Source organism: Trichechus manatus, unplaced genomic scaffold, assembly GCF_000243295.1.
Source record: "Trichechus manatus latirostris isolate Lorelei unplaced genomic scaffold, TriManLat1.0 scaffold00108, whole genome shotgun sequence".
Classification (NCBI taxonomy): Eukaryota; Metazoa; Chordata; class Mammalia; order Sirenia; family Trichechidae; genus Trichechus; species Trichechus manatus.
The window spans coordinates 5,595,068-5,667,156 of NW_004444044.1; the positions used below are offsets into that span (position 1 = coordinate 5,595,068).

At 37.9% G+C, this 72,089-nt stretch overlaps 2 pseudogenes; both read left to right on the plus strand.

Annotated features, from left to right (window-relative positions):
- Positions 1-25,709: 25,709 nt before the first annotated feature.
- Positions 25,710-35,642, plus strand: LOC105756650 (uncharacterized; annotated as a pseudogene).
- Positions 35,643-43,608: 7,966 nt separating this feature from the next.
- Positions 43,609-56,889, plus strand: LOC101343199 (UDP-glucuronosyltransferase 2B17-like; annotated as a pseudogene).
- Positions 56,890-72,089: the final 15,200 nt, after the last annotated feature.

The following is a 72,089-nucleotide window of genomic DNA, read 5'->3' on the forward strand; positions in this document are numbered from 1 at the left end:
AAATGGACAGTTCCATTCATCAGATGGATTATATTCAAGGTGTTATTCTCATTCTGTAAATCCTGAAAAAAAAAATCTACCTTGTTGATTACTTAAGTATAATTTCATAACTGGGAAACAAAATGAAACTCAATGGAGCCTCAATCTGTTGATCTGAAAAGATCAACAAACCTGATGTTTTCACTGTGCACTTTCAGAAACATTTTCTATATAAATAAAGTACATTCATATGAAATATATGTATCCCACATGAAATATAAAGCATTTCTTCAGGAATTTTTTCTTTCTTTCAGAAGTTCTGAGTGGTTTTAACTGACTTCATACCTAAAATTATGCAAAGCTGCAAAGCCTTTGGTTAAAAAAGATTAAAGATGTTTTCCACACCAGCCTTGAATAGGCTTGAGTTCTCCCTTTATTGAATGACCCTTTGTAATTGGATAGTAAGACGTTAAATAAAAGGAGAGCGTAGTTCCCTTGATTAGGAATAATAGGCGGGGCCCAACAAGTTTAGTCCAGCAACTCTGGATTATAATGTTAAAAGATCCTGTAATAAGGTCTCTCATTTTGGGCCTTAACTTGTCAATTTACATACTTTAAAACCTAGGGTATTTAGGATATGTCAACCAGAAAGCTACATAAATCTTTTTTACTGAGTCTTCCTTCCATCACATAGAAAAAGTAAATTACAGATAGAATAAAGACCCAAATTTTGTTATATGCAACAATTTTTAAAACTTATGCATTAGAAAGTATTTGAAATGACAAAAATGTCTCCACACTTGTCTTTGAATACCAATAATTAGAACCTTTGGACACAGAACAAACAAACCACAGAGAAGAAAGAAATTGTTTCTTTGTGGTTTCTTCTGCCTGATACAAGATACTTTAAAAATTTGGATGGAAGAAAGGTATACTCAGCATTTTTGACACCTGGAAATTTTTATAACGCTCTTCTGTGTGATAAGCTAGGAGTCCCTGGGTGGCACAAATGGTTAAGTGCTCGACTACTCATATGGATTGAATTGTGTTCCTCCAAAATGTGTATCAGCTTGCTAGGCCATGATTCCCAGTACTGTGTGGCTGTTCAGCATATGGTGATTTGATGTGATTATCCCATGCGTTGTAAATCCTAACCTCTATGATGTTAATGAGGCAGGATTAGAGGTAGTAATGTTAATGAGGTAGGAAGCAATCTACAGGATTAAGTTGTATCTTGAGTCAATCTCTTGAGATATAAAAGAGACAAGCAAGCAGAGAGGAGTAGGATCTCATACCACCAAGAAAGAAGATCCAAGAGAAGAGCACATCCTTTGGATCAGGGTCCCTGCGCTGAGAAACTCCTAGACCCAGGGGAAGATTGATGACAAGGACCTTCCCCCAGAGCCCACATAAAAAGACTTCCCCTGGAGCTGACACCCTGAATTCGAACTTCTAGCCTCCTAATGTGTGAGAGAATAAAGTTCTGCTGGTTAAAGCCATCCACTTGTGGTATTTCTGTTATAGTAGCACTAGATAACTAAGGCAACTACTAACTGAAAGGTTGGTGTTTTCAACCTGCTCAGAGGTCTCTTGGAGAAAGACTTGGCAATCTACTTCCTAAAGTTCACAGCCTTGAAAGCCTTATGGAGCACAGTTCTACTCTGCATACATGAGGCTTCCATAAGTTGGAGTCTACTCGACAACAACTGGTTTGGTTTGAGTTTTGGTTTCCATAGGACAAAGATATTTTCAGAAATAATCATAAATAAAATTAATTATGATAATAGTGGTTAGAAAAGAAACATTGAATATTTTGTTTTATTAAACTTCTATCTTGTATCTTTTATTAATATCTGAATTATACCATTAAAGAGTAAAAGATAAAATAAGTATTACATTACAAAAGAGAAAAAACTAATGCATTAATGATTTTTTCTTACATTAATGTTGGTTTGTTTTTTGTTTTTAAGTGGGAGAAAATTTAGACCTACATATTAGTCTGAGACAGTAATGAAGCTGGACAAGTACTACCTATGCCAAACTCCTATCTATTTCTGTTTTCAAAAAATAACTTCGGCACATTTGTTAATAACTTTGTCCAGATTGATCTTCTTTGCAATTCTTAGAGCATATAGCCAATACATCAATCTATTCTACTCATGGATTATCAAAGAATTCTTTTATTCATTTTAATCTTGAAAGTTTTTTTTCACATAAAGCAACATATACACATATAGTTATTAAAAACCATAAACATGAAGGTACATTTGGCAGAAAGTCATAAAAATCCCCTAACATATTAAATTCCACAAATTGCAATATAGTCCATGTGGTTGTTTCCTCAGGATTGCTCTAGCAGCTTTCAAACTTCTCAGCAATCAAAAAAATTTTAACACAAATGAAAACTTCAAATGGTCACATAGCATCACAGAATGAAGGTAACTTTCTTCCCCTTTACAATCTCTGTGCTAGTATTGTTTATTTTAAATCTACTGTTTAAAGGAAGGAATATGCATTACAGGGGTTGGAGACAAAACTCAATGATTACAAACTTAATCCTGAACACAAGAAGCTGAATCTGTCTATGTTGGATACTGACTGTATAGCTAGGAGTTTTCTGAATTAATTTCCATGTAGAATGCAATATTTATTAAAGGATATGTAATACAAATATACTAATCAGAAGTTTCATATTAATTCTTAAAACCCAACAAAAATCACAACAATTACTGAATAATAATAATAAAGAGGGGAGGTACCTTGGCAGGGATACATCATTCCAGTGCTTTCTATTGATAACCTTAACATTCAACCAGCTGGCAAAGAGAAATGTGTAGAAGGTCCAGATTCAATAACACAAAACTGAATTTGGAGCTGAGAGACAATAATTAAAAACTGGCATGGCAGACAATGTTTAAAATTTTCTCATGTATTGACATCCCAAAAGCTTTTGTGCCTTTGGGCACTGCATCATAGTGAGATTCAGATGTGTGAGAAGCATGACTTTCTTTTAAAAACAAAGTGTGTGAAAGTGAGGTATAGAGAGATCAAGTAATAGAGTCCTGAAAAAAGGTCAGCTTATAGTAGTTCCTTTGAGTTTGCAGTCCGACCCATGGTCATTTCCCTGGACCTGGAATGTATAATCAGAATGCTAGCCAGTTGGATTTTTGGTGGCAGCAGTAGCTAGATCTGTCTTGGTTCAAGAGAGTCCATTCTGTTGGGCAATCCCATCACCACTCTGTTCATGCACCCAGTAAACCAGCACTGAGGTGACTGATGATTTGGTGCCTCCCATTTGGTGGGTATTAATTTTCACCAGTTCAAAGTATATGAAAATGTACCTCATTGATTTAAATGGCAAATCGCTCATTATTAACCTGGTCGACCATCTTTTTGTACATTTATTATCCATTCCAGTGTTTTGTTCTGTGTCCATGTACTGCACTCGTGTTTTATTTTGATGTTTTTCTGCTGAAATTTATTTGGTGTAGGGAGGTTACAAAATACAAATTTGTTATTTGTAAAAGTCTAGAATCCCAAGTCATGATTACAGTGGCTTAAAATGATGGGCAAAGAAACGAGATCACAAAGGTAAGGTAAACTCTGGAAAAAATCAAAAATCTTAGGTCACAGAAGATAAGCTTTCAGAGATGGGTAGATCAATCATAATGAGGACATGCAGGTTGCAAGAGACAGGATATAATGAAATGAAAAATCAAAACAAACACATTGAATAAGATCACAAACCCAGCAATGAAGTACAGAATAGGAGATTAAAACCGAAAAAAATAATTAGAAGCAAGAGAACTTTAGAAGTACGGCACATAACCAGGAAGGATCTAATGTAAGACCTTAGTAAATAACTTTTATGTTTTAATTGTTTATCTGGCAATTCTGAGAGCCTTTAGGTGTTTCTTACTGGAGGCACTATCAGTCAAGTTTCAGTCAGGAAAACAAATTTAAAACAAGTAATTAGATGCTTACAATACTATTTTCCAGTGTGCTAGAAGGGAAAAACTCCACAAAGATCATCACCTGTTTCAGATTTGCCTGTTGTTCAAAAAATCAGAGTGTTGCTAATAATGCTGCTTATGTCAGGAAAACGTAGGGTTCTACCATCAAGGTTCACAGCTGCTCCACAGCCTTGAGGTGGTTGTTACAGAAAAGGCCACATGCCGTTGGGAAAACTCACATTTGCTAAAGCCCATTCATGTTCCCGCTAATGCTGTAGTTGTTGTTGTTAGCTGCTGAGACGGTTCTGACTCACAGCGACCCTACGTACAACAGAATGAAACACTGCCCAGTCCTGCGCCATCCTCACAATCCTGCTGTATTTGAGCCCATTGTTGCAGCCACTGTGTCAATCCATCTCATTGAGGGTTTTCCTCTTTTTCACTGACCTTCTAGTTTACCAAGCATGATGTACTTCTCCAGGGACTGATTCCTCCTAAACAACCAGATATCAACCCAATAGGGAAGTCACAAAAACAAGTCAAAGCTTAAAGACTGAAAATAGGGAAACAGAGACATCAATATGTAAACAATGACAACATTAAAACAAAAAAGAGAACAGTGTAGTCATAGAACTTCCATATGGAAAGGAAGTTAAGGTGATATTAAGAAATAAAAGATCAGTTTAAACTTAGAAAAACAGAGGTAAATTTAAGGTAACCACAAAGGAAGCTAACAAATCTACCCATCACAATAAAAAAAGAAGAAAAACATAAAGACTCAGCAAACACAAAATCAACAATAATGAAAAAGATGAAAAGAAATACATGAAAAATGACTCAGCACAGAAAGTTAAGTGGAACAAAGAAACTGTCAACACCACAAAAAAGTACATCAAAATGACAGCAGTAAACTCATACCTATCAATAATTACACTGGATGTAAATGGACTAAATGCATCAATAGAGAGAGTGGCAGAATGGATAAAAAACATGATCCATTTATATGCTGCCTAGAGGAGAAACACCTTAGGCTCAAAGACACAAAAAAACTAAAACTCAAAGGATGGAAAAATATATATCAAGCAAACAACAACCAAAAAAGAGCAGGAGTGGCAATATTAATCTCTAACAAAATAGACTTTAAAGTAAAATCCACCACAAAGGAGAAGGAAGGACACTACATAATGATTAAAGGGTCAATACACCAGGAGGACATAACCATGATAAATATATATGAATCCAATGACAGGGCTCCAAAATACATAAAACAAACTTCAACAGCATTGAAAAGAGAAACAGACAGCTCTACGATAATAGTAGAAGACTTCAACACACCACTTTCTGAGAAGGACAAAACATCTAGAAATAAACTCAGTAAGGACACGGAAGACCTAAATGTCACAATCAATCAATTTGACCTCTGACATATACAGAACACTTCACCCAACAGCAGCCAAGTATATATTCTTTTCCAATGCACACGGAACATTCTCCAGAATAGACCACATTTTAGACTACAAAACAAGCCTTAACAGAATCCAAAACATATAAATATTACAAAGCATCTGTTCTAACCACAAAGCCATAAAAGTAGAAATCAATAACAGAAACAGCAAGGGAAAAAATCAAATGCATGGAAACTGAACAACACCTTGCTCAAAAACTACTGGGTTGTAGAAGAAATCAAGGATGGAATAAAGAAATTCATAGAATCAAATGATAATGAAAACATATCTTACCAGAACCTTTGGGACACAGCAAAAACAGTGCTTAGAGGTCAATTTATAGCATTTGTCTTGGTCATCTAGTACTGCTATACAAAAATACCACAAGTGGATGGCTTCAACAAACAGAAGTTTATTCCCCCACTGTCTAGTAGGCTAGAAGTCCAAATTCAGGGAGTCAGCTCCAGGGGAAGGCTTTTTCTGTTGGCTTTGGAGGAAGGTCCTTGTGATCAATCTTCCACTGGACTAGGAGCTTCTCCAAGCAGGAACCCTGGATCCAAAGGACTCACTCTGTTCCCAGTGCTTCTTTCCTGGTGGTATGATGTCCCCACTCTCTTCTCACTTCCCTCTCCTTTGATCTCATGTAAGATAAATAAAATGTGGTACAGGCCACATCCCAAGGAAACTATTCTTACATTGGATCAGGGTTGCAACCTGAGCAAAGGTATTACATCCCACCCTATCTTCTTTAACATAATCTAATCTTGCTTCATGAACCACGGGCAGAGATTAGAATTTACAACACATAGGAAAATCACATCAGATGACAAAATGGTGGACAGTCACACAATACTGGGAATCATGGCCTAGCCAAATTGACAGACATTTTGGGGGGACACAATTCAATTCATGACAGCAATAAATGCACACATCCAAAAAGAAGAAAGGGCCAAAATCAAAACATTAACCCTACAACTTGAAAAAATAGAGACCAGCAAAAGAAGCCCTCAGGCACCAGAAGAAAGGAAATAATAATGATTACAGCAGAAATAAATGAAATAGAGAATAGAAAAACAATTGAAAGAGTCAACAAGATCAAAAGTTGGTTCTTTGGAAAGATCAACAAAATCGACAAACCACTGGCCAAACTGACAAAAGAAAAACAGGGGAGGAAGCAAATAACTCAAATAAGATGTTTATCACTACAGACCCAACTGACATAAAAAGGATCATAACAGAACGTTGTTGTTGTTGTTGTTAGGTGCCATCGAGTCGGTTCCGATTCATAGAGACTCTATATACTACAGAACAAAATGCTGCCCAGTCTTGCATCATGCTCACAATCACTGTTATGCTTGAGCCCGCGGCTGCAGCCACGGTGTCAATCCATCTTGTTGAGGGTCTTCCTGTTTCTTGTTGACCCTCTACTTAACCAAGCATGATGTCCTTCTCTAGGGACTGATCCCTCCTGATAACATGTTCAAAGTATGTAAGACGCAGTCTTTCCATCCTTGCTTCTAAGGAGCATTCCGGTTGTACTTCTTCCGAGACAGATTTGTTAGTTCTTTTGGCAGTCCACAGTATATTCAATATTCTTTGCCAACACCACAATTCAAAGACACCAATTCTTCTCTGGTCTTCCTTATTCGTTGTCCAGCTTTTGCATGCAAATGATGCGACTGAAAATACCGTGGCTTGGGTCAGGTGCACCTTAGTCTACAGGTGACATGTTTGCTTTTTAACACTTTAAAGAGGTCTTTTGCGGCAGATTTGCCCAATGCAATCTGTCGTTTGATTTCTTGACTACTGCTTCCATGGGTGTTGATTGTGGAGCCAAGTAAAACGAAACCCTTGACTACTTTAATCTTTTCTCCATTTATGATGATGTTGCTTATTGGTCCAGTTGTGAGGATTTTTGTTTTCTTTGTGTTGAGGTGTAATCCATACTGAAGGCTGTGGTCTTAGATCTTCATCAGCAAATGCTTCAAGTCCTCTTCACTTTCAGAAAAGCAAGGTTGTGTCGTCAGCATAATACAGGCTGTTAATGAGTCTTCCTCTAATCCTGATGCCCCATTCTTCTTCATATAGTCCAGCTTCTCAGATTATTTGCCAGCACACAGATTGAATAGGTATGGTGAAAGGATACAACGCTGTGCACACCTTTCCTGACTTTAAACCACACTGTATCCCCTTGTTCTGTTCAAACTACTGCCTCTTGATTTATGTACAAGTTCCTCATGAGCATAATTAAGTGTTCTGGAATTCCCATGCTTCACAATGTTATCCATAATTTGTTGTGCTCTGCACAGTTGAATACCTTTGAATAGTCAATAAAAGAGGTAAACTTCTTTCTGGTATTGTCTGCTTTCAGCCAGGATCCATCTGACATCAGCAATGATATCTCTGGTTCCACATTCTCTTCTGAATCCTGCCTGAATTTCTGGCAGTTTCCTATTGATATACTGCCTTCAATGCGGTTTGGATTTCTTCCTTTGGTACCATCAGTTCCTGATCATATGCTGTCTCTTGAAATGGTTGGATGTCAACTAATTCTTTTGGTATAATGACTCTGTGTATTCCTTCTGTCTTCTTTTGAAGCTTCCTGTGTCTTTTAATATTTTCACCATAGAATCCTTCACTATTGCAACTTGAGGCTTGAATTTTTCTTCAGTTCTTTCAGCCTGAGAAATGCAGAGCGTATTCTTCCCTTTTGGCTTTCTATCTCCAGTTCTTTGCACATGTCATTATAATATTTTACTTTGTCTTCTCAAGCTGCCCTGTGAAATCTTCTGTTCAGCTTTTTTACTTCATCATTTCTTCCTTTTGCTTTAGCTATTCGAAGTTCAAGAGCAAGTTTAAGAGTCTCTTCTGACATCCATTTTGGTCTTTTCTCTCTTTCCTGTCTTTTTAATGACCTCTTGCTTTCTTCATGTATGGTGTCCTTGATGTCATTCTACAACTCTTCTGGGTTTGGGTCATTAGTGTTCAATGTGTCAGATCTGTTCTTGAAATGGCCTCTAAATTCAGGTGGGATGTATTCAAGATTATACTTTGGCTCTTGTGGACTTCTTCTAATTTTCTCCAGCTTCAACTTGAACTTGCATATGAGCAATTGATGGTCTGTTCTGCAGTGGGCCCGGCCTTGTTCTGACTGATGATATTCAGCTTTTCCATGGTCTCTTTCCACAGAAGTAGTCGATTTGATTCCTGCATATTCCATCTGGCGAGGTCCATGTGTATAGTCACCATTTATGTTGGTGAAAAAACGTATTTGCAATGAAGAAGTCATTGGTCTTGAAAAATTCTATCATGCAATCTCTGGCATTGTTTCTACCACCAAGGCCATATTTTCCAACTACCAATCCTTCTTCTTTGTTTCCAACTTTTGCATTCAAATCACCAATAATTATCAATGCATCTTGATTGCATATTCAAACAATTTCAGACTGCAGAAGCTGGTTAAAAACTTCAATTTCTTCATCTTTGACTGTAGTGGTTGGTGCATAAATTTGAATAATAGTTGTATTAACTGGTCTTCCTTGTAAGCATATGGATATTATCCTATCATTGACAGCATTGTACTTCAGTATAGATCTTGAAATGTTCTCTTGACGATGAATGCAACTCCATTTCTCTTCAAGTTGTCATTCCCTGCATAAGAGACCATATGATTGTCTGACTCAAAATGGCCAGTACCAGTCCATTTCAGCTCTCTAATACCTAGGATATCAATGTTTCTGTGTTCCATTTCGTTTTTGACAATTTCCAATTTTCCTAGATTTGTATATCATACATTCTATGTTCCGATTATTAAAGGATGTTTGCAGCTGTTTCTTTTCATTTTGAGTGGTGCCACATCAGTAAATGAAGGTCCCGAAAGCTTGATTCCATCCACGTCATTAAAGTCGACTCTACTTTGAGGTGGCAATTCTTCCCCAGTCATCTTTTGAGTGCCTTCCTACCTGGGCGGTTCATCTTCCAGCACTGTATCAGACAATGTTCCACTGCTATTCATAAGGTTTTCACTGGCTAATTCTTTCAGAAATAGACTGCTGGGACCTTCTTCCTAGTCTGTCTTAGTCTGGAAGCTTAGCTGAAACTATTCACCATTGGTGACCCTGCTGGTATCTGAATACCGGTGACATAGCTTCCAGCATCACAGCAACACGCAAGCCCCCACAGTACGACAAACTGACAGACACATAGAAGTACATAAATGTAGGTGCAGCATATATATATTAATATAGACAATAGACCACACTAGGGCCACAGTCAGGGCAACTTCTTAGACATAACCAAACACCTTGAGGGATGAAGTCCCTAGGCTCCAAAGCAAAGGACCATAGACTCAGGGGACATCTATGTCAATTGGCACAACATAATTCATAAAGACAAAGTTCTGCATCCTACTTTGGTGAGTATCATCTGGGGTCTTAGAAGCTTGCGAGTGGCCATCTAAGATACAACTATTGGTCTCTTATAGTCCAGAGCAAAGGAGAGTGAAGAAAACCAAAGACTCAATGGAGCAATTAGTCTAAACGACTAATGGACCACATGAACCACAACCTACTTTACCTCAAGACAAGAAGAACTAGATGGTACCTGGCTACCACTACTGACCGCTCTGACTAGAATCTCAACAGAGGGTCCTGGAGAAAGCAGGAGAAAAATTGTAGAACAAAAAATAAAATTCACAAAAAAGACCAGATTCACTGGTCTAACAGAGACTGGAGGAATCCCCAAGACTACGACCCTATGACACCATTCTGAGCTGGAACTGAAGCCATTCTCAGAGACCACCTATCAGCCAAACCATGGACAGGCCCATAATATAAACAATAACACCCAAGAGAAACATGCTCCTTAGAACAATCAATCACACCAAGTCAAAAAGGCAACATTTTCACAAAAGCAAAGGTGAGGAGGCAGGAAGGGGTAGAAAATCAGGACAAAAGGCAAGGAGACCTAGGATGGAAATGGGGAGAGTGCTGACACATTGTGGGGAATGAAACAAATGTCATGGAACACTTTACGTACAAACTATCGAATGGGAATCTCATTTGCTCTGTAAACTTTCACCTCATGCTCAGTAAAAAAAATTTTAAAAGGAAGGGAAGCAAAAAAATAAAATAAAATATATGTATATACTCTAAGAACATCCAGTTTTCTTAAAGAAAGGAAATAATTAACAATTAGGAAAATCAGAACTTAAGCTCACTTTAAATAGAGAGATAAATTTACATGTATTAGTGGGCACTATGCTAAACTTACATGCATTAGGTAAATTTATCTTCTCAACAATCCTAGTGAGGTTGATGCTATTCCATTAAGTCGTAAGCACACAAGGACATAGGCATAATGTACATTTCTCTCACCATTGTATACCTACAGTAAGCACAGTGCCTTGCACAGAGTAGTACTACATCAAGTATTTACTTGATGAGCTAAAGAAGAAACAAATGCTCATTAAGTTTACAAATGATGAAAACTAAGAAAGAGTTGTATAATGAAACTTCCTAAATGTCATAGAGTTGGGAAGAGAAGGGAATATATTTGAACCCAGGCAGTCTGTACTAGTAACCACTGCAAGAAGCTATTATACTTATCAACTATGCTTGTACTATGAAATTGACTATATCTGTGGAAAGAGACAATAGAAAAGCTCAATATCAGTCAGAACAAGACCAGGGACTAACTGAGGAACAGACCGTCCATTGCTCATATGCAAGTTCAGATGGAAGCTGGAGAAATTAAAGCAAGTCCACAAGAGCCAAAATATGACCTTGAGTATATGTCATCTGAATTTCGAGACCATCTCAAGAGTATATATGAGGCATTGAACACTAATGACTGAAGACCAGACAAGTTGTGGGAAGACATCAAGGACATCATAAATGAAGGAGGCAAAAGGTCATTAAAAAGACAAGAAAGAAAGAAAAGACCAAAACTGATGCCAGAAGAGACTCTGAAACTTGCTCTTGTACATAGAATAGCTAAAGTGAATGGAAAAAATGATGAACCGAAACAGCTGAACAGAAGATATCAAAGGGCACCTCAAGAAGACAAATTAAAATGTTATAATGAAATGTGCAAAGACTGGAGTTAGAAAATCAAAAGGGAAGAACATGTTCAGCATTTCTCATGCTTAAAGAATGAAAGAAAAGATTCAAGCCTTGAGTTGCCATTTTGAAGGATTCTATGAGAAGCCTTGGTGGTACAGTAGTTAAGAGTTTATCTGTTAACTAAACTGTTGGTAGCTCGAATCCACCAGCTGCTTTTATGGGCCATTTCTACTCTGTCCTATAGGGTCACTGTGAGTCAAATCAAATCGACAGCAACTGGTTTGCTTTCTCATTTTTTTAGTTTTTTTATGGGCAAAATATCAAACACCACAGGAAGAATTAAAAGAAAATGGAAGGAATACACAGAGTCACTGTACCAAAAAGAACTGGTGGACATGAAACCATTTCAGGAGGTAGCATGTAATCAAGAATCAATGGTACTGAGGGAAGAAGTTCAAGCTGCACTGAAGGCACTGGCGAAAAACAAGGCTCCAGAAATTGACGGAATACCAATTGAGATGTTTCAACAAACAGATGCAGCCCTGAAGGTGCGCACTCGTCTGTGCTAAAAAATTTGGAAGACAGCTACCTTGCCAACTGACTGGAAGAGATCCATATTTGTACCCATTCCAAAGAATGGTGATCCAAAAGAATGTGAAAATTATCGAACATTATCATTAATATCATACACAAGTAAAATTTTGCTGAAAATCATTCAAAAGCAGTTGCAGCACCACATTGACAGGGAACTGCCAGAAATTCAAGCTGGATTCAGAAGATGATGTGGAACTAGGGATATCGTTGCTGATGTCAGATGGATCTTGACTGAAAGCTGAAAATATTAGAAAGATGTTTACCTGTGTTTTATTGACTATGCAAAGGCATTCAACTGTGTAGATCATAACAAATTATGGATAAGATTGTGAAGAATGGGAATTCTGGAACACTTAATTGTGCACATGAAGAACTGTACATAGACCAAGAGGCAGTCTTTGGAATAGAACAAGGGGATACTGCATGGTTTAAAGTCAAAAAAGGTGTGTGTCAGGGTTGTATGCTTTCCCCATACTTATTCAATCTGTATGCTGAGCAAATAATCCAAGAAGCTGGACTATATGAAGAAGAACACAGCATCAGGATTGGAGTAATACTCATTAACACCTGTGATATGCAGATGACACATCCTTGTTTGCTGACAGTGAGGAGCCTTTGAAACACTGATGAAGATCAAAAACTATAGCCTTCAGTTTGGATTACATCTCAACATAAAGAAAACAAAAATCCTCACAACTGAACTGGTAAGTAACATCATGATAAATGGAGAAAATACTGAAGTTGTTAAGGATTTCATTTTACTTGAATCCACAATCCATGCCCACGGAAGCAGCATTCAAGAAATTAAAGGACGCATTGCATTGGGCAAATCTGCTTCAAAAGACCTCTTTAAAGCGTTAAAAAAGCAAAGATGTCATTTTGTGGACTATGGTATGCCTGACCCAAGCCATGGTATTTTCAATTTCCTCATATGCGTGCCAAAGCTGAACAAAATAAAGAAGACCAAAGAATTGATGCTTTGAATTATGATGTTGGTGAAGAAGATTGAATATGCCATAGACTGCCAGAAGAATGAACATATCTGTCTTGGAAGAAGTACAGCCAGAATGCTCCTTAGAAGCAAGGATGGTTAGATTATATCTCACGCAATTTGTATAGGTTATGAGAAGAGATCAGTCCCTGAAGAAGGACATCATGCTTGGTAAAGTAGAAGGTCATCGAAAGAGACGAAGACCCTCAACAAGATGGATTGACACAATGGCTACAACGATGGCCTCAAGCATAGCAATTATGTGAAGATGGTGCAGGATTAGACAGTGTCTCATTCTGTTGTACATACAATCTCTATGAGTCGGAAACAAATGGATGGCAACTAACAACAACAACAAAAAATTGCACATTAAATCACAATAATGTTAGGATAATGGAATCATGGATTTCTTTGACAAGGAGTTTTTGTGTGTGTGTGTGTGTGTTTTTTTTAAAAAAAAAAAAAACAGTTATTTCCTAGTCACGTTTTCCTGAAAACTGGTGTCTGTATAGGTAGGAACCCTAATGAAAATAGGGTAGAGAAAAATCTACAATAGTTTCTGCCCTTGCTTTGTCACTGGGGATAAAACATCACTATCTTGTAGTCAAAACGCAGTTGAATAAGTAGTATGTAGTAGGTGGAAATGAGTTATAATTACAACTTCCAATAAGAAACTGCTTGCAAAAGCATTTTCAAAACCATAAAGTGATGTTTATCATTGTTGTTATTATTGTTGTTGTTGCTGGATTTGTTAATTTCTCATGGAAACAGTTACAATTTCTTTTTTTTTCATAAGCCCAGAAAGAAACCCTGTATCCAATATCAATCCCCATTTCCCCTTATATTATTCTTAAAAGATAATAAAAGCTGATATTTACAGAGTATAATGTACAGAGTACTTCATGTGGGCTCATTTAATCTTTTTTTTTTTTCATTTTTATTGCGTATTGGGTGAAAGTTTACAGAGCAAATTTGTTTCCCATTAGAGAGTTTGTACATAAAGTGTTCCGATGACATTGGTTTCTTTCCCCCAAAGTGTGGCTGCACTCACCCCATTTCCATCCTATTTTCCGCATTTCCTTTGGTTTTGAATTGCCCCTTCCTACCTTTCCATCTTTGTTTTTTGGTAAATGTTACCCTTTTGATCTTGTATAATTGATTGTTCTAAGAAGCATGTTCCTTTCAGGTGTTATTGTTTATTTTATGGGCCTGTCTATGGTGTGACTAAAAAGTGACCTCCTAGACTGGTTTCAGTGCCAATTCAGAAGTTAATCTTAGGAATGTAGTCTTGGAGGTTCCTCCAGTTTCTGTCAGAACAGTAAGTCTGATATTTTTTGAGAATTTGATTTTTTGTTCTGTAATTTTGCTCTCACTCTGTCCCTGGCTCTCTTTTGCGATCCCATTCAGATGGTGGTAACTGGCACCATTTAGTTCTTCTGGTCTCACGGTCACGTGGGCTATGGTTCATGTGATCCATTAGTCCTTTGGACTAATTGCTCCCTTGGTTCTTTGGTTTTCTTAATTCTTCTTTGCTCTGGACATAAGAGACCAATAGTTGTATCTTAGATGGCCACTCGCAAGTTTTTAAGACCCCAGCCAATAATAATAATTTTATATAACTGTACTATTTAAAATTATTTTAAACAACATTAATGAATCCTATATGCTGCTAATGAAATCTGTGGAAATCTTAAATGTATTTGTATCATTATTTTAACTTTTTATAACACCAGTCTTAACCTAAAAAGGCCTTTCTTGCTTTCACCACCCATCTGTCAGTTTGTCCTACTGTGGCAGCTTGTGTGCTGCTATCATGCTGGAAGCTATGTCACCAGTATTTCAAATACCAGCAGGGTCACTCATGGTGGACAGGTTTCAGTGGAGCTTCCAGACTAAGACTAGGAGGAAGGGCCTGGTGATTTACTTCCAAAAATCAGCCAGTAAAAACTTTAAGGATAACAATGGGAAATTGTCAGAAGTAGCGCTGCAAGATGAGCCCCTCAGGTTGGAAAGCACTGAAAATATGAATAAGGAGAAGGATTTCATTCTACACTGATCATCAGTCAATGCCGATGGAAGCAGCAGTCAAGAAATCAAACAATGTACTGCATTGAGGAAATCTACTGAAAAAGACCTCTTTAAAGTGTTAAAAAGCAAAGATGACACTTTGACAACTAAGGTGTATGTGACCCAAGTCATGGTCTTTTCAATCACCTCATGCATGCGAAAGCTGGACAATGAGAAAGATTGGAGAAGAAATGACACATTTGAATTGTGGTATTGGCAAAGAATATTGAATATACCATAGATTTCCAGAAAAAAGAACAAATTAGTTTTGGAGAAATTATAGCCAGAATACTCCTTAGAAGTGAGGACGGTGTCATGGATCGAATTGCATCCCCCAAAAAATGTGTGTATCAATTTGGCTTGGCCATGATTCCCAGTGTTGTGTGGTTGTCCTCTATTTTGTGATTGTAATTTTACGTTAAACAGGATTAGGGTGGGATTGTAACACCACCCTTACCCAGGTCACATCCCTGATCCAATGTAAAAGGAGTTTCCCTGGGGTGTGGCCTGCACCACCTTTTCTCTCTCAAGAGATAAAAGGAAAGGGAAGCAGGCAGAGAGTTGGGGACCTCATATCACCAAGAAAGAAGTACCGGGAGCAGAGCACGTCCTTTGGACCCGAGGTTCCTGCGCAGAGAAGCTCCTAGTCCGGGGAAACATGGATGAGAAGACCGACAGAGAGAGTACTTTCCCCAGGAGCTGACACCCTGGATTTGGACTTTTAGCCTACTTTACTGTGAGGAAATAAACTTCTGTTTGTTAAAGCCATCCTCTTGTGGTATTTCTGTTACAGCAGCACTAGATAACTAAGACAGATGGTGAGACTGTCTTGCTTAATTTGGACACATCATCATGAGGGACTAATCACTGGAGAGGACATCGTGTTTGGTAGGGGGTCAACAAAGCCAAGGGAAACTGTTAATGAGATAGATTGTCACAATAGCCACCATAACAGACTCAAACATCTCAACAATCATGAAGATGATGCAGGACCAGGTGATGTTTCATTCTGTTATATATAAGGCTGCCATGAGCAGGAGTGGGCTTGATGGCAACTAACAACAACGATAACCTGAAAAGGCCTCTCTGGTAATGCATAAAAGAAACTAGTGATTTAAGAATGCTATGGAATTGCCTATTAAACATTGTGTGTTCATCTTGGATACTTACAGACATGTAACTTGTTTTCTATTATCTATTTCTTTTATACTGTATATGTATACATATAGTGGATTCCTGGTGGAGCAGTGGTTAACAGCTCAGTTGCTAACCAAAAGGTCCATAGTTCAAACCCACCAGCTGCTCCTTGGAACCCCTATGCAGCAATTCTACTCTGTCCCACAGTGTCGCTGTGAGTTGGAATTGACTTGATGGCAACAGATTTGTTTGTTTTTGTTTTTGGTATATAGTTATATATTTGTTATATATTTTGTATATTTTTATGTATAACAAAGTACCTAATACACACATATACATCTAGATGAACTTTATGTTTACTCAATCAATGAAACTAAAAATCCTATTATGTAATTTGGACTCATCTAGTTGGCACTATCAACCACCAACCAACCCCATAGGGACAGCAAATACTAATGCCAGAATAAGCTACTTAAAGCAAAAAAAGTTTTTTGTGAGACCTGGCTTTAACCTGAAGTCTAAAAATTCAAAGCTGTAAAACAACACAATTAGCTTATGATTTCTGTTCTAACTGGCAACTAACATCTCAGCTAAATGGAGGAATTTATAGCTTGCACTTTTCTATTTGTTATTCCCCTTAATAAACTGTTCCAGGTGCCAGTCAGATTATGAAAAGATGAACTTCCTAGCTTCATGACTCTCCTAAATTTTTGGGGATGGACACACAAGTGGATTTCAAGGAAATGTTAAACTAGAATTTCCAAACTTTTGAATAAGGTGAGTTCTTTATACTTCTGAAATTTTTTGCCAGTTTTGGCTAAAAATGCTACCACTGACATAAATAGACTTTCTATTTTGGTTTTTAATTTTAGGGACATTATGTATTTTGAGGTTATGTAACTTCCACTAATAAAACAAAAATAATCATTACTGCCAGAAGTTCTAATGAAAAGAGGCCTTGAGATACTAAAATTATTGTTGTTAGGTCCTGTCCAGTTGGTTCCAACTCATAGCAAACGAAACACTATCCAGTCCTGCACCATCCTCACAATCATTGTTAATGCTTGAGCCCATTGTTGTAGACACTGTGTCAATCCATCTCCTTGAAGTTCTTCCTCTTTTTCCCTGACCCTCTACCTTTACCAAGCATGATGTCCTTCTCCAGGGACTAGTCCGTCCTGAAAACATGTGCAAAGTATGTGAGATGAAGTCTTGTCATCCTTGCTTCTAAACAGCATTCCAGCTGTTCCCCTTCCAAGATAGATTTGTTCATTCTTTTGGCAGTCCATGGTATATTCAGTATTCTTCGCCAATGCCATAATTCAAAAGCATCAATTCTTCGGTCTTCGTTATTCATCGTCCAGCTTTCCCATGAGTATGAGGCAATTGAAAACAGCATGGTTTTAGTCACGCAAAACTCAGTACTTGAAGTGACGCTTTCACTTTTTAACACTTTAAAGAGGTCTTTTGCAGCAGATTTGCCCAATGCAATGTGTCGTTTGATTTCCTGACTGCTGTTTCAACGAGTATTGATTGTGGATTCAAGTAAAATGAAATCCTTAACAAGTTCAATATTTTATCCATTTATCATGATGTTGCTCATTGGTCCAGTTGTAAGGATTTTTGTTCTCTTTATGTTGAGATGTAATCAAAACTGAAGGCTATAGTTTTTGATCTTCATCAGTAAGTGCTTCAAAGGCTCCTCACTTTCAGCAAGCAAGTTTGTGTCGTCTGCATATCACAGGTTGTTAGTGAGTATTACTCCAATCCTGATGCTGTGTTCTTCTTCATATAGTCCAGCTTCCTGGGTTATTTGCTCAGCATACAGATTTAATAAGTATGGTGAAAGCATACAACCCTGACACACACCTTTCTTGACTTTAAACCATGCAGTATCCCCTTGTTCTGTTCCAACAAGTGCCTCTTGGTCTATGTACAGGTTCCTCATGAGCACAATTAAGTGTTCTGGAATTCCCATTCTTTGCTATGTTATCCGTAATTTGTTATGATCTGCACAGTTGAACGCCTTTGCATAGTCAATAAAACACAGGTAAACATCTTTCTGATATTCTCTGCTTTCAGCCAAAATCCATCTGACATCAGCAATGACAGCCCTGGTTCCACATCCTCTTCTGAATCTGGCTTGAACTTCTGGCAGTTCCCTGTTGATATACTGCTGCAATTGTTTTTGAATGATCTTCAGCAAAATTTTACTTGTGTGTGATATTAATGATATTGTTCTATAATTTTTGCACTTTGTTGGCTCACCTTTCTTTGGAATGGGTACAAATATGGATATCTTCCAGTTAGGTCCTTCCACATCCATATCTTCCAGGTAGCTGTCCTCCACAATTCTTGGCATAGACCAGTGAGCACCTCCAGGGCTGCATCCGATTGTTGAAATATCTCAGTTGGTATTCAGTCAATTCCTTAAGCCTTGATTTCACCAATGCCTTCAGTGCAGCTTGGATTCTTCATTCAGTACTATGGGTTCTTGATCATATGCTACCTCCTGAAATGGTTGCATGTCCACCAGTTCTTTTTGGTGCAGTGACTCTTTGTATTCTTTCCATCTTCTTTTGATGCCTCCTTCCTGCGTTGTTCGGTATTTTGCCCATAGATTCCTTCACTTTTCCTCTCGAGGCTTGAATTTTTTCTTCAGTTCTTTCAGCTTAAGAAATGCCTAGTGTGTTCTTTCCTTTTGGTTTTCCAACTCCAGGTCTTTGCACATGTCATTATAATACCTCACTTGCTTTCTCGAGCTGCCCTTTAAAATCATCTGTTCAGCTTTCTTACTTCATCATTTCTTCCTTTTGCTTTAGCTACTCTACTTTCCAGAGCAAGTTTCAGAGTCTCTCCTGACATCCCTTTTGGTCTTTTCTCTGTATCTTATCTTTTTAATGACCTCTTGCTTTCTTCACGTATGATGTCCTTGATGTCATTCACAACTCATCTGGTCTTCGGTCATTAGTGTTCAGTATGCCAGATCTATTCTTGAAATGGCCTCTAAATTCAGGTGGGATATACTCAAGGTCATACTTTGGCTCTCGTGGACTTCTAATTTTCTTCAGCTTCAACTTGAACTTGCATCTGAGCAATTGATGGTCTGTTCCACAGTAAGCCCCTGGCCTTGTTCTGACTGATGATATTGAGCTTTTCCATCGTCTCTTTCTGCAGAGGTAGTCGATTTGATTCCTGTGTATTTCATCTGGCGAGGTCTACATGTATAGTCACCTTTCATGTTGGTGAAGAAGGTATTTGCAATGAAGAAGCCATTGGTCTTGCAAAATTCTATCAAGTGATCTCCGACATCATTTCTATCACCAAGGCCGTATTTTCCAACTACTGTACCTTCTTTTTTGTTTCCAACTTTCACATTCCAGTCACCAGTAATAATCAATGGATCTTGGTTGCATGTTTGATCAATTTCAGGCTGCAGAAGTTGGTAAAAATCTTCAGTTTCTTAATCTTTGGCCTTAGTGGTGTGCTTAAATTTGAATAATAGTCGTATTAATTGATCTTCCTTGTAGGCATATGGATATTATTCTATCACTGACAGTGTTGTACTTCAGGATAGAGCTCTAAGTGTTCTTTTTGAAGATTAGCACAACACCATTCCTGTTCAAGTTGTCATTCCCGCCATAGTAGACCATATGATTTTCCAATTCAAAACGGCCAATACCAGTCCATTTCAGCTCACTAATGCCTAGGATACTGATGTTTGTGCATTCTATTTTATTTTTGACAGTTTCCAATTTTCCTAGATTCATATTTCATACATTCCATGTTCCAATTATTAATGGATGCTTGCATCTTTTTCTTCTCATTTTGAGCTATGCCATCAGCAAACGAAGGTCCCAAAAGCTTGACTCCATTCACATCATTAAGGTCAACTCTACTTTAAGGAGGCAGCTCTTCCCCAGTGGTATTTTGAGTGCCGTCCAACCTGAGGGGCTCATCTTCCAGCACTATGTCAGAAAATGTTCGACTGCCATTCATAAGGTTTTCATGGCTAATTTTTTCAGAAGTAGATAGCCAGGTCCTTCTTCCTAGTCTTTCTTAGTCTGGAAGCTCCACTGGATTCTGTCCACCATGGGTGACCCTGCAAAGATTTGAAATACTGGTGGCATAGCTTCCAGCATCACAGCAACACAGTACAACAAACTGACAATTAATTGCTCTAATTTATCTGTCTGGGAATAGTTTTCTTATGGAACCCCAGGTTTGGAAGGTAAATCACAGGTTATTTAAGAGAAAATAAGGAATTTTTTCTATCATTAATATATTTATTAGGTAATTCTCTACCTAAAACATTATTTTTTCTCATGCATATAATTACGGCTATAGTACTTACCAAGTTTGAATCCATTTTCTTATACCAACCTTTTCCCTCCCCACAAAAAAATCATCTGAGCATGAAATCTCGGTAAACACTTGTGAAAAAGAGTGATATTTTAAAATTAGTACTGGGAGATTTAGATATCTTAAATACAAATATACTTCAGAAGAGTCACTTCTTCATTTGTTAAATTTGAAGGTGACAGTGATTTTGTTTTCACTTTCAATACTTAATTTCTGGTGTTACTACACTTGAACGTAAAAATGTTATCCGTCATATTTCTTAATTTGGAATATATTCACATTTTATTTTGGTGTTATTGGATGCTCAATTTGCAAAATGGTCTAGGGATGAATGAAAGGATTGTTCATTCTCTATAATAAATTTTAAATCAATCATTCCAAGTACATTAAAGATGTTACTAAGATCTTCAATATCCTTGTTTTTAATCTGTTTGTATATTTCACATTATATTTTTAGACTCTTAAAGTTTTATGATTATGTCTTTTATATAAATCATATCTCCTGTCATTAAAAATGCTCATTTTATCTGTTATTAATGTCATCATCTTTCTTACTCCCTTCTTTTCTCTCTCCCTTTTTTCTTTCCTTGCTTCTGCCTATTTCACTTTTCTTACTTTTTATGTTACTAATTTTTTAATATTAATTTTTTTAATGTAGCATTTAAAAATTATTTTTTATTGCTTCAATTCCTTTTGTTACTCTAGGTTATTTTTTAACTCTGTTGTGTTTTATAGATACATTTATATATTCCTATTATGCCAAGTTATATCCATATTTGTCTGAGATATGTAATTTTATACATTAAATAATTACTCTCTACAAGATGAAATCTTTAGTAGAATTTTACTTCTTCTTTCAAAACTTTCTCTTTTCTTTCACATCTCATGTAAAAAGAAAACTTTGATATGCTTTTTAACTCTCACTTTCCTTTCTCCTCCAACTCCTGGTTTTTATTGGAAAACTTGGGGATTCACGGTCTCAGGCTACAGTTAAGTTGTTCCTTAGGCCTACAGATTGTTCTTTTGTTTTCAAACTTTTATTAGTGTTTTGTTCAAATTTACAACTATTACAAGTACATAATTGCCCCAACCAGTGAAGTACTTCAAAGTTAAAGAAAAATGTATTATTTTTCCTTTTCCATTTCTCAAACTTTCCCCACTTTGCCCCACAACCCCCTCACACACCTATGGCTAATGTTAATAGTTGATTGTATATTTTTTCTCACCGTTTCCCATGCTTCTACACATACATACCCACACATGCATTCTAGTACGTATGCATGTGTGCATGTATGTGCATATATACACATATATACAGCATATTTATGATTTGCTGAGATTGTTGTAATCTGTGACATGTTTTTATTAAAATGATATATCATTATATACATTAATATTGAGAAAGAAAAAGGGTATTCCTGACAGCTGGTAGCTGGTAGCTGGCCTGGCACTAACACCTTGATCACGGTGTTCCCGACTTAACATAAAATGTTTTCCAGAACACCAGTATCATACAAGCTCACTGTGACTGCATAAACAAAGCAAAAACAAGATTATTCTGTAACCACTTCTGAGTCCAGATAAAAACAAGAACATCATGCAACCACAAAAGTAATATTTTTTTTCATGAGATGGGGGAGGTTTTGGACACCGGAAGACAGCAGAGAAAGTATTACACAGTTTTCTAACACCAGTGACTGATGAGTCAACTCTAACTCACGGTGCCCCCACGTGTGTTAGAGAACTCTGCTCCATAGGTGTTCAATGACTGGTTTTTCAGAAGTCGATCACCAGGCCTTTCTTCCAAGGTGCCCATGGTTGACACAAACTTCCAGTCTTTCAGTTAGCAGCCAAGTGTATCAACCATTTCCACCACCCACAGTCTCTCAGAAGAGTGGGGAAGTGAATGAAACCAGACTAGTGTAGGGATATGTGACCTTATACTCAAGGTAGTGAATATAAAATGGTAACTGTTAGCAAGATTGTGTGGATTTCTCCAGCCATCTTTAACTGCTAGATTTGGGATTTTGCCAGACCTGCATGTAGATGGAATGGAAAGGTTAATGAGTATAGGGTATATACAAAGGAGTAATTATTATGATGTACCATAGAATCTTTGCTGGATAAGAAAGTAAATTAGGATGTGAGAGGAAATGAGGGACAGTGGAAATTGGGAGAATCATGGATTGTTTATTCCAATGTATTGTTGAAAGATTGCAAGAATTTTAATACTAGAAGGAGTGAGTTTAATGAACATCAGAATATCTCCTGAAAAATATTCTACTCAAGCTCTTTACACAGTTTAAATAAGATTGTCAATTTTTTATATTTTGGGTATTAATATTTTATCACTCATATGATTTGCAAATATATTTTCATAGTCCATTATATTTACCACTCCTATTTTAAAAATTATTTTCAAGTTTTTTCCAAGCATATTAAGGTTATGTATATTTTACTACCTATTTCATTAGTGTTTAGTCATTTACGCAGCAGAGTTTCTGACTTATTTCTTCCTCTCCTATTTTAAGATATTAATACTGGTTATTTTTGGTACGAGTACTTCTAATAATTTTCTCAAAAAATGTAAATGAATGGGATGCTGTTTGAACCATTAAATGTTTTCAAAGTATTTCACTTTGGTATTATCGTATCAACAATATTTTGGCAGGGCATACAATTCTTGGAATACAAACTTTTTTTTTTCCTTTAAAAGTTATAAACATAGTTTCTAGTGTTGCAGATAAGGAATCCAACAGTGGCTTGATTTTCTTCTCTTTGAAATAAAATAAATCAATTTATTTACTCTTAAAATTCTGCAAGTTTTCCAGTGTGCCATTGCTTCTTACATCATGCCTTGAACTTACTGGGCACTTTCCATCTGAAATGTCAGTTCATTCTTCAGCACAGTAAAATGTCCTTTTATTGATTTTTTTCCCATTTCTTTCTCCCAGAATTTTCTTGTACTCTCATCCATTAATACCTAATCTTGTCATTCACTTTTTTCATTTCTTGATATTTTTTAATTTATAGAATACTTCTTTCATTTAACTTTTAAGATAATTCAGTTTTCAGCAGAAGCCATTCTGTTTGAGGGACATCTCGGTGAACTGGTATAACAGAGTTTATAAAGAAAATGTTCTACATCCCACTTTGATGAGTAGCGTCTGGGGTCTTAAAAGCTTCCGAGCAGCCATCTAAGATACATCTATTGGTCGCATCCTACTCGGAGCAAAGGACAATGAAGAAAACCACAGACACAAGGAAAATGCTAGCCCAAAGGACTAAAGGACCAAATAAACCAAAGACTTCACCAGCCTGAGACCTGAAGAACTATACGGTGTCCGGCTACCACCAGTGACCGCCCTGACAGAGAACATAACAGCGAATCTCCGGTAGAGCAGGAGAAAAATGTACAACAAAATTCATATTCACTTAAAAAGACCAGACTTAATGGTCTGACAGAGACTGGAGGAACCCCAAAACTATGGTCCCCGGATGGTGTTGAGACCCAGAACTGAAACCATTCCTGAAGTCTACTCTTCAGACAAAGATTAGACAGAACTATAAAACCAAAAATAATAAATGCGAGGAATGTGCTTCTTAGTTCAATCAGATGTACGACAACAAATGGGCAGTTCCTGCCCAAAAGCAGGATGAGAAGGCAGGAAGGGACAGAAATGGGACAAATGGACACAAGGAACCCAGGGTGGAGAACGGAAGAATACTGTAGCATTGTGGGGACTGCAACCGATGTCACAAAACATTAAGTGTAAATTTTTGAATGAGAAATTAACTTGAGCTGTAAACTTTCACCTAAAGTACAATAAATTTTTTTAAAAACCCATTCTATTCCACTTTGTGAAACACACATTCTGCATGCCCTAATTATTGTGCAACAATATATCTCTGGAATGTGTGCTCAGAGTTTCAACTTGACGTGCCAAGAGTGAGTGATTGTATTGGTTACTGTACACCCTGTACCTTTTATTCAGGCAAATATTAACACACATAAGCTCAAATAAATTAACATTCCCATCGCTACTGACTCATATGGCAGGAATATAAATTCATATGTCAGTGTGAAGAAAGAAGGAAAGAAGAGGCATTTTATAACTGACCACTTTTTTTTTTTTTAATCTAATAAACACAGCCTGGAACTGACTCATTCCTAACATGAAGAGGGTTCACAGGCCTGACTGTGTGCTAGGAGTACACTAGCAGGGGATTCCAGGGTTTGGGAAACCTGAAGAATGAGCTAGAAGGGGAGACAGACTCCCTGGCTGCTCCCCTCCCTATCTTCTTGCCCCATAGCAAAAGGTGCAGCAAGAGAAAGAACAGAGTAGGGCCCACTAAAGCTTGTGGCTCTGAGAAGGTAATAGCCAGAAATATATTTCTACCAACAAAATTAAGACTAACCAGCAGGATGAGCATTCTGAAATGGTAAATATAGGAAGACATGAAAAATAAAGAACTGTAGGACCATGGATATCTAGTCTGGTAGAGAATGGGGGAGGGTAAAGTTGAATAGTGGAGGGAAAAAATTCACTTTGTGTCATCCTTAGCCTACTTGGGTTACAAGGTTGGCCCTTTTGCTCCCAGTTTATACTGGTCATCTAATGCTTTTGACCAGTACATTGCTTTTCCTTTACCCACAGCAAAAATCAGATTTCTCACAGTTTACCTGCAAATTTATGACTCTTAGGAGCACCTACAACATTGTTTTTTATAACTCCAGGCCTGGCTAACATAGGAGAATTAATTAATACCCCTTCTTAGAGACTCCACTGTTCATCTTTTAATTAGAATCTGTAGGAAAAGCCAGTCATAATTAAGATCTAATGGTAATTTTTTATTCAAATGATGAAATAAAGGTTAATTAACACTTCATCTGTAGTAGTAAGCTTTGTTTCAATATTTATCATTAACAATGTTTGTGGTGACTGAAGAAAATAGCTGCAAAATTTTTAAACACTCCTCCTAATGACTTCCAATGCGACCACCCCTTGAATACAGGCAGGCCCGTGACTGCATGGAATAATAAGAGTGCTAATATTAGATACGGCCCTATTTAACTTCTGATACTAGGTCATAAAATGCTATGCAGGGGTGGGGCAAGATGGCGGAGTAAGTAGTCGCTCCCATTTATCCCCGAGCAACTAACCCACTAAACAAGAAACGAAAACAAGCAGACTGAGATCTCAGAACTCCAGACTGCAGCTGAAGTGTTGGAGAGTCGGGGTGAAGAGCGGGGGGCGGGAGGGGCATAGAAGCATAGCTCCTAGCTGCGGTCACCTGGAGAACTTGACTCAGCGTGGCCCTTTGGAATGGGACAGGCAACACCCCGAACAAAGAACAAAGAACCACACCCCAACAAAGAACAAAGAACCGGAGCTAAACTGAGGAACCTGAAACGGGATTTTTAAGGTGGTGCAGACTGGCTATGGCAGTTTGCTGGCCGTGCACTTAGGAGTAGGAGAAAGGAGAATAAGGCACTGTGAGTGAGCACTGTTGAAAGTCACCAAGACCTAAGGTGTAGAGGCTCTAGGACTTAGACACTGAAAAGCTGCACGAACCAGCCTTCAGCCAGGTTGATAAAAAATATTTCAGACTGGCAACACAGAGGAAATCAACTGACTCCCTTCCCACAGTGTGATACCATGGCAAAGCCTGTACAGAGGCGCATATGAGGGAAAGACATACAGTGCTCCCCTACCAACTCCTTGGAAAAACCGAGCCCCTTGGCTTAAGTCCGTGTTCTTGGAAGGGGGAGGAAGGGGGGAAGGAGGAGGGGATGCATGCGCATTGAGCTGCAGAGGTTAAGACTCTCCAAACACCCCATATGGGGGTAAAGAAAATCAACGCCAGAGTACACTCAGTACCACAGCCAAAACCTTTGAAGGCACACGGAGCCAACACACCAGTAAAGTCAGTCAGCTCAGGGAGATCGAACCAAAATAAGCACCCAGAGACTTAAGCACCGGATACAAACGTAATATAGAACTTCTGACTCCGCGCTGAAAAATACCTAAGGACAAGAGTGCCCTCTGGTGGCTCTTACGAGAAGATAGCAGCGCTAAATCTATCAAGTATAATGTCAAACAATTTCCGCTTGCCTGACGGGGTGAGTCAAACTTCATTCCTGAAGGGTCTGGGCCATTAGAGGTTGTATCAGAATTGGGTTGCTGTAGTGTTCAATTGACTTTAATCTCAGGGCATGTTGGTACTAAGAGATGTCCTAAGGTATCTCCTGTATTCCAGACATACGCTTCTTTGCCTCCATTATGTAATATTAATTCGATTTCCCCTTGGTAATCAGATCAATCGCACCAGCCAAAATAGTATCTCCCTTTTTTACCTGATGACCAAGATGCATGAGAAGTCCAAAATAGCCGGGTGGCATTCTTAACTTCCAGTTCAGTGGGATCAGTGTTGCTTCTCCTTGTAGGATCATTTCTCCCTTTGGAACTAAGACCTCTAGGTCTGCAGAGCATAGGTCTCGGGGACAGAAAGCAACAATTTGCTAGTGGATCATTAGGGGTAATAGCGAGTGGTGCCACTCCCAATTTCACCCTTGATCCCTGGACGCATGAATCCTGGCTATGGGAGAAACAGCATCATATACTGGATGCTGGTTTAGAGTATATACAGCATCCTACAGAACATTGCCCCAACCCTGCAAAGTATTGCCAACTACCTGGCACCATAACTGTGGCTGTAGGAGACCATTCCATCATTCTATCAAGACAGCTGTTTCAGGATGTTGGGGAACATGGTAGGAACAATGAATTCCTTGGGCATGGGCCAATTGCCACACTTCATTTCCTGTGAAGTGAGTCCCTTGATCTAAGGCAATGCTGTCTGGGATAATATGATGGTGGATAAGGCATTCTGCGAGTCCACTAATGGTAGTTTTGGCAGAAGCATTGCATGCAGGAAAGGTGAATTCATATCCAGAATAATTGACTATTCATAAGAACAAATGTTGCCCTTACCACTATTGAAGAGATCCAGTATAATCAACCTGCCCCAGGTTGTGGGGAGATTGCCTCAGGAAGTAGCACCGTATCAGGGACTCAGTGTTGATCTCTGCTGCTGACAGATTGGACACTTAGCAGCTGCTGTAGCCGAGTCAGCCTTGGTGAGTGGAAGTCCATGTTGCTAAGCCCATGCATAACCTCCATCCCAGCCACCGTGACAACTTTGTTCATTAGCTTATTGGGCAATGATAGGAGTGGTTGGGGAAAGAGGATGACTGGTTTCAGCAGAACATGTGATCCCGTCCACTTGATTGTTAAAGTCCTCCTCAGCCAAGGTCAGCCTTTGGTGAGCATTCTCATGAGATGGAAATATTTTCACTTCTATAATCAGAGAGGTCTATCCACATGCCTCTTTTCCATATCTCCTTTTCACCAATTTTCCAATCAAGTTCATTCCAAGTCCCTGACCATCCAGCCAAACTATTGGCCACAGCTCATGAATCAGTATACAGTCACACATCTGGCCATTTCTTCTTCCAAACAAAGTGAAAAAACAGGTGCACAGCTCGAAGTTCTGCTCATTGGAAGGATTTGAGAGAGGTCCTTCAGGGAGATCCCAGAAAGTGGCTGCAGTGTTACCACTGTCCACATTCGAGTGGTGCCTGAATATCTTGTAGAACCATCTGTAAACCAGGCACCAGTTTTCTCATCTTCAATCAACTGATCAAAAGGAACTCCCAATGAAGCCTTAGGTGTAGACTGGGAAGGGAAAAGTAACGTGACTGGAGTTGACGCCATGGGTATTTGAGTGACTTCCTCATATAACCTGTGCGTTTAGGTCCTACTTGAGTCCGATCTCATATATACCACTTCCATTTAATGATGGAGTGCTACTGTGCACATTCAACTTTATGACTCTGTGGGTCAGACAACACCCAGTTGGTGATACTCAGCTCAGGCTGCATGGTGACTTGGTGGCCCATCTTTAGGCATTCAGTCTCTACTAAGGCTAAGTAACAAGCCAAAAGCTGTTTCTCAAGAGAAAATAGTTATCTGCAGTAGATGACAGGGATTTGCTCCAAAAACCTAAGGGTCTGCACTGTGATTCACCTATAGGGCCCTGTGAAAAACTCCAAGCAGCATCTCTATTTGCCACTGACATACCAAGTACCACTGGATCAGCCGTATCATATGGCCCAAGTGGCAGGACGGCTTGCACGGCAGCCTGAACCTGGTGCAGAGCCTTCTCTTATTCTTGGCCTAATTCAAAACCAGCAGCTTTTCCAGTCACTTCATAAATAGGCCAGAGTAGCACACTCAAATGAGGGATATGCTGCCTCCAAAATCCAAAGAGGCCTACCAGGCACTGTATCTCCTTTTTAGTTATAGGAGGGCCAGATGCAATAACTTATGTCATGGATTGAACTCTGTCCCCCCAAAATATCTGTCAACTTGGCTAGGTCATGATTCCCAGTACTGTGTGGTTTTCCTCCATTTTGTGATTGATTTTCCTATATGTTGTAAATCCTAATCTCTGACTGTGGTTAATGAGGCAAGATTGGATTATGTTGAAGAGGATTAGGGTGGGATGTAACACCTTTGCTCAGGTCACATCCTGACCCAATGTAAAGGGAGTTTCCCTGTGGTATGGCCTACACAACCTTTTACATTACAAGAGATAAAAGGAAAGGGAAGGGAGCAGAGAATTGGGAACCTCGTACCACCAAGAATGCAGCACCAGGAGCAGAGTGAGTCCTGTGGACCTGGTATGCCTGGGCAGAGAAGCTCCTAGTCCAGGGGAAGATTGACAACAAGAACCTTCCTCCACAGCCGACAGAGAAAGCCTTCCCCTAAATTTGGACCTGTAGCATACTAGACTGTGAGAGAATAAATTTCTTTTTGTTAAAGACATCCACCTGTGGTATTTCTGTTATAGCAGCACTAGATGACTAAGACACTTATTCTTCACTTTAGAAGGGATATCCTGACATACCCCACATCTCTGGACTTGTGGAAATTTCACTGAGGTGGAAGGCATTTGAATTTCTATTAGGTTAATTTCCCATCATTCAGGACACAAATGTGCAAATGGAGCCCTGTGGTACAGTGGTTAAGAGTTACGGCTGCTAACCAAAAGGTTGGCGGTTCGAATCCACCAGGTGCTCCTTGGAAACCCTATGGAGCAGTTCTACTCTGTCCTATAGGGTCGCTATGGGTCGGAATGTACTCAATGGCAATGGGTTGGTTTGTTTTTTTATTTTAGCACGGAAATGTCTTATCAGTAAGACTAGAATCATTGATACATCATCTGTGATGGTTAAGATTGTGTGTCAACTTGGCTGGGCCATGATTCTCTGGGTTTTAATGTAATCACTCCCATGATTGAATATACTGTGAGTAGCCAATCAGATGAAAGGGAGTCTCCTTGGGGGTGTGGCCTGCATCTGTATATAAGCAGATGTTCTGGCTTTTTGCTCTCTGGATCCTGTGGCTGCTTCCTGTCATCTCATCTCCCATTCTTGGGACTTGAGCTGTCAGCTTATATGCCAAACCTGGGATTCGTCCATCTGCACAGCCTGTGAGAGGGAGCCCTGCTCTCCAACCTTCTGATCTTGGGCTTGCCAGCTTCTGCAGCTGTGTGACTTGGGAGAGGCCTCTACCCTGATCCAGGGACTTGGAACATTCTAGCCTCAACAATCGTGTGAGCTGTTTCCTTGATATAATCTCTCTATATATGTATATTTATACACTTTACTGGTTTTGCTTCTCTAGAGAACCCAACCTAAGACATTTGGTACCGGGAGTGGTTCTAGAGAAACAAATTCTAAGGATGAGTTTTCAAAATTGGTTCTCAAGTCTAGTTAGTCATAGACATTGATGACTCTGCTTCCAGCAGTAAAGAGGTCACTGCTAGTCCATGGAGCGAGGTGGCGATACAAATACACAAAATATCACCACCGGTAGATCAGGTATCGGTGAAAGGTAAGACTCAGGGTGAACACGTGTGATATCTTTCTACAGCTTTGTCAGAATGAGAAGTATATGGAAGCTGCTTGGTTTGTTCTACTTTCACTAGATAAACTGATGAAGGAAAGAGATGTGCTCAGGGTTTCAGAGTCAAGGCTCAAGTGCCACATACATGACCTCAAGGCTTCCACTTGTGCTTTGAAAGAAAGCCTTATTTCTTGTAGTAACAGAGCCGAAATTGCTGAAAACCAAACCCGAAGTCTTATTGTAAGAGTGGCTGAATTACAACACCAGCTCAATTGCAAACCTCAAGAGGTGTCTGAAGTTAAAGTAAGAGCATTGACTGGGAAGAGATGGGATCCTGAGACTTGGGGTGGGGACATATGGGCAGATAATCAGGAAGCTGGGGACACTGAGCCTGTAAATTCCATTGAATCACTCCTGCCAGCAGAACCAGTCCCATCTGAAGAGATTACTTCATGTTTGTCTGCTAACCACCCTGCCCAGAAAAACCATTAGCCCCCCCACTCCCATCTGAGGAGATTAGCCCTAGCCCAGCTGCCTCTAAAGAGCACTTGCCTGAGTCATTGCCTGGAGCATCGCCTGACGCAGATGCTTTACAAGATAATGCTGAATGTTCTCAAAACAATTCCACACTACTGATTCTGGCTTCTTGACCTATAACTAGGCTTAAGTCCCAGCAATCCCCAAAAGGTGAAGTACAAAGTGTGACCCAGGAGGAGGTACGCTACACTGCAAAAGAAGTACTTGAGTTTTCTAATATATACAAACAGAAACCTGGGGAATAAATGTGGGAATGGCTATTAAGGGTGTGGGATAATGGTGCAAGGAACATAAAGATGGATCAGTCTGACTTTATTGATATGGGTCCACTGAGCACAGACTGTTCCTTCAGTGTTTCAGCTAGAGAAGTTAGGAAAGGATCTAACAGTATATTTGGTTGGGTTGTTGAAGCATGGATTATGAGGTGGCTGATACTAAATCAAGTTGAAGGACCAGACCTGTCTTGGTATACTGTAGAAGAAGGTATCAAAAGGCTTAGGGAAATTGGCATGCTAGAGTGGATTTATCAAGTTAGACCCTCAGACCCACACATGGAGTGTCCAGAGGACACACCTTTTCCCACAACTGTAAGGAACAAATTTGTGAAGGGAGCTCCAGCATCCTTGAAGACTGCTGTAATTGCTGTTTTATGTAAGCCAGATTTGACAGTGGGAACTGCCCTAACTGAATTAACACACCTAACTACAGTGGGACTGATTGGACCCCGTCGTAGTAGGGGCCAAGTGGCTGCACTCAATCGACAAAGACAAGGTGGGCGTGGTTACAGTAACGGACAGAGGAGTCAAAGCAGTAATCAGAATAGTCTGACTCGTATGGACTTATGGTGATGGCTACTTAGTCATGGTGTCCCTAGGAATGAAATAGATATGAAATCTACTAAATATTTACTTGATCTATACAAACGGATGAATTCTAGGTCAGGTGAACAGCAGTCTAACTCAAATCACCAGAATAGAGAGTCATAGTCCCGCAATCAATTCCCAGATTTGAGCGGGTTTAAAGACCAACAACCCCTTGAATGAAGGGGAGGTCAGATCCCCTTGAGGAAGGACTCCAATACACTGCCAAAAATTTTTACTGTTAATCTTTCTCCCAGCCTTCCCAAAGGGATCTACAGCCTTTTACGAGAGTGACTGTTCACTGGGGAAAAGGAAATAATCAGACTTTTCAGGGCTTAGTGGATACTGGCTCTGAGCTGACACTAATTCCAGGAGACCCAAAAAGTCACTGTGGCCCACCAGTCGGGGGGGGGCATATGGAGATCAGGTTATTAATGGAGTCTTCGCCTATGTCCATCTCACAGTAGGTCCAGTGGGTCCCTAAACCCATCCTGTAGTGATTTCCCCAGTTCCAGAATGCATAATTGGAATAGATATACTCAGCAACTGGCAGAACCCCCACATTGGATCCCTGACAAATAGAGTAAGGGCTATTATGGTAGGAAAAACCAAGTGGAAGCCATTAGAACTGCCCCTACCTAGGAAAATAGTAAACCAAAAGCAATACCACATTCCTGGAGGGATTGCAGAGATTACTGCCACCACCAAGGACTTGAAGGTTGCAGGGGTGGTGAGTCCCACCACATCCCCATTCACCTCATGTATTTGGCCTGTGCAAAAAACAGATGGATCTTGGAGAATGACAGTGGATTATCGAAAACTTAACCAGGTGGTGACTCCAACTGCAGCTGCTGTTCCAGATGTAATTTCACTGCTTGAGCAAATTACTACATCTCCTGGTACCTGGTATGCAGCTATTAATCAGGCTAATACCTTTTTCTTCATACCTGTTTCAAAGGACCACCAGAAGCAGTTTGCCTTCAGCTGGCAAGGCCAACAATACACCTTCACTTGCCTACCTCAGCGCTACATTGACTCTCCAGCCCTATGTCACAATTTAGTCTGCATGGACCTTGATCACCTTTCCCTTCCACAAGACATCACACTGGTCCATTACATTGATGACATTATGATGAATGGAACTAGTAAGGAAGAAGTGTCATGACTCTGGACTTATTGGTAAAACATTTGCGTGCTAGAGGGTGGGCAATTAATCCCACAGAAATTCAGGCACCTTCCACTTCAGTGAAATCTCTAGTGGTCCAGTGGTGTGGGGCATTTCGAGACATTCCTTCTAAAGTGAAGGATAAGTTATTGCATCTTGCTGCTCCCACAACTAAAAAGGAGGCACAATGCCTAGTGGGCCTCTTTGGATTTTGGAGACAACGTATTCCTCATTTGGGTGTGCTACTCTGGCCTATTTATCTAGTGACTCGAAAAGCTGCTAGTTTTGAGTGGGGACCAAAACAAGAGAAGGTTCTGCAACAGGTTCAGGCTGCTGTGCAAGCCGCTCTGCCACTTGGACCGTATAATCCAGCTGATCAAATGGTGCTTGAAGTGTCAGTGGCAGACAGAGATGCTGTTTGGAGTCTTTGGCAGGCCCCTATAGGGGAATCACAGTGCAGACCATTGGATTTTGGAGCAAAGCTCTGCCGTCCTCTGCAGATAACTACTCTCCTTTTGAGAAACAACTTTTGGCTTGTTACTGGCCCTTAGTAGAGACTGAACGCTTAACCATGGGACACCAAGTCACCAGGAGGCCTGAGCTGCCCATCATGAACTGGGTGTTGTCTGACCCACAGAACCATAAAGTTGGACGTGCATAGCAGCACTCCATCATTAAATGGAAGTGGTGTATACAAGATCAGGGCTAAGCAGGACCTGAAGGCACAAGTAGCATGAGAAAGTGGCACAAATGTCCATGATCTCCCTCCTGTCACATTACCTTCCAACTCCCAGTCTGCACCTATGGCCTCATGGGGAGTTCCTTATGATCAGTTGACTGAGGAAGAGAAAACTCGTGCCTAGTTTACAGATGGTTCTGTGCGATATGCAGGCGCCACTTGAAAGTGGACTGCAGCAGCACTACAGCCCTTTCTGGGACCTCCTTGAAGGACAGTGGTGAAGGGAAATCCTCTCAATGGGCAGAACTTCGAGCAGTGTACCTGGTCATTGACTTTGCTTGGAAGGAGAAATGGCCAGATGTGCGATTATATACTGATTCACGGGCTGTGGCCAATGGTTTGGCTGGATGGTCAGGGACTTGGAAGGAACATGATTGGAAAATTGGAAACAAGGATTTATGGGGAAGAGGTATGTGGATAGACCTCTCCGAATGGGCTAAAGAAGTGAAGACATTTGTGTCTCATGTGAATGCTCACCAAAGGGTGACCTCAGCAGAGGAGGATTTTAACAATCAAGTGGATAGGATGACACGTTCTGTGGAAACCACTTATCCTCTTTCCCCAACTACTCCCACCATTGTTCGGGTTCATGAACAACGTGGCCATGGTGGCAGGGATGGAGGTTATGCATGGGCCCAGCAGCATGGACTTCCACTCACCAAGGCTGACTTGGCTACAGTCTCTGCTGAGTGCCTAATCTGCCAGCAGCAGAGACCAACACTGAGTCCCCGATATGGCACCATCCCTCGAGGTGATCAGCCAGCAACCTGGTGGCAAGTTGATTACATTGGACCACTTCCATCATGGAAAAGGCAGAATTTTGTCCTTACTGGAATAGACACTTACTCTGGATATGGGTTTGCCTACCCTTCACACAATGCTTCTGCCAAAACTACCATCCGTGGACTTACAGAATGCCTTATACACCGTCATGGTATGCCACACAGCATTGTCTCAGATCAAGGGACTCACTTCACAGCAAATGAAGTGCAGCAGTGGGCCCATGCTCATGGAATTCACCGGTCTTACCACGTTCCCCATCATCCTGAAACAGCTGACTTGATAAAACGATAGAATGGCCTTCTAAAGACACAATTACTAGGTGGCAATATCTTGCAGGACTGGGGCAATATTCTCCAGGAGGCTGTATATGCTTTAAACCAGCATCCAATATATGGTGCTGTTTCTCCCATAGCCAGGATTCACGGGTCCAGGAATCAAGCGGTGGATATGGGAGTGGCACCACTCACTATTAACCCTAGTGACCCACTGGCAAGATTTTTGCTTCCTGTCCCCTCAACCTTATGCTCTGCAGACTTAGAGGTCTTAGTTCCATAGAGAGAAATTCTCCCACCTGGAGACACATCACTGATTCCATTGAACTGGAAGTTAAGAATGCCACCTGGCCACTTTGGGCTCCTTATGCCTCTGGCTCAACAGGAAAAGAAGGGAGTTACCATACTGACTGGTGTGATTGATCCTGATTACCAAGAGGAAATCAGATTGATATTACATAATGGAGGTAAAGAAGAGTATGTCTGGAATGCAGGAGATTCCTTGGGGCGTCTCCTGTGATTAAAGTCAATGGAAAACAACAGCAACCTAATTCTGACATGACTACTAATGACACAGACCCTTCAGGAATGAAGGTTTGGGTCACCCCACCAGGCAAAGAACCACGATCAGCTGAGTTGCTGAGGGCAAAGGAAATACAGAATGGGTGGTGGAAGAAGGTAGTTCTAAATACCAGTTATGGCCACATGACCAGTTGCAGAAACAGGGACCGTAATTGTTATGAGTATTTGTACTTTGTATGTGTGCATCAAATATTTTTGTTTCCTTCACTTATAAAATATAAGCTGTAAATGGGGCTAGTGCATTTTTTATTGTAGGCGTGTTAGTTGTATCATGTTAGGCGCAAGTATGACTTTCTCATTGTCTTTATTTAGAGATTATGTATGGTTTAAGGAGATGTGTACATGTGCCAAGTTGACAAGGGGTGGACTGTGATGGTTAAGATTGTGTGTCAACTTGGCTGGGCCATGATTCTCTGGGTTTTAATGTAATCACTCCCGTGATTGAATATACTGTGAGTAGCCAATCAGATGAAAGGGAGTCTCCTTGGGGGTGTGGCCTGCATCTGTATATAAGCAGACATTCTGGCTTTTTGCTCTCTGGATCCTGTGGCTGCTTCCTGTTTTCTCACCTCCCGTTCTTGGGACTTGAGCTGTCAGCTTATCTGCCAAAACTGGGATTCATCCATCTGCACAACCTGTGAGAGGGAGCCCTGCTCTCTGACCTTCCAATCTTTGGCTTGCCAGCTTCTGCAGCTGTGTGACTTGGGAGAGGCCTCTACCCTGATCCACGGACTTGGGACATTCTAGCCTCTACAATCGTGTGAGCTTTTTCCTTGATATAATCTCTCTCTGTATATATATTTATACACTTTACTGGTTTTGCTTCTCTAGAGAACCCAGCCTAAGACATCATCCTTATCCAATCAACATAATGTCATCAATGTAATGGAGCAGTGTGATGCCTTGTGAAAGGGAAAGGTGATCACATTCCCTGTGAACTAAATTATGACATAGGGCTGGAGAGTTGATATACCACTGGAGTAGGTCAATGAAAGTATATTGCTGGCCTTGCCAGCTGAAGGCAAACTGCTTTTGCTGATCCTTCAAAACTGAAATCTAGAAAAAGGCATTGGCCACATCAATAGCTTATACATGGTACTGGGAGATGTATTAATTCGCTCAAGCAATTAAATCAAATCTGGAACACCAGCTACAATTAGAGTCACCACCTGGTTAAGCTTATGATAATCCACTGTCATTCTCCAAGATCCATCTGTTTTTTGCACAGGGCAAATAGGTGAGTGGCGCAATGTTTAAGAGCTTGGATACTAATCAAAATGTCGGCAGTTCAAATCCACCAGCCACTCCTTGGAATTGACTCAGCGGCATGAGTTGGAATTGACTCAGTGGCAGTGGGTTTGGTTTGTTGGTTTGGTGTTGGGAATCACCACCCCTATACCCTTCTAGTGCTTGATGATGGCAGTGACTTCTGCAATCCCTCCAGAAATACTGTATTGCTTTTGATTTACTATTTTCCTAGTTAGAGGCAGCTCTAACAGCTTCCACGTGGCTTTTCCTACCATAATAGCACTTACTCCACATCAGCGATCCAATATGGGGTTTCTGCCAGTTGCTAAGTATATCTATTCCAATTATGCATTCTGGAACTGGGGAAATCACTATAGGATGGGTTTGAGGACCCACTGGGAGTCAGACTTGAGCTAAGACTCCATCAATAACCTGATTTCCTTACACCCCACTGTGACTGGTGGGCTACAGTGACATTTTGGGTCTCCTGGAATTAGTGTCAGTTTAGAACCACTGTCCAAGGATCCCCTAAAAGTCTGATTATTTCCTTTTCTCCAATGAACAGTCACTCTCATAAAAGGCTATAGATCCCTTTGAGGAAGGCTGGGAGTAAGATCAACAGTATAAATTTTTGGCCATGTAGTCGGGTTCTGCCTTGACGGGGCCTGGCCTCCCCTTCATTCAAGTGCTTGTAGATCTGTAAACTGGCTCAAGTCTGTGACTTCATTGAGGGGCCATGAGTCTCTGTTCTGGAGATTCAACTTAGATTGCCTTTCACTTGACCTAGAATTCTTCCCCTTGTACAGATCAAGTAAAATATTTAGTAGATTGCCCATCTATTTCACTCCTAGGGACACCATGACTAAGTACCCAATGCCATAAGTCCATACTAGTCAGACTATTCTGATTACTGGTTTGACTCTGCTGTCCATTATGGTAACCATGCCCTACTTGTCTTTGTCACTTAAGTGTCACCACTTGGCCCCTACCACCACAGGGTCCAATCAACACCACTGTAATTAGATGTCTTAATTCAGTTAAGGCAGTTCCCACTACCAAATCTGACTTTTATAAAATAGCAATCACAGCAATCTTCAAGGATGCTGGAACTCCCTCCACAAATTTGTTCCTCACTGTTGTGGTAAAAGTTGTGTCCCCTAGGCACTCCGTTTGTGGTTCTGTGGGTCTAACCTGATAAATCCACTCATACATGCCAATTTCCCTAAGCTTTTGGATGATACCTTCTTTTACCATATACCAAGGCAGGTTTGGTACTTCAGCTTGATTTAGAGTAGACCACCATTTAATCCACGCTTCAATGAACCAACTGAATAAACTATTAGATCCTTTTCTAACCCCTTGAGCTGAAACACTGAATGAAGAATCTACATAATGTGTCCATATCAATAAACTCAGACTGATCCGACTTTATGTCCCCTCAATACCCTTAAGAGTCCTTCCCACACATATTCCCCAGGTTTTTGTTTGTGCATATAAGAAAAGTCAAGTAGTTATTTTGGAGTGTAGCATCCCTCCTCCTGAGTCACACTTTGTAATTCACTTTGTGGTGCTCACTGGGACTTTAGTTATAGGTCTAGAAGCAAAAATGAGTGATGAATGTTGCTCATGGTAAAGTTCAGCAATGCCTTATAAGGCATCCACCTCAGGTGATGCGCCAGGCAACAGCCCAGGCACCACCACAGGCGATATCTCAAACAAAGAATCTTCAGTCAAAAGTAGGTTAATCTCATCAGATGGGGGTAGAAGGGATAATGGGTTTCCTGGGGAGGGTGGCTTGGCAGACAAAGATGGCGTGATCTCCAATGGGAGTAAGAAGGCTGGTTCTTTTAGCAGGAGTGATGTAATGAAATTTAGTGGCTCAATGTCCTCAGCTTCCTGATTATCTGCCCATGTGTCCCCATCCCAAGTTTCAGGATCCCATTTCTTCCCAGTTAATGCCCTCACTTTAACTTGAGATGCCATTTGAAGTTGGGACTTTAATTAGCATTGTAATTCAACCACTCTTAAGACAAGACTCTGGGTTTGGTTTACGGCAATATCAGCTCCATTACTACATGATATGAGGCTTTCTTTCAGGACACAAGTGGAAACTTTGCGGTCTTTTATGTGGCACTTGAAATGTGGCTCTAAAGCCTTGAGCTCATCTCTTACTTTCACTATTTTGTCTAGTGAAAATAGGACCAACCAACCAGCTTCCTTATACTTCTCATTCTGACAAAATTGTAGGAAAGTATGAAACATGCAATCACCCTGAGTATCACCTCTCACCAATATTGGTGGTGATACTTTGTGTATTAATATTGCCACTTCATTCCTTTGATTGGCAGTGCCCTCCTTACTACTGGAGGCAGAGTCATGAGCACCTTTAAAAACTAGTCAGACTTGAGAACCAATCTAGAAAACTCATCCTTACAGTTTTGTTTCTCTAGAACCACACTCAGTGTCAAATGTCTTGGTTCTCTAGAGAAGCAGAACTAATGAAGCGCGTATGTATATATATAGAGAGAGAGAAAGCAGAGATATAGCTCAAGGAAATGGCTCATGCCATTGTGGAGGCTGGCAAGTTCCAAAGTCCAAGGATCAAGTGTCAGCTGGAGGCTTCTCCTGACTCACGTGGTTGCAGGACTTAACGAACCCAGGATCAGCAAGTCAGACAACAGGCTGCCGGCTTACAGGGCTAGGGATCTGGTGAATCCAAAGTTTGGCAGGTCAGATGACAAGCTGCTGGCACAAGTCCTGAGAACCAGAGCTCAGATGATGACCAGCTGGAAACAGGACCCAGAGCAAGCAAACAAACTTTGCCGCAATGTCCTTATATATATTGGGTGCAGGCAACATCCCCAAGGAAACTTCCTTTACAAGGAATTGACTGATCACATCAGATCACATCATGGAAGAGATTACATTACATTACTTACAGGAAATCATAAAAGGGAGAATAGTTAGATCAGATCACAAAAAGGAGGATGATTACATAATACTGAGAATCATGGCCTGGTCAAGTTGACACAGAACACTAACCATCACAGACCTCATTGTAACTTGGTTACATCTGCAAAGACATTATTTCCAAATGAGGTCATATTCACAGGTACCAAAGCTTAGGGCTTGAATACATATTTCAGAAGGTCACAATTCAACCTCAAAACTTCTATTGTGTAATCAGCTTCCGCATCACATCTGTCTTAAAAGACATAGCAAGACATTTGCCTTTTCCAAGCTTAAGTCATTTCCAAATAGAATTGATTTATGTGGAATCGGGTGGTGCAAAGGGTTAAACTTTCCACTACTAGCTGAAAGTCTGGAGGTTCAAACCCACGCACAGGTGCCTCAGAAGAGAAGCCTGGTCATCTACTTGTAAATGGTCACAACCTTAAAACTCTAGGGAGCAGTTCTACTCTGTACACACGAGGTCACCATGAATCAGAATTGTGTTGACTGCAACTAACAACAACAAAGAAATATAACAATTCCTACTTGCTTCCTACCATAAAATTGAGCTATTTGGGAAATTCTTTGGATTTACTAGCTAATTCTCTTTTCTTCATGTCCCTTTAAAAAGATTCCACTGTTTATTTTCACTCTCATTTTCAGCCTTTGATAATGAATGCACTGTCTCAATTTAGGTTATGATAACACAGAACCCATGCTCTAATGACACCACGTCCTTCAAAACAAGACATAGCATCACTTAGCTACCTTACAGATATGTTGAGATATTCAATGTGTTTGTCGAACACACATTGAAATTATGATTAATATTCTAAATAACCATACTTGAGATAAGTATATATTATTCTTTCTCTCTTTCCTCAAAAACCCATTGCACCATCATTCCCACACTCTCTAATATAGAAACATTAAATCCTTTGGCATAGGTAAAAATGATATAATCAACTTTTTCTTTTAAACCTAGGCAAACAGTGACTGATCTGAAGCTGTAACAGCACAAAGAATACATAAATAAATTTTATAGAAAATAGGCAAATCAAACCACAACATCCTTCTGAAGCCTACCCATCAGGGAAGTACTTTAGGATCAAAGTGGTCAAGGTTGAGAAAAATCTAGCTTACTGGTCAAGAAGATCATAATCCAAGTCTCACAACAAACATTCTTCAGCTTAAGGCATGAATTTAGTAACAAAAATAAAATTAAATTAAATCTTGATGCTAGGAAAATTATAGGAAAAGTTTATAACAGAATTGTCCATATAATTCATCTAGATAATTGACACATTTTTAAGGAAAAACAGAATATAGTGCCAGAGTAACTAATAGTGATAAAGCATGCATATAAGACTGAATTAATTTTCATCAAACTAACTTGCAACACATTTAACTGAAAAAAGAGTAGTATGCATTGTCCAGCAAGACTTCCTACCAATCACAAACAAAAGAGACAGTCTAATATGTAAAGAGAAGGATATAAATAAGCATTCACAGAAGTAAAAATGTCCCATAACAGAAGAGATGACAAAAGCTACTAATACTTAAGGAAATGGAAATTAAGACAATAAACCATTTTGCCACAGATTTGTGAAGCAAGACTCTGAGAAAACTATTTTTAAAGAAGTGTAATATAAAATAACCATTCAAAATGAAATTGGTTTGACCCAGCAATTCTACATGTAAGAACCTATCACGCACAAATACTTGAACATGAGTATATAGGAGATGTATGGCAAGATGCTCCTTACAGCAACTAAATGGTTATCAGTCAGAGAACACATTTACCTTTAATGAAAGGGGTAAGGTATACAGTCATTACAGAGATTAGGTAAGTTACAGGCAATATTGTTGAATGTTGTCCATGTCACATTGCTATGTAAAAAAGTTTCAGAAAATTTAAAAAAAGATAGTATGATAATCTTTTCTTTGGAAAATAAATAAAATATGTGTAAACTAGTATAAACATATAAAAATTCAAAGGATCCAAAATGGTTAAAACAATCTAGAAAAAGGAAACACAAAGTTGAAAAACTTACACTTTCTGATTTCAAAACCTTCAAAGCTACAGTAATCAAAGCAGTATAGTACAGGCATACAGATAGAGGTATAGATCATGGAATAGAATTGAGAATGTAGAAATACAACCACACATTTATGGTCAGTTGATTTGCAGCAAGGATACCAAAACAATTCAATGGGGAAAAACAGTTTTTTAACAAGTGGTAATGGGAAAACTGAATATCCACATGCAAAAGAATGAAGTTGGACTGCCTACCTTAACTCATATATCAAAATTAAACATGTGTTTCAAAGAACATCTCAAGAAACTGAAAACGCAACACTCCAAACGGGAGAAAATATTTGCAAATCATATATCTGATAAGGGACCTGTATCAAGAATATATAAAGAACTATTTTACAATTCAATAGTAAAAGACAAATAACCCAAAGAAAAATTGGACAAATAATCTGGATAGACACTTCTCCAAAGAAAATATGCAAATAGCTAATTAGCACGTGACCGTCACTTGTCATCAGAGAAATGTAAAAACCACAATGAGACACCACGTCATACTCAGTTGGATGACTATAATCAAGACAGATATTAATAAGTGTTGTCAAGAATGTGGAGAATCTAAGCTAATGGTGGTAAATTAACTTGATAGAGATAGCAAGAATGGTGACACAACATGAAGAATGTAACTAAGGTCACTGAATTGTCATTATAGAAATTGTTGAATGGGTGTATGTTTTGCTGTGTCTATATTTCCACCAAAAATAAATACTTTTAAAAATAATTAGAATTATAAAAAAAAGAAGAAGGTGGAGAAATTGGAACCTTCATGTATGCAATTTTGAAAAACCATCTGGCATAAGGTTAAACATAGAGTTACCATATGATCCAGTAATTCTACATCTAGGTATTTTCCCAAGAGAAATGAAAACATGTTCACACAAACCTTGCAAATGAATGTTCATAAACAGCATTATTCATAAACAGCATAATAGTCAAAAAGTGGAAACAACCCGAGTGCTTATCAACTGATGAATGGATGAGCAAAAGTGGTATATTCATACAATGGAATATTATTTAGCCATAATAAGAAATAATGTCCTGTACATAATATAACATAGATAAATCTTGAAAACATTACGCTAAGCAAAAGAAACCAGTAACAAAAGAGCACATATTGTATGATTCTGTTTATATGAAATGTCCAGACTAGGAAAATCTATAGAGACAGAAAGTAAATTAGCAGTTTTCTAGGACTAGGGGGAGAGGGAGGATGGGAAAACGGAGGGTAATGGCTAAGGAACACAGGATTTCTTTTTGGAGTTATTAAAATGTTCTAAAATTGTCATAGTGGTGGTTGTACAACTGTGAGCATATGCTAACAAATATTGAATGATACACATTAAATTGAAGATTGTTTGGCATGTGAATTGTAAGTCAATAAGGGTTTTACAAGACACAAAAAGCCTGGAACCATGATATCCAAAACAGTGCTGACGCAACAGTAAAATTACTTTGTCTTTTGTTCTTGTGTCAAGGAGACTGCAGTCACAAGTGGCCGCACACTTGCCACTGTTCTTAACACTGTTCTAAAATGTATAACATGGCTGACACACAAATGTTAGGACATCGACTCTTAGCTGTGTGATAGCACTTATAACAAAAGAGACATTAAGTATGCTCATATAAACACAATATCATCTGCCCTTTGCTTTTACACTTGGCATCCCACGTTCTCTGACTGTTCGTATAATGTGTTTACTTTGACCTGTAAGAGTTGTATTTTAACTTCTTGATTGATTTCTCCTGGGATATAAGCATGAGCAATGGCAGAAGGGAACAGAAATTTGAAAGGAGGAACTCACTTAACCAGGATGTTTATGAAATGGATTTCAGGTCTGCTGATACAACTGAGTTGTTACTTTAGCTCTGGAACTTGTGGAAAAGTGCTGGTGTGGCCAACTGAATACAGTCATTGGATCAATATAAAGACAATACTGGATGAACTTGTTCAGAGAGATCATGAAGTGACTGTTCTAACATCTTCAGCTTCCATTCCTATTGATGCCAACAAACAGTCTGCTGTTAAATTTGAGGTTTATCCTACTTTTCTTACTAAAGATGATTTTGAGTTTCTTTTCATGAAATGGATCAGGAAAATAACATATGATCTGCCAAAAGATATGTTTTGGACATATTTTTCACTAATACAAGAAATTGAATGGGAATATTCTGATTGTCTTGAAAAGTTCTGTAAAGATGTAGTTTTCAACAAGAAACTAATGATGAAACTACAAGAATAAAGGTTTGATGTCATTCTTGCAGATGCCTTTGGTCCTTGTGGTGAGCTGCTGGCTGAGCTACTTAAAATACCCTTTGTGGATAGTGTCCAGTTCACTTACGGCTATACAGTTGAAAAGTATAGTGGAGGACTTTTAACCCCTCCTTCCTATGTACCTATTGTTATGTCAGAATTACATGATCAAATGACATTCATGGAGAGGGTAAAAAATATGATGTATTTGCTTTATTTTGACTTTTGGTTCCAGGCATTTAAGGAGAAGTGGGATCAGTTTTACAGTGAAGTACTAGGTAAGTCATGTTTTTAGTTGGTAGAATGAAATCCTAACTTTCTTTGTGCTTTTGAAGGTGAGTTTGTGTAAATAGAAAGCCAGAGGAATTTTTTTTGTAAATAAAAGAGGAAATGAAAATACAAAATCATCTGTCAGTCTCACTAATATTATAGAGAGGCTTCTGTTATAGAATCAGTTAGAAGAATCCAGTGGCTCATCACTAGGACAGGAGACTCCAGGAAGTCAGAAACCCAAAAATTAAGACAGGTAGAATTTCTTTAATCAATTATATATCCATTTTATTGTACTTTTATCTTTAAAAAGCCATTGTAAACCTCAAAGAATGGATTACCATTGACATACAGATTGAAGACTGACACACATATTTCTAGCATAGCTGTGTATGTAACCAAAATCTGTTGCCGTTGAGTCGATTCCAATGCATAGCGACCGTATAGAACAGAGCAGAACTGCTCCATAGGGTTTCCAAACAGCAACTGGTAGATTTGAACTGCTGACCTTTTGGTTAGCAGCTGAGCTCTTAACTACTGTGCTGTCAGGGCTCCAAATATCTATGCAACATTGGGAAAATTACTTTTCCTGTAGCTCAGTTTTCTTATTTATTAATTAAAATATTTTTCCATATTACCTTCTCATGATTTCTTCACATTCGACAGATATAATGGCTGAAAAATTTATAATTTGTGTTTACAATATTTTATTAATCTGCTAGCCAAATAGCTGTAATCAAAATAATATAATTCTCCATAGCTTCTGCCTAGTGAGCCTTGAGGTTTCTAATGATTCCACATTTCTTCACTAAGTGCTTACAAATTACCTGTTTTACGGGCCTATGGTGTTGCTGAAGAGATGACATACAAGTTATTAGTCTGTATTTTTTTTAACTGTGTCTCTCTATTAAAAAAAATTCTGAGTGAACACGTCTATTTCCATAATTTGTGAAAATTTTCCAGCTGTTAATTGCGAACAGGTTTATTTAATAATTAAATTTTATTCAGCTCTTAACTTGAACCAAAGGCAGTGGTTGGTACAGGGAATTGAGTCATACTCACAAAAACCTCACAGTTTAGTTGGAAAACTATGTGTTGAGGAACTGGCTTGCTAAATTGTAAAAACTAGACTGAGTACTTCCGAGAAAGGTGTTTCCATGGCTATGGTAGGATTAATTGATTGGGCAGATTAAATTCCAGCTGTCTGCACTTATGCATCTGTTACATTTGCAACTTTAGAGAAAACAAATGCATATTTACTTCTACAGTGGCTTAGGTTTAATCATTGTTTATGGTGGTGAAAGTACTGATGTGATATTGAAGACGTAAGTCTCCTCTCACACTTTTAAACATCTTTGGTACCATTATTCCAAGCTCCCTTCAGAAAATTTCCCAGATATTCAGATGACAATTTTCTCAAGTTACTTCCACCTTCTGTGTTCTCTTTTCTTTTCAGGAAGACGCACTACATTATTTGAGACAATGGGGAAATCTGAAATATGGCTCATTCGAACCTATTGGGATTTTGAATTTCCACGCCCATTCTTGCCACATTTTGACTTTGTTGGAGGGCTCCACTGCTAACCTGCCAATCCCTTGCCTAAGGTAAACCTATTACTGTTGGTTTTTTATCTTCAGTTGAAATGATTCTAAATTCTTTATTCAGAGTGTTTGACTAAGCAAGAAAGATGTGGGAAGTGGGGTAAAGTGACCTGCAAATTAGAAATTCCTGTATTTCCATGTCACCACAAGTATTTGAATATCTTATCATGAAAAAATAAACTGAGATAGCCATGGGACTTTGAGATTAGGGTCTGATAAATTAAAGCCTTCATTTTCAACACTTAAGAAAGTATCAGTCATTAATTCAAAGAAATTTTTAGAGTGACTACCATATTTCAGGTAAGCTAGGTGTTGGTTGGATATGCAGAGAAACTAAGCAGACATGGTTTCTGCTCCCTCCCCTGCCCCACTCCACCACACATACACACATTATATTCTAGGTGGAAAAATAGAACAAAAGCAGGTAATGAAAATAGTGTGACAAGTATTATAGTAAGACCAAAATGCTAAGGGAATGCCCAGAAGGGATTATGAAAAGTAACCCAGAGTCTTTGATAATTTAGGTGAAGGGTATGCAGGAATAGGTAGAGGAGATGGGGAAAAGAGGAAAACAAAAATAAAGCAGCTAGAGTAGTAATGGCGGTCCCCAAGATCTCCTACTCCAGCAGGAAAAGGAGGAGTAAGAGGAAGCTTATGCAGGAGAGAATAGTTGGAGCCAAAAGGAGTTTGAAACATCTATTAAGGGCATTGAGGAGCCAGTGAAAAGAGTTAAGCAAGGGGGAGATAAGATCAGATTTCTTTTTCTAAAAGAGCCCTCAAGATCCAGTTACTGGATTGGATTATGGAGGAGTAAGACTGTGGAAAGGCAGACCACTTAGAAGGTTGTTGAAGGAGGTCAGGCATGAGGTGATGAAAAAACAGGCTAGAATGGTCATAGAGTGAGGACTATTCCTATAATACTACCAACACCATATAGTGGTTGTAGAGAAAATATTAGTTAATATATATAAAACACTTAAAATGTCTCTGGCACAAAGTAAGGAATTTAAAAGTAATATTAACTACTGTAACTATTGCTATTTTTTTGTTACCATTACTAATACTATTAATCATTTCATATGCGTCTGGCACTTTAAACGTAATTCTTATTTAATAGAAAATGGTTTTCCAACAGATCAGGATTGTATTCTCTAGCAAAGTCCTAAAAACCAGATATTCTGTGGCGTTTTTGTAAGTGGGTGGATACATATTGACAAACAGATGAAGCAGGCTGAAATGCTTAAATTTTGTTGTTAGAATTTAGGCTCTTCACCGGTATTGTAGCTTAGAGGAAGACTATTCCTAAACAATATAAATGGGTGAAGATAAATGAGTGTTCCCAACAATATTTGCAGCCAACTCAAAGTCTACTTGCTTTACAGCCTTGGTTTACAGCATTGAAACCATTCATCTTTTCAAATACCAGAGTTTTACATCCTTGAGAATAAAAGGGATGGTTTAAACTATCTATCAGAGGAAGTGTTCTACCATACATCAACCTTATGGGAAACCTCAATAATACTCTGAGTATTTAAAAAAATAAACGAAGTTTGCCTTCCAGTCAATTCCAACTCATAGCGGCCCTACAGGATGGAACAGAATTGCCCCATAAGGTTTCCAAGAAGTGGGCAGTGGATTCTAACTGCTGAACTTTTGGTTAGCAGCAGAACACTTAACCACTACACCACTGGGGCTCCCCTTTGAGTATATGGGTATCTATATCATAGCTGCCTGATAAAATGAACAAAGAAAACATATTCTGTGCATGTAATAGTGAAAATAAATCCTGTGTATATAATAAAGATCAAATAATTTCTACCAATTGTATCTAAAAATTCCCCTTAGTTTGAAATTACAAAATAATTTCCTTATGAAGGAAAGCAAGAATCTAATATATTTTAAATTAATATTATACCTTTAAAATATAAATAAAAAGCAAGCATGCTTTATTGCACTAGTATATAATTTATTAAGAGATCTGTTTTTCTACCTTCTAGCTGGCAGCAACATAAAACTGAGATCCTATTCAAGGATGAAAACTCAATATTTATTTGGGGGGCTAATTGTGTAGGCTATAATATCTTTTATAGGATCCAAAAGCTGCCATAAGATTAAAGAAAGTTTTATGCAATCTAACCTTATTCATGAAAGATTTTCCCATTCACATTAAAGGAAAATGACGGTCTTAGGAAGAGGAGGAAACAGAGGAGGAGAAGGAGGAGGAATAGCAGTATAATAGTTTAAATAATATATTGGTAGTAATTGTTATTTAAATTGCAGAAACAATATTTGAATTCGACTCAATGATTGTGAAGACTGTTATCCCTTATTATAAAAAGTGATTGCTCCCCCCATATTACCTGCTTTTCCATTAACTATTAAACTCTCAGATAATTTCTGACTTTTTCAAAAAAAGAAATAAAGCACTTGGCAAAATGTATCAAAAGATTTAAAAATTCTTACAGCCTATGACATCACAGTATATGTCTTAGGCTGAGTTCTCTAGAGAAGCAAAACCAGTGAAATGTATAAATATACAGAAAGAGAAAAATTTACATCAAGCAAATGTCTCATAAGGTTGTAGAGGCTGGAATGTTCCAAGTCCATGGAATCAGGATAGAAGCTTCTCCTGATTTACGTAGCCATAGGAGCTGTCAAACTCAAGATCAGCAGGTCTGAGAGCAAGGCTCTTGCTCACAGGCTGTGAAGATCAATGAATACCAAGATTGGCAGGCAAGGCTGCAGGTTAGCTGCTAGCTCAAGTCCCAAGACCTGAAGGTCAGATGGACAAGAGCCAGCTGCAGCTTCCAGCACAAGCAAAAAGCCCCGAAGCCTTAACAGAATGTCTGCTTGTATTCAATGCAGGCCACACGCCCAAGGAAACTCCCTTTCAACTGATTGGCTACTCATAGCAGATCCTATCATGGAGGTGATCATGTATTGAATCTCAACAGGGAAGTGATCCCAACATTACACAACTGCCAAAACACTGAGAAACATGGCCCAGCCAAGTTGACACACAATCTTAACCATCACAATATACTCATACGAATCTACACGGAGGAAAAAAATCAAGATTGTAGAATCAATATTAATGACAGCATTATTTATAAAACTAAACATTGGAAGTAATCTAAATTCCAACATTAATGAGAGGTTAAATAACATAATATGTGTATCCACACAATTATAATCATTTCATCAAGAAATGTTTAATTACACAAAATCAACCATTATACAAGATTAGTCTGAAATCTAGGGGCAAAATGATAAATACAATATGATGACAAATTTCTTGTAGAAAAAAGATACATACAGTGGGATTACAATTTTCTAAATATATGTCATATTTTTACATTTCAGCATATGAATAGGATAAACACTAGAATGAAAGCATACAGATTTTAAACACTCTCAGGATGGAAAGTGTGGATGAATCTTACTTTCTCTTATATTTTTCATACTTTTCCAAAATTTCTTCAAATGAGTGTATTATTTTCATAAAGATGTCACAGAATAGGAACGAACCAGTCCACGTCAGTGATTATAAAGAAAAGGTGAATTGCTATGATACTATCCAGATCTATCTTCCACAGCAAAGATAAAGGAGGTATTGGACAGCAAGCCAGAGAGACACAACTTTAAACACAGATTACTTTAAATGCTTCTGTGAGTCACTGGAATCATATAGAAAATACCAGTGCGCCATGTGATTCATAGGATTTGTACAGTGAGCCTCATATTGAAACTGATGTCATCAGGTTAAAATTACACTTTTGATAAAAACTCTGAGTAAAATAGGGTCTGCACAGTTGGGGTTTGGAATATATTTTCTTTCTTTTGTCTTTTCTATAAAAGCAGTAAAGCAGTTTTGAAAAGAAGTTTTATGCCAATGATACTAGGCTCAGAACTAATAGTTTTTATGTTGAAAGGAGTCAGTCGTTATTTTACAGTGAAAAAAACAAATAATGAATTTTAGACAGAAGGAATTTAAAAAAAAAAGATAAGTATATAGTTTTGGCAAAATATCCAGGAAACTTTTGGCTCTGCATTTTTTTTTTTTTTCTTTATTTGGTGACAGGGTGCGTTTGTTGGGGAATGTGAAATCATTCTAATAGAGAAATTAATATAACAAAAATAAGGCAAGGATCAGGGAACATAAGTCAAAACAACTTTCAAACAAATCCAGGTGAACCCGTCTTCACCAGGAATTTTATATAATGTGAAGAGGGATTCTTAAGAGGGTGACCAGATTCCAGATGGAGAAAGGCCTGGCATACTTCTCCCACTGGGGAAAGAGTGCTCCCCGCAGGGCACACTGAGATGATGATAAGTGTCCCTCACACCCACACTTATGCATAGTACATTCCACAGGTACATCAGTTTCACAATATGACTTCATGGCAATAAGTGTCATAAGTAAGAAGCCCAGAGATATGGACATTCTGATATGTAACAATAAATGTGTATTTATGGATTGTAAGTAGAACTCTTATGACTTTCACAGAAATTCCAAACCGAAGTTTTTTTGAATATTAGAGATTCTCAACCTCTGGACATTAAGGGTGTTTTAGGGGAATGCTGGGGAGACTGTCAGAAAGTTAAACGTGTGACGTAAAGATTATATAACTGAGAGAAATATTGTTGTACAATCATCCCCACCGTAACTAATTTTTCCTTAGTATTTATAGTCAGGAAGTAAAACACTAATGACTCTCAACTAAAAGAACTCTCCAGAAAACCTACTGGAATAAACACATGTTATTTAGTAGGACGATAACCAACAAGTTGCCCCCAAGTTGATTCTGACTCATGGTGACCCCATGTGTATCAGAGTAGAATTGTGCTCCATACGGTTTTCATTGGCTGATTTTTCAGAAATAAATTGGCATGTCTTTCTTTTGGTGCACCACTAGGTGGACTTGAACTTCCAAACTTTTGGTTAGCAGCCGAGCACAGTAATCATTTGCACTGTGCTGCGACTTCATTAGAAATATAATTATATACAATTAAAGCTGAGTTAACATCCTGCTGTGTTGCCTCCTTCCAAGAATCTGTATTAGTAATTAATAACTGTAAATGAAGAGTGAGGGTCCCTCTCACTACTGTGTAATGATTTAATTTCATATGTTGCTTATACTACACACACGCATACACACATTTACCCAAATATACTTAATAAAGGCCATATATTTCATATTACACATCTCTTTCCAAAGGAACTGACTGATTAGTTTTGTTAAAAAGCAGCCATTATTCTAATAATTTCTCTCTATCAGTACTTGAAGATCCCTGGGTGTCACAAACCTACTAATCAAAAGGTTAGCAACTCCAACCTACCCAATGGTGCCACAGAAGAAAGGTCTGGAGATCGGCTTCCATAAAGATTACAGCAAAAAAAAAAAAAAAAAAATACCCTACGGAACTCAGTTCTACTGTGTTACACATAGGGTTGTCATGAGTCGGAATCGATTCTATAGCAATGCGTTTGGTTTCAGATGTCAGTACTTGATTTTCTCTCTTAAGTTGTTTGTTGCCAAATCTCAAATATTGTTCAATATTTTGTTGCTGTTTCATGATGAAGCAAATTCTTTCTTCACAGGAAATAGAAGAGTTTGTCCAGAACTCTGGAACACATGGTGTTGTGGTGTTTACTCTTGGGTCAATGGTCAGTAACATCACAGAAGAAAGGGCCAATACAATCGCATCAGCCCTTGCCCAGATTCCACAAAAGGTAGATAAAGTGTCTTCATGGGGACGAAGTACTTCACTAGTCTGGGTAACTCTGTAAAGGGTCTGATTAAGGAAATTTTCTGCAGGAAGGCAAACTATTATGATAGCTCCAATTTATCTCTACTATCAGTGGGAAAACAAAAATATAGGTGTTAAATGTTAAAACAATACAAGTTGTTTTTAATTGATAATTACTTTAGCATTAACATTGTGATGAATAATACATGTATTTTACAGGTGCAGTGTGAAGTTTTGGCATCATAATGATGTTGTAGCCAGGTATACAGGAATCAGTGAATTCTCTCCTGTCATTTGCTCCTCTTTCTTGCAAGATTCCTGAAGGAACTATATTCACTACAGATGTTATTGGAAAGGAATGAAATTTTAATTAGGCAATTAGGAAAAGGGTAGATCAAATAGGAAAGTAAAAAAATATTTCACAAAACCACAAATTCTGGAACAAGTGAACATAAGTAAACTCTCTTCCATGTCATTCAAACAATAATAAAAAGAGAGAAATTGGTTAAAATTAAATTTAGGAGATGAGAGCCAGTATAATAAATAAAAGAAAATAAACATTTGATCATTAGGAATTCACTACTGTTTTTTATACTAGAATTATGCCTGCCTAACAATTCCCCAAATGCTTCAATTTTTCATTGCTAATCTCCCATGGGTGAAACATCTTAATTATATTCTGTACCTGATGAGATACAAAAAGAAGTTCATTTAATGTGGGTATTCCTATTTACTTCAATGTTTTAGTAATTCCGATTTCCTAACACCTCCTTCCTCCTTTCCTCTGTCATATGAAAGGGGTTTGACTAAATGGTCTTTTAAGGTCTTTAGAATTCTAACTTGTTATAACCTTACAGTTCTATTCATAGAATTAAGTTTTGTTTTGTTTTTTTTCATCTTAATAGGTGCTGTGGTGATATGATGGCAAGAAACCAGATACCTTAGGATCCAATACTTGGCTCTATAAGTGGATCCCCCAGAATGATCTTCTTGGTAAGATTAGAGAACAAATACTGAAAATACGAGTAGCAGCCAATCAGAGGGATAAAAGTTCAACAGAAAACCAATTATTAAGCGTTTATTATTGAAAAACTCAACAATAAAGCATAAGTTCTTTCTATATATATTTTCTAGTACTAGAGGGAAAAAAGATGAACTATAATAATTGGCATTTTATTATATACAGTTATAATCCTTATGGCCAGAAGCAAGATATCTATATTTCAGGTATAATCACTTCTAGTATGAAATTTTTTAACAGCCTCCTGGCTCATCTCTTTCTTCTAATGCTCCCACCTCATACCTATCCTTTCCACTGTTGGAGAGGTATTTCAAATGCAGATGAACAATAACAGCCCTTCCTTTAGAACCATTGAGTTCCTTGTATTTCCCAGTTCTCATTTTATTTCTAAGAATAATAATGAATAATTTTGCTAAATTCCACCCATTCCTAGGTCATCCAAACACCAAAGCTTTTATAACTCACGGTGGAACCAATGGCATCTATGAGGCTATCTACCATGGGATCCCTGTGGTGGGCATTCCCTTGTTTGTGGATCAACCTGATAACATTGTTCGCATGAAGGCCAAGGGGGCAGCAGTCAGTATGAACACGGACACAATGACAAGTACAGATTTGCTCAACGCTTTAAAGACAGTCATCAACGACCCATTGTGAGTGATACAACAAGTTTGTTTGTTTCTTCATTTCTGTCTTTGTTTTTGGTGATGTTGGGGGAATGATTTGTCAGAGGTTTGAGGCTAATAGGAAAGTTTTGAAATAGCTAATATGGAGAATGAGAGGAATAACTGAAGTTGGAAATGGAAGAATTATGAGATGAGAGCAAAGTTGAAGAAGGGACCATGAATGTTATAACAATAGGAGAGTTTAGAAATAGCTAATAAGGAGAATGTGAGGAATAACTGAAGTTGGAAATGGAAGAATTATGAGATGAGAGCAAAGCTGAAGTAGGGACCATGAACGTTATAACAATACTACCCTGCACAGTTGTGTGACTTTCTCTCAGCATGAGACTCATTAAATGTTTTAAACTATTCTAAAATGGTTTATCTTTAGTAAATCAGCATGACATGTCGTTGTTGCTGTTAGGTGCCATCGAGTCAGTTCCAACTGATACCAACTTTATATACAAGAGAAAGAAACACTGCCCTGTCCTGTATCATCCTCACAATCGTTGCTATGTTTGAGCCCAGTGTTGCAGCACTGTGTCAATCCACCTCATTGAGTGTCTTCCTCTTTTGCGCTGACCCTCTATTTTACCAAGCTTGATGTCCTTCTCCACAGACTGGTTCCTCTGATAACCTGTCCAAATTATGTGAGACGAAGTCTCCACATACTCCCTTCTAAGTATTCTTGCTGTACTTCTTCCAAGACAGACTCAGTTGTTCTTCTCACAGTTCGTGGTATATTCAATATTCTTCACTAATACCATAATTCAAAGGCATCAGTTCTTCTTGGTCTTCCTTATTCATTGTCCAGCTTTGGCGTGCATATGAAGCGATTGAGGATACCTTGGTTTTGGTGAGGTACACCTTAGTCCTCAAAGTGATATTTTTGCTTTTCAGCACTTTAAAGAGGTCTTCTACAGCAACTTTGCCCAATGCAATACGTCATTTGATTTCTTGACTGCCACCTCCCTGGGCATTGATTGTAGATTTAAGTAAAATGAAATCCTTGAAAACTTTAATATTTTCTCCATTCATCATGATGTTGCTTATTGGTCCAATTGTGAGGATTTTTGTTTTCTTGATGTTGAGGTGTAATCCATACTGAAGGCTGTAGTCTTTGATTTTCATCAGTTGGAATGTTGGAATATTCCTGTTCTAAAGACAAAATTCCTGAAACTAGAAATATTTTGTGTCCAAATTATCTTAAGACATACATTAATTTAAATTGTACAATTACTTCTATTGTTATCATAATTATTATGTATATATTTTCACCTTTTGGTTTATAATGACTTTAAGCGGGAATAAAACATGTCATTTGAGAATATATTGATAATGATAGTGCAGTGGACACTTGTATTTTAAAAGCAGAGATGTTTTAATTTTAGTGCAACTATGGCTCATTCAAAATGATTACCATGTAAAGCATACTTTATTTTTTATTATTTTAAAAGGAATAAGCTTTCATTTGGTGAGTTCAAGTAAAACCATATTTCTCTAGTATAGATGTCTTTAAACGCCTTTTCATTTTTAATTAATATAATGGTGGTATTAGAAATGAGGATAGTTTCTTTATTAGCTGATGCATATTGAATGCTTATCACATGCTAGGCATTGTCTAAGTTCTTCACTTGTATAATGTCACTTCTCATTATATTATTTCTCTCTTGTAAAAATGCTTCAGGATTAGTGCCCTCCTTTCAAAAACCCAGCACTCCCACTGTGTTTTTTTAAATAACTGGGAGAGAAGTTACCTCCACTGCTGTTGCTACAGTACAATACTATAGCACTTTGGAATTCAGAGTTCATAAGCGATATGCCTTTATTTACTCTTCTTCCTTGATCATAATTGTCATGGTTTGAATTATGTCCCCCAAAAAATTTGTGTATCAGTTTGGCTGGGCCATGATTCCCAGAATTGTGTGGTTGGCCTCCATTTTGTGATTGTAATTTTATGTTACAGAGGATTAGGGTGGGATTGTAACACTGCCCTTACCCAGGTGACATCCCTGATCCAATGTAAAGGGAGTTTCCCTAGGGTATGGCCTGCACCACCTTTAACCTTACAAGAGATAAAAGGAAAGGGAAGCAATCAGAGAATGGGGGACCTATACCATCAAGAAAGCAGTGCCTGGAGCAGAGGGCGTCCTTTGCACTGGACGCTCCTAGTCCGGGGGAACACCAAAGAGAAGAAGGCCGACAGAGAGAAAAAGCCTTCCTCTGAAGCTGACGCCCTGAATTTGGACTTTTAGCCTACTTTGACTGTGAGAAAATAAACTTCTCTTCTTTAAACCCATCCACTTGTGGTATTTCTGTTGGAGCAGCACCAGGTGACTAAGACAATAATCATTTCAAGAGAAAAAAACAAATACAACTGCAATGCCTCAAAGTGCAATATTGAGCACTCTCCAGATTCCACAATAACAATACTAAGAAGAACAGCAACAATAATAGCAAACATTTTCTGAGTGTCTACTACATGATAGGAACAATTCTAAGTATTCTAGGACTCAATCCATTATTCCTCTCAATAATCAGATGAAAAGGCACTATTTCCATCCATTCCATTTTAACAAAGAGACAACTGATGCACAGAGAGAATAAATAACTTGCCCAATGCAGACAGCAATTAAGTGTTAGAATCACGATTCAAACCAAGACAATCCACTTTCACACTTTTAACTACTCAGTCACTGACATAAGGTCAATACCAATTCCTAACCAACACCAATTCCTGAGCAGCCTTGTGTGGACATGTTCCTGGAGCTCATCAAGAACCCGTGTCCTATTTCTGGGTAATGGTAGTATTTTGAACCTTTTACATCAGGTCCATTAACAATTTCATAATGAATAATTCAAACTCTGCAAACTCAAAGGATGAAATTTTTCTTTTTTTCCTTTTTCTCTTTTTTCCCTTAGGACTTAGATCATTCCATTCTCGATCCTAAACATACCTCCTCTCCTAACTTCTGTCTTTCTTTACATCTTCAAATCCTATGCATTCAACAAATTCGAGCTATTAAACTAAAATCTCTATCATCACCTCAGAGGAAAATAATATGTTTTTCTTCCAATCTTATGTAGCACTAATTTTTACCATCTGCATGAAAATTTCACATAATTATCTTTTCTGGTTTATTCTCTAAGTTGAAGTCTATTTGATTTTTCTTCAGCTATAAAGAGAACACTATGAGGTTATCAGCCATTCATCATGATCAGCCTGTTAGGCCCCTGGATCTTGCTGTCTTCTGGATCGAGTTTGTCATGCGCCACAAAGGAGCCAAGCACCTTCGCCCAGCCGCCCTTAGCCTCACCTGGTACCAGTACCACTCTCTGGATGTGATTGGGTTTCCACTGGCTTGTGTGGCAATTGTTACTTTTCTTGTCATAAAACGTTGCTTGTTTGGTTATCAAAAGTGTTTTAAGACAGGAAAGAAGAAAAAGAGGGAATAGGCCTCCTTAAGACGTAAGACTAATAGGCATGATAAGTGAGACTGTAACATTTAATTCAGCCATTATGGTACAAGTTGTGGGCAGATTCTCCTCTACATTTTGCAAGAGCTGTGCCTTTTCTGATTTCCTCAGATATTTTACTCTTGGTTAATTGTCCAAGTGTTAGTTAATCCATTCTCTCCTAAGAAGGAAAAATCCTGTGTGTTTTTTGATAAATTCCTCATCAATATTCCTCTTGAAATGGACAGTATCAGAAGGATTATATTCAAGGTATTAGTCTCATTTTTAAATACTGAAAAAATTCTACTTTAGTGATGATTTACGTATAATTTCATAACCGCGAAAAAAAAAAAAACTCACTGGAGCCTCAACTTGTTGATTTGAAAAGTTCAGGAAGCCTAATGTTATCATTGTGCATTTTCAGAAACATTTTCTTCATAAATAATGTACAGTCATATGAAATATATGTATCCTTAATGAAATATAAAGCATTTCTTCATGAAATCTTCCTTTCATTCAGAAGTTCTGAGTGGTATTAACTGGCTTCCTACCTAAAATTATGCAATCCTGCAAAGTCTTTGGTTAAAAAGACTAAAGATATTTTCCGCAGCAGCCTTGAATATGCTTCAGTTATTTTTCTCCCTTTATTGAATGACCCTTTGTAATTGGATAGTAAGCTCAAAGTATTATTAGGAATGATAGGTGGGGCCCAATAAGTTTAGTCCAGTGCCTCTGGGTTATAATGTAAAAGGATCCTGTAATAGGATCTCTTATTTTTGGCCATAACTTGTTGATCTTTGTACTTTAATACCTAGGATATTTAGGATATGAAAACCAGAATTCTATATAAATCTTTTTTATTAATTCTTCCCTCCATCACATAAAAAAAAGTAAATTGCAGATAAAGAGCCAAATTTTGTTTTGTGCAACAATTTTTAAAATTTATGCATTAGAAAGCATTTGAAAAGGCAAAAAGGTCACCAAACTTGTCTTTGAATATCAGTAATCAGAGGCTTTGGACACAGAACAAACAAATCACGGAGAAGAAAGAAACCATTTCTTTGTGATTTCCTCCACCTGGTAAGAGATACTTTAAACATTTAGATGGAGGAAAGCCAAATTTAGCATTTTTGACACCTGGAAATTTTTATAACACTCTTCTGTGTGATAAGCTATGAGTCCCTGGGTGACACAAATGGTTAAGTGCTCAACTACTGTTATGGATTGAATTGTGTCCCCCACACCCCAAAATGTACATCAACTTGGCTAGTCTATGATTCCCAGTATTGTGTGGTTGTCCACCATTTTGTGATCTGATGTGATTATCCTATGTATTATAAATTCTAACCTCTATGATGTTAATGAGGCAGGATTAGAGGCAGTAATGTTAATGAGGCGGGACACAATCTATAGGATTAAGTAGTATCTTGAGTTAATCTCTTGAGATATAAAAGAGACAAGTGAGCAGAGAGGAGTGGGAACTCATACCACCAAGAAAGAAGATCCAAGAGAAGAATGTGTCCTTTGGACCTGGGGTCCCTGTGCTGAGAAACTCCTAGACCCAGGGGAAGATTGATGACAAGGACCTTCCCCCAGAGCCGACAGAGAGAAAAAGGCTTCCCCTGGAGCTGGCACCCTGAATTCGGACTTCTAGCCTCCTGAACTGTGACAGAATAAATTTCTGTTTGTTAAAGCCATCCACTTGTAACATTTCTATTATAGCAGCACTAGATTACTAAGACAACTACTAATTGAAAGGTTGGTGGTTTGAACCCACCCAGATGTCCCTTGGAGGAAAGACTTGGCAATCTACTTCCTAAAGGTCACAGCCTTAAAAGCCCTATGGAGTGCAGTTCTACTCTGCACACATGGGACCTCCATGAGTTGGAATCAACTCAACAACAACTGGTTTGGTTTGGGTTTTGATTTCTATAAGACAAAGATATTTTCAGAAATAAATCATAATAAAATTAATTATGATACTAATGATCAGAAAAGAAACAATGAATATTTTATTAAACTTTTATCTTGTACCTTTTATTAGTCTTTGAATCATGGATTAAAAAGTAAAAAATAAGTATTACAGTACAAAATAGAAAAAAGTAATGCATTAATGCATTTTTATTACATTAATGTTGGATTGTTTTTTGTTTTTAAGTGGGGAGAAACTTTATACCTATACATTAGTCTGAGACAAGAATGAAGCTCAACATCTACTACCTATGCCAAATTCCTGTATATTTCTGTCTTCAAAAAATAACTCTGCATATTTGTTAATGACTTTGTCAAAACTGATCTTCTTTGCAGTTCTTAGACAGTATAGCCAGATACATCAACCTCTATCTACAGATCAATGATCAAAGAAATCTTGTATTCTTTTGAATTTTTTTTCACATAAAGGAATATATATACATATAGTTAGGAAAAGCCATAAACATGAAGGTACATCTGGCAGAAAGTTATAAAAATCCCATTGTATATTAAATTCCGCAAATTGCAATATAGTCCACGTGGTTGTTTCCTCACTACGTGGCAGCTTTCAAATGTCTCAGCAGTCAAAAAAATCTTAACGCGGGACTCGGGCAGACATGGCTGTGGCGGTGTGCTTGTCCGTTCTCCCATTCTTGCCTATTCTGTGATGTTCTTTGGAGTCGGGCAGACATGGCTGTGGCAGCATGCTTGTCCGCTTCCCACTTTTGTCTTTTTGAATATATGCCAAATAAAACTTTATTTTTACTTTACTAAACTTTGTGATGTTTTTCGCCTACAACAGTTAATGGCACTGTGAGCAGGATCTGAAGCTACGAATCCAGTCAACCTCGAAGAGACCTGGGCTGTGGAGCAGAAGCCGGCAAAGAAAGGTCCTATCTTCTGGACCCACGTGTTCCCACTCCATGTCCCTTCGACATTGACAGGGTGAGTGCTCTCAGAAAACCAACCTTTGCTTATTTTTTGTTGTTCTCTTTCTCATGTTTTCTTAAGTTTTGTTTGGCATATTTGTTTGTAAAACCGGTTAATTGATTCAGGAGAATCTTTCTTAGATTTTCGCTTGATCATTTTGTTAAGAGAGACATTTAGTAACTCTTTAAGTGAACTGCAGTTTAGGCCTGGATTCCGGCGTTTGAAGAGGTAATTCTATTTTCAAAGAGCTGTGAGTCACTTTAAGCTGCAAAATTCAGACCTTTTTGAGGCTCCGAGAAAACCTGGAAAATAGTGCTCTGCTTTGCCAAATTTGCAGGGAGAGGTGGCAGCTCTTGCCTGTTTTGCCAGATTCTCAGGCGGAGGTGGCAGCTCTTGACCTGTGTTTTGATATTTAAGGGAGAAGTGGTAGCTCTGTACCTGTTTTTTCCATTGAATTGAGTCCATCTTACCAAAAATCGCTACTCTTTTAGAAACTAGGATCCCCATATCCTTGTTTTGTGCGGTATTATCTGGTGAGTTTATGTGGTCTTTCTGTCTCCTTTTGTTCTAAGAGCTTGCTTCTTGTCTAGAGCATTGTGTCTAAGTGTGTCTTGTATTAGATTGGTGGCCGTGGCTAAAAATTGCTGTTTTTTGTAAGGCTAGTCATAGAACCTCTGTTCCTTCCTCGTCCAGAAAAAACTGCATCTTGTGTCTGTCTTGTGATTTAGATTTTTAATAGCTACTTGGAGAAACTTTGATATAAATTGCTCTATTTGAAAAGTACACTAAGATCTTTATGTTTTATACTATGTCAATCTTAAAAGTGAAACCTTTTTAAGTAACTTAAGCTAGATATTATATGAAATGTGTTTTATTTAAGGAAAAAAGATAGTTCTGTCTTAAAGTAAAAGTAGCAGTTCCAGAACAGTAAAAAAGAAAGAAATTAGCTATCTTTTGTCTTTCAAAAATGCCTCCATCAATTTAAACATATGTAAATGTCTTCCATGAGTTAAGAGAGTGAGGGCGGGGCACGATCAGGCCTCCCCACCTCCCAGTCTCCAATGTCCTGTAGGTTCAGGGATGCTTTTGAAAGACCCCTTTCCAGCTAGATGGAGACTTTTAATACAAAAGATAAGAAAAATTGCTGCTTTGCTATAGTTATCAGAAATTGAGTAGATCTTAATCATAAAACTGTAAACAAGTTCTCTGTATTATAGGGGAACTTTAAGAAGTCAAAAAAAAAAAATAGAAATCACAATGAGACACACCTGAAGTGGCCTGGAAAAATGTTTCCAGCAGTACCAAACACTTAAGTTTATATCTATATCAATGAATTGGTCAAGTGAGCAAAGACTTTGTGATTTCCAAAGCGAGTTGATAAAATCTTTAAGGGCTAAAATTAGATTGGGGAAAATATGAGAAGTAGTAAAAGTTGAATGAAATCTTAGGATGTTTAAATAGACTTTTCTTTCGACAACAGTAATGTTTTATGGTATACAGGCTTAAAATAATTCCAAAGGTATTTTAGGTAGCTTATTGATGTTATCAAGTTAATAGAATTTCATAATTGAAGTTCATATACTTTGCCTTTTTATGCCACAAGAGGATATATAGATATATATATTTAAGTCTGCGAATAAGTGTTCATTTTTGCCATTTAAAGGGAGACACTGTAAGAGATATACAACAAAGGCAACCTTGAAGAGGTTTATTGAAAAAGAAATTTATTTGATATGGTCAAGTTTCATCTGCCTGACTAAAGTTAAATGGTTTCATTTATGAGATTTTCAGGAGTTTTAATGTTAAGTAGCATACAAAACAAAGAATTGGGTTTCTCACAATTAAAATAACAAAGTTTTCTTTAATTTCTGAGTTAAAGCGTTAATTTATTCTTTGTGTAATCTGCCAGGAAGACAAAGGTTTAGCCTCTCATTAGAATTAAGATTCCAGAGTCTGAATACCAGGACTCATGGCTTTTAGAAAAGAAAGCTAAGGGTTTTACTTTAAGAGCTTTGGTTAAATAACTGAAGTATTGTTTCACAGTGAGCTATATTATTATCTCTTTATTGCTAACTTGGTCGCAACTTTATCTTTTTAAATCTAGCATTATCAAAGCCAATGGTTTGATTGGGCAATTCACACCATTTTCCTATGAAGTTTTTATTACTATTCAGGTATTTACAGATTTGATAGTCTTGGTATATTCTTAGTATATCCTGGCTATATGGTATTTTGTCTCAAAATTATTCTGCATTATATCTGAAGCTCTTTGAACATGGTTAATTGCTATATTTAGAAATATTTTTATCTAAAGTTTTTTTTAACTGATTTATTTGGCCTTTATATTATGCTTATAATTAATTTCTATCAGGTCTTTCACTATTAAGAATATTATGTTTATCAATTAATCATGACCATATTAAGTTTTGTCATCTGCAGATAAGTTTTTACTTTGCTGATTGCTGAAAAAGTTTGACCAAAATATCTCAACAAAAAGATGGACTATATTAGACTTGCTAAAAAGACTGTGACTAGACTGAATAAAATTTCCAGAGCTCCTATGCAGAAGCTGATGAGTTTGCAGACTGCGGCTGATCCAGAATCACGTGGAAAAGAAATTAACTACATAAGACTGAGTAAACTAAAGGAAACTATGTTTTTTTTAATATTGCTGATATTTTAAGGTCCTAATTTCTGGATATAAGAAATCATTCTCCTTTCTCCTAAATTCTCTAACTAATGGGTTTAGATATGGTAACTCCTGATTTAGAAGTTCCTGTTGGTAAACTTAGCCAAGTTGTAGACATCATAACCAGAGAACTGTCTGAAATTTCAGCTATGATTTTACAAAATAGAACAGCATTAGATTTCCTGTTAGTCTCTTAAGGAACAGTTTGTGCCTTAATAGATAAATGTTGCTGTATTTGTATTAATACTCAGTCTGAGGTTTTGCAGAATGTAGTTGCTGTTGAGGCACATGAAAAGCAGTTACTGATGCTGCTTATGTAGAGACAAACACCTCATGAGATTTGTTTCCTGGGTTCAAAGACTTTAGGGTCATGGTTTGATTGGTTATTTCAGGCAAGTGGCCCAATATAATTGTTAGTGTTTCTGTTTTATTTCCTAGTTTGCTGTATGGTGCCTGGGATCTTAAAAACCAGATGATGTCCAATTACAATTTGTTCAGCATTTTTGATAAAAGAGTCTATAACAAGATCATGATCCAAAGGAAAGAATGATGAGAGAGTTGTATATAATTCTCCTGGAATCCAGATTTCTGGCTTTCAGGGAGGTTGAGGCAACCCACACGGGATATTTGCCTTTGGGTGTCCTCTTGAACCTTGAGCTTTGAGAAAAAACTGGTTCCTGAAGATACTTTGAGTCAAACAATGGTCCAGATAAACTAGTAAGACCATTTTGCTCTGGGTATTGAGCTTTTTTTTTTTTTTTTTGAAGAATTCAGTCTGTTTTAGGAAACTAACTTCAAAGATCAGACAGAGTTATGTTTAGAGTAAATTAGTAATTAGTTTAAGCAGTCTTTAAGACAATGTCATATGAAATATCTGTCTAATGTTTGTAATCAAACTGTCACCCTCTTATGATGCAGAAAATTATGTATCTTAAAGAAACCAGATTCTCAGAGAAGAACCTCATGGCTCAGACTCCCGTTTTGTCTTTGGTTCCATTTCTGCTTCTGCGAAAGTGACTCATGACTGTTAATAGGTAAACCAAGGAGGGGCAGCTTGCCCTTAGGAAGAACACTTAGTGTGTTTTAAACAGACTAACTGAAGACCTCCTACAGGAAAGGTCCATCCTGTATTATCTTGCTAATCATTAGTTTTCCTATGAAAACTTGACACATGTAAATTTTTCTATATTTTTTGTTTCCTCTAGACAAACTTTGAGTGCTCTTTATAGATATATATTTCTGTGCGATAGATCCAACTATACTAATTTAGATGATCCTTTCCAAATGATAGTGAATTTATGTGGGCAATGGCTTGTTTAGATTGCTGACGAATGTGTGGACAATGCACTCTGAGAACTTTAGGATTATCTTTAAGTATTCATAGTAACAATGCTAGTAAATATTGAAAAGGTAATGTTAAAATTGTAAAATGAAAGCCAGAAGAAAATCCATTGGTCCAACATTCAGGGTATGGTTGGTAGCTTTAATTCCTACTTATGGTATATCTGAGTTGGAGAAATCTTTAAGAAAAATTTGTCAGTCACTATGAGACAAATAACAGATGAGATGGAAGCACAACAGTGATCTCTGATCTCATAAGCCAAGGTGACATGAGATAACAAAATAATCTTAGATTTTTTTTATTAGTCCAAGAAAGTGTAGTCTGTGCTGTAGACAAGATATACATAGAAGACAGCAAGCTACTTGATTACACATAGTCACACCCTTACAAACACCAGATCTATTTGGTTGGTTACCATCAGGAATAAGTACATGGGCTAGATCACTACTGCAAGGAATAGTAATATTATTAGTCTACATCCTGATAGTATTAGGCATTATAAAATTTATCCTCTATTGTCTTACACACATAAAAGGCAAAAGAAGGCCTCAGGCTAAAATGTTGATGTACCTTGAGTCTGCTCACTCCAGCAATGCTATTGATGGGAACATCGCTCTTACTTAATAACCTGGTGAAGAACCAGATGGTATCCAGTGGAAAACCAGCACAGTGAGTTTAAAGAGCCTGCAGTGGCCACCATCTAGGAGCTCGACTAAGTCCAGGTATTGATCATCGATGTGTTATCTCCAATCTCCGATCAAAAGGAGGGACTGATTTAGGAAATAATATTGGAGTTATTATTCCCTCTCCTTGAGCATAGGGAACGTGACCCAGCTGAAACTGGGCTCACAAGGGCTCACAAGGATTCACAAGGACACATCAACTGGGCCCTGAGGTATAAAGACAATAGCTAAAATAATCTTGGAAAATATGTTTTAGGGAAACTTTCCAATAAAGCCGATCAAACAGAACACAAAAGACTTTCCAGTCTTACCTTTTTCTATTAGCATTTAGTGAATAGGAATTTGTTGGACCAGTGAAGACCCTCCTGACTTTTGTTACTGAAACTTGTACCAATGATTGTTAAGAAAGATGATTGAAAATGTAAGATTATAATTTCTAGCCAATCTGTGAAAAAGTGATGCTTTCAATGATTCTACCCATTTTTTGATGTTGATATATACTGATGGCTCTGTAACTGTTCTTTGGACTTGGGCAGACATGGCTGTGGCAGCATGCTTGTCCGCTTCCCACTTTTGTCCTTTTGAATATATGCCAAATAAAACTGTCTTTTTACTTAAAAAAAAAAAACTCAACACAAATTAAAACTTCAGGTGGTCACATGGAATCACAGAATGAAGATAACTTCATGTTTATAATTTCTGTTCTAGTATTGTTTGTTTCAAATCTACTGTTTAAATGCAGGAATATGCAAGCATCACAATGGTTGGAGACAAAAATCAATGATTGTGAACTTAATCTGGAAAAGAACACACGAAGATGAGTCTGTCTGTGTTGGAGGCTGACTACATAATTACGAGTTTTCTGAAATAATTTCCATGTAAAATACTATATTTATTAAAGGATGTGTAATGCAAATATACTAATCAGAAGTTACATATTTATCCTTAAAAACAACAATAATCACAGCAATTAATAATAATAAGGAGGGGAGGCACCTTGGCAAGGATATGTCATTCCAGTGCTTTCTATTGATAAAGCTTAACATTCAACCAGCTAGCAAGGAGAAATGTTTAGAGGGCCAGACTGAGTAACACAAAGCTGAATTTGGAGCTGAGAGACAATAAATAAAAAACTGGCACAGCAGGCAATATTTGAAATTTTCTCATGTATTGACATCCCAAAAACTTTTGTGCCTTTGGGCACTACATCATGGTAAGATTCAGATGAATGAGAGGCATGATTTTCTTTTGAAAACAAAGTGTGTGAAACTGGGGTATAGAGATCAAGTAATAGAGTCCTAACAAAGGCCAGTTTATAGTAGGTCCATTGGGTCTGCAGTCCCACCGTTGGTCATTTGCCTGCTCCCCAAATGTATAATTAGAATATTAGCCAGTTGTATTTTGAGTGGTAGCAGTAGCTAGATCAGTCTAGTTCAGGAGAGTCCATTCTGTTGGGCTATCTCATCACCGCTCTCTTCACGCACCTCTCAAACCAGCACTGGAATAGTCAATGATCCGGTAACTCCTCCATCAAGGGTATTAATTTTTAGCAATTTAAACTATTTCAGAATGTATCTCATTGATTTAATTGGCAAATCCCTCATTATTAACCTGGTTGACCATCTTTTTGTATGTTCATTATCTTATCCATTCAGGTGTTTTGCTCTGTGTCCGTGTACTGCACTCATGATTATTTTGGTGTTTCTCTGCTGACTCTTATTTGGTGTAGAGAGGTTACAAAACACAAATTTGTCATTTGTAAAAGCCTATAATCCCAGGTCATGCATGACTGTGGCTCAAAATGACCGGCAAAGAAACAAGATCAATAAAGGTAAGGTAAACTCTGGAAAAAACTAATCAAAAATCTTAGGTCACAGAAGATAAGCTTTCAGAGTCTGGTAGATCAATAGTAGTGAGGACATGCAGGTTGCAAGAATCAGGAGAGAATGAAATAAAAATCAAGGTAAACACATTGAATAAGATCACAAATACAGCAATGAAGTACAGAATGGGATATTAAAAACAGGAAAACCATTTTAAGCAAAAGAGCTTCAGAAATACAGCAGGTAATCAAGAAGGCTTTAATGTAAGACGTTAGTACCTTTTACATTTTAATCCATTATCTGGCAATTCCTAGAGACTTTAGATGATTCTTACTGGAGTCACTACCAGTAAAGTTTCAGTCAGGAAAACAAATTTCAAACAAGTAATTAGATGCTTACAATACCATTTTCCAGTGTGCTAGATGAGCAAAAGTCCAAAAGGTCATCACCTACTTCAGATTCGCCTATTGTTCAAAAAATCAGGATGTTACTAATAATGCTACTTAGATCAGGAAACCATAGAATTCTACCAACAAGGTTCACAGCAGCTCCACAGCCTTGGCGTGGTGTCATGGAAAAGGCCACATGCCATTGGGAGATCCCATATCTGCTAAAGCCCATTCATTTTCCCACTACTGCTAGACGAAGTATAATATGACTTATTTATCCACAGTGTTGCCCGAAACCTAAAAGACTGCATCTCATTGACAGAACATAACTCACATCCAGGACCCTAAAGAAAGAGTCTAGAAAACATAATTTTAAGTAAAACATGGAGAACATAGAAGGCAGTGGTCAATGCTGGTGCCAAAAACAAAAAACAGACAATTTCCAACACAGTAGTAGAACCCAATCTCAGAATTTGTTGCTAGACAAGATAGGTAGAAACAGGTTAAAAAGAACCTGTAGTAAAGCTGTATCAGCTTCTCATAAGCAGATCTACCCAGAACCTTCTCTACTTTCACATGAGTTCATACTTTCAGAATCTAAGTTTGTTCAAGAATTGGAAAACTACTTTGGTCATTGCAAATAATTTGGTCAAGATCATGGGATAACATCTAAGATTCATATTTTCCTACTCAATCAGCAAGCAACTATCTTTGTTTTTTTTAAGTTTTTTTATTGTACTTTAGATGAAAGTTTACAGAGCAAACTAGTTTCTCATTAAACAATTAATACACTTACTGTTTTGTGACATTGTTCTTTATCATTGCGTAGTATTCCATCATGTATATGTACTATACTTTGTTTATCCATTCATCTGTTAATGGGCACTTAGGTTGTTTCCATCTTTTCAAGCAAATATCTTTGAATCTTTTTCAACTTTATTTACCCAATCTTGCTCAATATTTATTTATCCAACACAGGCAGCTTATCTGTCATGTACAGCATACTATGTCAGGCACTATAGTGAATATTAACATTGAGAAGATACTGAACCTGCTCTCAAACACCTTAAATGTACTAGGGAACAATAAGCATTTATAATCAGAAAATCAGAATGTGACAAGTGTCAAAGGTCAACTATCAAGTTCATGTCATTTTTCTTTCAAATGAAAATAGTTTTTGCACTTATTCTAATTATATAGATAACTCATATTCCAGGTGATAGTGCAGATAATACAAAAAGGTATAAATAAAATTCACTTAAATTTCCACCATCCTGTGGTAACCATCATTAACACTTTAATGATTACAATATTATATAACATTTTATCTTTGAGAATCTATACACACAGATATTTAATTTTACATAAATGAGATATAATTCTATCAAATATGCCATTTTTAAAAAGTACACACTTTTTTGACTTACCACCAGTTGCCTACCTCCCCCTGCCCAACCAGCACACAGCACCACCTCACCTTCTAATGATTGGTGCTGACAATCTCATGTGTATCCTTCCATTTCTTTCTCCAAACACAAATACATACACATATGTAAGGGAGGTTATCTCGATTTGTTTTACTAAGATATATGATGTGATCAGTATCAGAAGAAACAAAAGCTAAAATGATTAAACAAAGCTAATGGTTGAAAGGAGATACGTTTTCAGTTATAAGCCCATATATATTAATTGATCTGTTTAAACACGTGTATGAATTATTCAGACTTTCGCTAAAGTTTGTTTTCTTTTCCCTAATGACTCATTATCATGGAAGTCAAGAACTTGACAAGAATGTTTAGTTGTCAATCTTACTATTCAACATTGTACTGGAAGTCCTGGCCAACTCAATAAGTCGAGTAAACATGCAAAAAGAATAAAATTTAGAACACAAGAGGAATTTGCCATCACTTATAAAAATATGGTTGTCTACTGAGAAAATTAAAAAATAGCAATGGAAAATAATAGCAGGTTATTAAAAGTTCTGTAAGAAGACCAAATATATATCAATATGAGAAATCAATGGATCTCCTAAATGTCAGCAAAAATCAATCATAAAATATAGAATTTATCACAATAGGAGCAGACATCATAAAATAAACATAATCTTAACAAGAAATGTTTAAAAGCTATAGAATTAAAATATTAACATTTACTGAAGAATATGAACAAAGACACGACAAGATAGAAAGATCTGCTGTGTACCTGGATGGATAATCTCAACATTCAAATTATTCTCTCAAATAATTCTAGGAAGCTAGGACATTGATTTCAAAATCCTGAAAATATTTTTAAGAAGAAAACAAATATTATGTTAAATTATTCTGAAATAGTAAATGCACCCACCATATGTCTGTCAGTTTCTCGTACTGTAGTGGCTTGTGTGTTGCTGTGATACTGGAAGCTTTGCCACCGTTATTTCAAATACCAGCAGGATCACCCTTGGTGAACAGGTTTCAGCAGAGCTTCCAGACTAAGACAGACTAGGAAGAAGGACCAGCAGTCTGCTTCTGAAAAAATTAGGCAGTGAAAGCCTCACGAATAGTAGTAAAACATTGTCGATATATTGCCAGAAGATGAGCTCCTCAGGTTGCAAGGAACTCAAAAGATGACTGCGGAAGAGCTGCCTCCTCAAAGTAGGCTTGATCTTAATGTCAAGGTTTCAGGACATTCATTTGCTAATGTGGCATAACTCAAAATGAGAAGAAACAGATGCAAACATCCATTAATAATTAGAACATGAAATGTAGGAAGTTTGAATCTAGGAAAATTGTAAATCGTCAAAAATGAAATGGAATGCATAAACATGGATATCCTAGGCATTAATGAGCTGAAATGGACTAGTATTGGCCATTTTGAATCAGACAATCATATTGTCTACTATACCAGGAATGACACATTGAAGAAGAATGACATCACGTTGATCAAAATGAACATTTCAAGATATCCTGAAGTACAACCCTGTCAGTGATAGGATAATAGCCATAAGCCTACAAGAAAGACCATATAATATGACTATTGTTCAAATTTACACACCAACACTAAGGTTAAATATGAAGAAATAGAAGATTTTTTACCAACTTCTGTATTCTGAAATTGATCAAATATGCAATCAAGATGCATTGATAATTACTGATGACTTGGCATGCAAAAGTTGGAAACAAGGAAGGATAAGTAGTAGAAAAATGTGACCTTGGTAATAGAAATGACACCAGAGATCACATGATAGAATTTCACAAGACCAATTACTTCTTCATTTCAAATACCTTATTTCAACAACATAAATGGCTAACATACACGTGGACTTGACCAGACAGAATACACAGGAATCAAATAGACTACATCTGTGGAAAGAGACGATGGAGAAGCTCAATATCATCCATTTCACAGCAAGACCAGGGGCAGACTGCTGAACAGACTATCAATTGCTCAAAGGCAAGTTCAAGTTGAAACTGAAGAAAATTAGAACAAGTCCACGAAAGTCAAAGTATGACCTTGAGTATATACAACCTGAATTTAGAGACCATCTCAAGAAGAGATTTGACTTGTCAAACACTAATGACCGAAGATCAGAGGAGTTGTGGAATGACATCAAGGACATCATACCTGAAGAAAGCAAAAGGCATTAAAAAGATAGGAAAGAAAAGACCAAAATAGATGTCAGAAGAGACCCTGAAAGTTGCTCTTGAATGTAGAGTAGCTAAAGCAAAAGGGAGAAATGATGAAGTAAAAAAGCTGAACAGAATATTTCAAAAGGCAGCTCGGGAAGACAAAGAGAAGTATTATAATGAAATGTACAAAGACCTGAAGGTAGAAAAACAAAAGAGAAGAAGATTCTTGGCATTTCTTAAGCTGAAAGATTGGAAGAAAATATTCAAGCCTCAAGTTGCAATACTGAAGAATTCTACAGGGAAAATATTAAATGATGCAGGAAGCATCAAAAGAAGATGAAAGGAATACACAGTCACTATACCAAAAAGAATTGGTTGGCATTCAACCACTTCAGGAGGTAGCATATGATCAAGAACATATGGTACTGAAAGAAGAGGTCCAAGCTTCACTGAAGGCATTGGAGAAAAACAAGCCTCCAGGAATTGACGGAATACCAGTTGAGAAGTTTCAATAAACAGATGCAGTGCTGCAAGAGGTCACTCTTCTATGCCAAGAAATTTGGAAGACAGCTTACCTGGCCAGCTGACTGGAAGAGATCCTATTTGTACCCATTTCAAAGAAAGGTGATCTAACAGAATGAGGAAATTATGGAACAGTATCACTAATATAACACACACGTAAAATTTTTCTGAAGGTCATTGAAAAGCAGCTGCAACAGTACATCAACAGGGAACTGTCAGAAATTCAAGCCAGAATTGAAAGGACGTGGGACCAAAGATATCATTATTTATATCAGAAGGATCTTGGTTGAAAACAGAGAATACCAGAAAGATGTTTATCTGTGTTTTATTGACTAGGCAAAGGAATTGGACTGTATGGATCATAACAAATTATGGCTGACATTGTGAAGAATGGGAGCTCCAGAACACTTAATTGTGCTCATGAGGAACCTGTGTATCAACCAAGAGGCAGTCATTGGAATAGAACAAGGGGATACTGGGTGGTTTAAAGTCAAGAAAGGCGTGTGTCACGGTTGTATGCATTCACCTTACTTATTCAATCTGTATGCTGAGCAAATAATCCAAGAAGCCAGACTATATGAAGAAGAACATGGCATTAAGATTGGAGGGTGACTGATTAACAACCTAGGATATGCAAATTGCACAACCTTGCTTGCTGAAAGTGAAGAGGACTTGAAGCACTTACTAACGAAGTGCAAAGATCACAGCCTTCCGTATGGATTACATTTCAATATAAAGGAAACAAAAATCCTCACAGCTGGACAAATAAACAACATCACGATGAACAGAGAAAAGAATGAAGTTGTCAAGGATTTCGTTTACTTGGATCCACAATCAACGCCCATGGAAGCAGCAGTCAAGAAATTAAACGACACATTGCATTGGGTAAATATGCTGCAAAGACCTCTTTCAAGGGTTAAAAAGCAAAGATGTCACTTTCAGGACTAAGGTGCGCCTGATCCAAGCCATGGTGTTTTCAATCACCTCATATGCATGTGAAAGCTGGACAATGAATAAGGAAGACTGAAGAAGAATTGATGCCTTTGAGTTATGGTGTTGGTGAAGAATATTGAATATACTACAGACTTAACAAAAGAATGAACATATCTGTCTTGGAAGAAGTACAGCCAAAATGCTCCTTAGAAGCAAGGATGGCAAGACTTCATCCCTCAACTTTGGACATGTTATCAGGAGGGGCCAGTCTGTGGAGAAGGACATAAGGCTTGGTAAAGTAGAGGATCAGAGAAAAAGAGGAAGACCCTCAAGGAGATGTGTTGATACAGTGGCCACAACAACTGGCTCAAGCATAACAATGATTA